General features: G+C 33.4%; 3 protein-coding genes across 3 annotated transcripts in view; 2 read left to right on the top strand and 1 right to left on the bottom strand.

Moving 5' to 3' along the window:
* The first annotated feature begins 34,603 nt into the window (after positions 1 to 34,603).
* Positions 34,604 to 38,074, top strand: LOC123664942. Its single transcript, XM_045599308.1, has 6 exons — positions 34,604 to 34,736; positions 35,684 to 36,055; positions 36,242 to 36,339; positions 36,551 to 36,759; positions 36,835 to 37,054; positions 37,871 to 38,074. Exons 1-6 carry the CDS (start codon positions 34,604 to 34,606, stop codon positions 38,072 to 38,074), a joined length of 1,236 nt encoding a protein of 411 aa, XP_045455264.1.
* An 8,011-nt stretch (positions 38,075 to 46,085) lies between these two features.
* On the bottom strand, positions 46,086 to 60,310 carry LOC123665069 (tetraspanin-33-like). The gene is made up of 7 exons (XM_045599419.1): positions 60,227 to 60,310; positions 56,043 to 56,117; positions 55,826 to 55,954; positions 54,867 to 55,040; positions 53,985 to 54,164; positions 52,793 to 52,968; positions 46,086 to 47,022 (listed from the first exon to the last, which is right to left on the bottom strand). Exons 1-7 carry the CDS (start codon positions 60,308 to 60,310, stop codon positions 47,010 to 47,012), a joined length of 831 nt encoding a protein of 276 aa, XP_045455375.1. The 3' UTR covers positions 46,086 to 47,009.
* An 8,724-nt stretch (positions 60,311 to 69,034) lies between these two features.
* The window catches only part of LOC123665175 (myrosinase 1-like), a 5,984-nt gene continuing 2,929 nt past the window's right edge, over positions 69,035 to 72,089 (top strand). The window contains exons 1-3 of the mRNA XM_045599520.1: positions 69,035 to 69,095; positions 71,062 to 71,177; positions 71,665 to 72,089. The exon at positions 71,665 to 72,089 is cut by the window's right edge and continues 249 nt beyond it. Coding sequence (XP_045455476.1) covers positions 69,073 to 69,095; positions 71,062 to 71,177; positions 71,665 to 72,089 — 564 coding nt within the window. The 5' untranslated portion in view covers positions 69,035 to 69,072. The remainder of the gene's footprint in view (positions 69,096 to 71,061; positions 71,178 to 71,664) is intronic.

Below are 72,089 nucleotides of genomic sequence, written 5' to 3'. Positions count from 1 at the left end.
AGCCCTCATGAACCACTTCGGGGCCATAGTGATGGCAGCCCGACTATCAGGGGCCAAGAAGGTGGTCCTCATCGGAGATATTAACCAGCTGCCGTACATCGACAGGGAAAACCTGTTCAAGATGCGGTACAGCAGACCAACCCTGATAACAGGCATATCGTGGGAGCTGTCTTGTACGCACCGAAACCCCAAGGATGTCGCCTTCGCCATCAGCGAGGTCTACAAAAATATTTATAGCTCAAGCCCAATAATCCGTTCCCTGCGCGTGGAAAGCTTCACGGGCGCGCAAATCTCTGCAAAACAGAACTGGACTCTGTACCTGGTCTTAACGCAGGAATAGAAGAAGTTGCTGGTGGACCGGGGATACGGAAAGGGGAGGGGTCGCGTGTCTTGACTATCCACGAGGCGCAGGGCCAGACGAGTGAGAGTGTCATCGTCATCCAGACGAGGAGTGGGAGGCTGCGAATACATGACAGCGTTTCGCACGCGATAGTCGCGGTGACTAGACACACCAAGGCCTGTGTCTACTACACCGACTACAGAGATGACGCGATCTGTCGTTTCGTCGGGAGGGCGGCGGAGGCTACGGAAAAAGACATCCTCGAGCATAGTCTCAAGATGGCGATTCATAATAGAGACACCGCCGTCGTTGAGAGTATTCTCGAGATGTCAAAATAAAATTCGAATAGGTTGCTTTGCTTGGGAGGAGTAAGTTTGGTAGTAATATAGACAATATTAAAAAATATATTTCTAAGAAAACGATTATTACGCATGTAAATAATGTAAGATTTAGCTGGATATAAGTATAGTATTATAAGGAAATAATAATGTTAAAAAAAAATAATAGTGTAAACATTTGATGTTCGTAGGCGAAGTACTAAAAAAAAAACAAAAAAAATGCCCAAGTGCGAGTCGGACACGCGCACCGAGGGTTTCGTACAAACAAAATTATTAAAAATATTTTTATGATATGATATAACTTTTTTTTTCAATGTCACTAGGTCGGCAAACAAGCGTACGGCTCACCTGATGGTAAGCGATTACCGTAGCTTATAGACGCCTGCAATACCAAAAGTATCGCAAGCGCGTTATCGACCCAATCCCCAATCCCCCCAGGAGCTCTGGTCACCTTACTCACCAACAGGAACACAATACTGCTTGAAAACAGTATTATTTAGCTGTGATCTTCTGTAAGGTCGAAGTACTACCCAAGTCGGGCTGCTCCATATTTGGAGCAGGAAATTCCTGTTGTGCCCTACCTCAGTTAGAATAAACTAAAAATTTATGCTTTTCGCAATTTTTCCTTCATCTGTTATCTATTTCTGTTGTGTGTGTGTGTGTTGTTGTGTGTTGTGAAGAAGTTGTTTCGTATCAAATTTCAAGATTCTGAGTTCACGAAAAGTAGCCCTGAATGTTTTGATTGATTGATATTTGATATCAATTTTAGCTTGAAACCTCCATGCGTTCCTGAGAAAAAAGGTCTTGACAGATAGACGGACAACATAGTAATCGTATAAAGGTTTCCGTTTTTTTCCTTTTGAGGTACGGAACCTTAAAAATGAGGAAAATATACCGAAGCATTTTTAAATATCGAGCATTTTCAAATTTTACGGGTAGCAATATACTATAATTATATAGCAACATTCTCAATTTATTATTATTAAAACTTAAATTCCAAAACACGGCCACATCATGTTTTTTTAGGTCCACGTGGGCATATCGTTTGAATACTTTAGTTTCGCGACTATTTCGCTGGACATTATCGGCGCGTCGGAACTCGGCCGTCGTCGTACAACTTCGTGTGTTTCCGTAACACTCCCCCCCAACTGTAGGGGGATCTAATGAACGGTTACTTTTAACGGTGACACATTAAATGCGTGTGTATGAGAAGAAAAATCTATAATAGGTATCTTGTTACGCGCCTGTTTATTTTGTATTTTTATCGAGTTGGTCAAGCTATTGAGTATCTTCAAGTTAAACATATTTTTTAATTACACTTAATTCGCATAGTAAAATATGAACCTTGTGTCAGAGTTCCAAAAACAAATACGACGTTAGTAACGTACGGGTTCGAACTGACGACCTCTAACGCATCAGCTACTATGACAACTGTCTTAACATGTCATTATTAATATTCTTGCTTTTCAAAGAGAACGACACATGTTAATAGTCCTAATTATAATCACCAAATAATGATCCTAAGCCGTCAAACCTAAGTGAAAAAGCATGGTGAATTCAAATCCCTCTCCTATGTAGAAAAGCTGACCTATCTACCAAATAGATGAACGCTGATAAGGCATTTGGTTTTGAACTGTTTATTTATTGTTTATTGACACTTTCGCACTTCAATACAAAGTTTAGAAAATATGACAAATGATATAAGAAAATACAAGTTGCATCAGTTGCAACAGGCGGCCTTATCGCTAATACAGCGAGAGATCGCCCAGGCAACCTTTGGGCAGAGGATAATATAGGGAGTGTGGGATGGGGCGCTAAAATGTAATGTAACAGGAATATACATATATACATACAAACGAATACACATTTACCTATACATAGATACACGCATGCACTAATATATATATATATATATCTATAATAATATATATAAAAGCGAAAGGTCACTCACTCATCACGAAATCTCCGAAACTATAACACCCACAAACTTGAAATTTGGCAGGTAGGCTCCTTATAGGACGTAGATATCCGCTAAGAACGGATTTTACGAAACTCGACCCCTAAGGGGGTAAAACGGGGGTTGGAAGTTTGTATGAAAGTCCTATGTTTTTGAAGTAAGAGACCTGAAATTTAAAATGTATGCTCTATAGATGGTGAGAAAGTGTCAAAATAATGTATCTTTAGAAATCAACCCCTTTTTGGGGTTGAAACGGGAGATGGTACGTTAACTCACTGATCACGAAATCTCCGAAACTATAACACCTACAAACTTGAATTTGGCAGGAAAGCTCCTTATAGGGCGTAAACATTCGCTAAGAACGAATTTTACGAAAATCGACCCCTAAGGGGGTAAAACGGGGGTTGGAAGTTTGTATGAAAGTCCTATGTTTTTGAAGTAAGAGACCTGAAATTTAAAATGTATGCTCTATAGATGGTGAGAAAGTGTCCAAATAATGTATCTTTAGAAATCAACCCCTTTTTGGGGTTGAAACGGGGGATGGTACGTTGACTCACTGATCACGAAATCTCCGAAACTATAACACCTACAAACTTGAAATTTGGCAGGAAAGCTCCTTATAGGACGTAAACGTCCGCTAAGAACGAATTTCACGAAAATCGACTCCTAAGGGGGTAAAACGGGGGTTGGAAGTTTGTATGAAAGTCCTATGTTTTTGAAGTAAGAGACCTGAAATTTAAAATGTATGCTCTATAGATGATGAAAAGGCGTCCAAATAATGTATCTTTAGAAATCAACCCCTTTTTAGGGTTGAAACGGGGGATGGTAGGTTGACTCACTGATCACGAAATCTCTGAAACTATAACACCTACAAACTTGAAATTCGGCAGGAAGGCTCCTTATAGGGCGTAGAGATCCGCTAAGAACGGATTTTACGAAACTCGACCCCTAAGGGGGTAAAACGGGGGGTTGGAAGTTTGTATGAAAGTCCTATGTTTTAGGAGTAAAAGAAATTTAAAATGTATGCTCTATAGATAGCGAGAAGGTGTCCAAATAATGCATCGTAATCTATATATATAAAAGATAAAGGTCACTGACTCACTCATCACGAGAACTTAATAACCGCTGGATGGTCCATCCATCCAGGATGGACAAAGATGAGGCAGGGAGGTAGATTATAGTTAGTTGACGTCCGCTAAGAACGGATTTTGCGATATTCCACCGCTAAGAGGGTTTAATTAGGGTTGATAGTTTGTATGAAACATATACAGCCTGAAAATAAAACTAAAAATGTGGTGTATAGAGAGGTTTTATAAAAATAACTATTAAATTATACTAAATTGTGCCTTTTAAAAAGTTACTCAGTTTGATAAGCATTTCAAGTGACTGAAATAAAAAAATTATTTGCGTTAAACATCTTAATAGTAATGCATATCTTCATAACCACGCGGACGTAGTCGCAGGCGACAGTTAGTGTATTATAAAACAAAGTCCCCAAAAGTATATGTGATGGATTCCTTCAAAATCTACTGAACGGATTTTCATGCGATTTCACCAATGGAGAGAGGGCTTGGAGAGAAAGGTTTACGGAACGGCTAAGCCGATTTCGATAATAGTTTCACTGGAAGTTTGCCGGGAAAACTTTGTGACGCACTGATTTCTACGCGGGCGAAGCCGCGGGCACAGCTAGTATATATATATATATATATATATATATATATATATATAAAGAACTTGCATATATAGAATTAAAAGAATATATATTGAACTATAGTTTTTTTTTATAAAAACTAGCTGTCCTCACAAACGATTTACCATATAAGTTATTAAATCCCCTTAATCCCCCCCCCTTTAAACTTAGAGGTATGAAAAATAGATGTTGGCCGATTCTCAGACCTGCACATAAAATTTCATAAAAATCGATCCAGTCGTTTCGGAGGAGTATTGTAACTAGCATTGTGACACGAGAATTTTATATTTAAGATCAAATTGTTGATATAACTCAACTGTGAAAATAACGATGGTTCTGTATGTCTCGACGCAACAGTAGCTAACGGGTAACGAGCACTCTGTATTTATGGGACTATAAACATGAAACGGTCCTCGCTTCTAAAACATCCCTTGCACACCATAACTCACCCTGTCTGCTAATACGCCCATAATTCCCAGGATTTCGGTCAGATTTCGTGCCCCTAATCAATATCTAAAGAGTTATTATACTCCTAAAGAATTACTTGCTACAATCCTCCAAAAACTGGAAACCAAAACGTCCTAAACTTCTAAAATGTCATTCGAAAAGTCTTTAAAGTTCTCTTTTTAAAAAATTAATTAATAATGAAAAGCGTAGCGGAAATGCGTTTTGAGTAATCTAAAATAAATAATAGTTTAAAAACAAAACAAAATAAAACACGCTTTTATAAATAAACCGAATGTCATCGGTCCTCGATAAGTTCACTAAGTTTAAATAAAACCTGAACGTTCGAAGCGGGTCAAAATGATGTCTAAAGGTGTCGGTTACAAACATACAAATATACAGGTGAAGCATGAAAAAAACCGACTTCAATTACATCGACAAGTATTACTATACAACATGGGTAGACGAAAAAATAGTCAAGTAAATACGCATTATCAAAGATTATGCTGGAATTGGGGGCTGATTATTATGATGGGATCATCATCAGATCCTGATTTCCTTATCATGGTACCAAACTAAGGGTTATCTCCTTTCCAACAAAAAAAGAATTATTAAAATTGGTTAGTAAACGACGAAGTTATCCGCGAACATACATTAAAAAAAACTTATATACGATCGTATTGAGTAACCTCTTCCTTTGTAAAAGTCGGTTAAAAATAATAAACCTTTTTTATTCAACCTCAATAACTAACTTTCCAAAGTAATGAAACTATATCTAAGTATATATTTTTTTAAATAGTTTAGTTTTTAATTAACCTTAATAACTAAGCTCTTAAACTATAGCTAAGTAATTTTGAGTCGTGGTGTTTTCCTACCCTTAGGGTTTCATTTTTATTTTCATATTTATATGGGACCGATTTCGGGGTATGTTCTTTCCAATAAAAAAAGAATTATCAAAATCGAACTAGTCTGTAAAAATTATGCGTGTTCGTACCTTATAATCAGTGAGTGAACAATTTTGAGTGAACAACTTATGGTTGGATTTTTATTTTCAAATTTAAATGAAACCGATTTCGGGGTATACTCTTTTCAATAGAAAAAGAATAATCAAAATCGGACTACTCTGCAAAAAGTTATGCGTGGTCATACATAAACAAAATATACGTGTCGACTTGAGAACCTCCTCTGTTTTTTCGTCAGTTAAAAATACCAATACTTATTTTTTTCTATTATTAAATTAATATTAAATACAAAGCTGCTGTTGGCTACGACAGTAAGAATATAGCCACCCCCTCTCTTCCCGTGGGTGTCGTAAGAGACGACTAAGGGATAACACAGTTCCACTACTACCTTGGAACTTAAAAAACCCATCGATGGCGGGATAACGCCTGTCCAGCGTGGTGACTATGGGCAAAACACACGAAAGCACGTCATTTTTGGCGCGAACTTTTGGATGCCTACGTCCAGCAGTGAACTGTAATAGGCTGAAGTGATGATAATGAGTGATGATAAAGCCGTTAACTCACCATTATCGCTTCGCTTCAGCCTGTAATATCCCACTACTGAGCATAGGCCTCTTTCTCCATGTAGGAGAAGGGTCAGAGCTTAATCCACCACGATGCTCCAATGCGGGTTGGCGGATATATTCCCTACTATGAGTAACGATCGCTATCAGGTATACATGATAACAACCGGGACCGACGGCTTAACGTGCTCTCCGAGGCACGGTGGGGAGACCCACTAGGACTAACTCACCATTATAAATATTTAATAAAACTTGAGACCATAACTACTTAGATTTACTTATAACTAATTTATAACGAAATATTTATAAGTATTCGCGAGTTTAGGAAACTAAACTTGGACATAATTAAAATCGTAATACACTAAAACATTTAGCTACCAGACATTTAGGCTTAGATCTCAAGACACAGCGTAAGCACTAGCTTACTGCATCTTTATAGTCTAGATTAGCTTGCAATTAATTAATTGCTGAATCGCCTAGGACGGGGATTATTAGGACTGCATTCACCTTCATTCCTGCATCCATAACTATTTGTTGACTAATTAAAATTTTAATTGATGTCGTAAAGAGTATTATTTACGTTTTGTCGGTTTATTTACTTCTTGGATTAAGACATGTCTAAAAGAAATTGATTGTCTTGAAAAAATGATAATATGTTTATTTACATTTTGTAATATACATGTATAAGTAACTAGCTGACCCGGCGAACTTCGTATCGCCTAACACAAACTTTATCGTATGGTATTAAAGTTCAAATTGACTTTTAAGTATTATCACAAATCTTTTGTATGGGAGTATAGAAAAGTGTTGTTTTTAGACTTTTTCAGGAAATTTAAATATTTTTTTTTAGAATTTTTCTCTCCGTAAGAACCATCCTCGTACTTCAAGGAATATTTTAAAAAAAGAATTAGCGAAATCGGTCCAACCGTTCTCGAGTTTTGCGCTTAGCAACACATTCAGCGACTCATTTTTATATTATAGATAATTGATATAAGTTACCTCATTTAATTGTTAGTTGAACAAAATCTAATAATGATGATCGAAATAAAGCGAAACTTCAATCGTTATTAAATTTAAGTAAACTTAACTAAAGTAATATTTATTAATATTTATTTTCAACGACTAAACGGCACGAATATTCGTCACTAATTCCAAATTACATCTTTGTGTCGTTTGCAGTCGAAACACTTGGACCTTGGAGTAGCATTACTAATTTTTTTTTAAATGAGATAACTCCTCGCCTTATTGCCTCCACTGGTGACAAGAGGGCTGGTGCATTTTTTGCCCAGAGAATCGGCATAGCGATTCAACGGGGAAATGCTGCTAGGATTCTTGGCACGATTCCACGCGGACATGATTTATACCAAAACTATCTGTAAATATTTAGTTCTTAAGATGTGAATTGTTCGTTTTTATTAACTTATTATTAAAAGTAATTCATAATTATAAGTAACCATATCACATTTAGCCTGTAACCACTGGGTAAGGTCTCTTTATCGATGTAGGAGAAGGATTGGAGCTTAATCCATAACCCTACCATAAGTAACGATCGCCTATCAGGTATTTATGATAACAACCGGGACCGACTTAACGTGCTCCCGAGGCACGAGGTTCCACAAGCAAAGACATTCGAACCGAGAAGAAATATTTGTATAAAAACAAATATCAATTCGAAGCGGGAATCGAACGCGCAAACCGTCGGTGTTCTAGGCGATTACTCGCACTATTACTCCAGAGCAGGTTGTACCAAACCAGTCCATATAAAAAACTAGCTGTGCCCGCGACTCCGCGTGGAATTGAACAAAAAAGTTATTGTTCAGTTCGCAGAGTTATAAAATAAATAAATTCGTAAAATAAAAGTAGCCTATGTTACTCCTTACTATATCAGCCATTTGCCAGTGAAAGTCCCGTCAAAGTCATTCCAGCCGTTTCAGAGATTAGCCGAAACAAATAGGCAGACAAACAGACAGACAGACAAAAAATGTAAAAAATGTTACTTTGGTATATTTATCGTGTATATATCCAGATACATTTAGTAAAAAGCGGTTATTTTAATATTACAAACAGACACTCCCAAATTTATTGATTTATATAGATTACCGTAATGCACTCTATGTTACCATGTATCAAATATTTTATGATATTAAAATGTAGTCTTTTTTTTATGTTACTAGGTCGGCAAACAAGCGTACGGCTCACCTGATGGTAAGCGATTACCGTAGCTTATAGACGCCTGCAACACCAGAAGCATCGCAAGCGCGATACCGACCCAATCCCCAATCACCCCAGGAGCTCTGGTCACCTTACTCACCAACAGAAACACAATACAGCTTGAAAACAGTATTATTTTGCTGTGATCTTCTGTAATTCTTAGTCTTAAAATGATACTGTCACAAAAAAACTATTGACCGCGCAGTGAAAGTTTGCCATGTCGTCAACGCAATTTAATTTTTAGCTGTATGGGAAACCCGGACGGGACGCTACTGCTTAGTATTCACATAAAATCTATCAATGAAGTAAACGATAACCTTTCTTATATTAATTTCATCTTGAAAATATTTCATCAACTGCTAAGTCTAATTTCACGCGTGTCAGATAAAGTTTCAGTCAGCTATCTATCGTATAACCATATCAAATAGATAAAAAACTCTTACATATACCTCTACCTTTATTTTTTGTTACACCTTCAAACTCAACTTTTCGTGTCTGATATTTATATTCAAGATATGTAAAGCCAATAATTTTATTCGATTATGCGGATTTAAGTCGAAAGGCTAATATTTTAAGGCTTGTAGTCTCTGACAGTAGGTAGGTATATCACTAACTTATCAGCAAGATTATTTTTTTTTTAGCAATTTCATGTTCACATAGTAATCGATTATATATAAAACCCTATTTATTAAAAAAAAAAACTACAACTTTTTTTTTAATTCCGTTACTTTTTTCTTTTTTCTTCTTCTTTTCTTTTACTATGTTATTAATTGCATACATAGCTAGACGATATCGATTATAAATGCGATACAACATAAAATAATGAAATCATTCCAATGAAAAGATCCTGAAATCACAATAATACAGTGACTTAGTTTTATGGCGGCAGTTAAAGCAACTTAGGTGCTATTAGAATGCTTTTAGCGACTTAAGATAAATTATACCTTAACACGTTATTTATCCATTACATAATATGTATTCAATATAAATAAAACTAAGCTGAACAAATCGTTGAAATAATTAGTATAAACGTTACCTACTATAAGTTAATTTTATTTTATTTAACAGTCTGATTATATTTTTTTTACTCTTTTCTTCACGTTTATGTTCAATCTTATAAAGAGATATTATTATCACTCTTTTATTTTTATTTTTTTATTTTTATTTTTTATTTGATACTAATTTTACTTTTCATTTTTTAAATTAATTATTTAAATTTTTTGTTACACTTTTACTTAATTTTGACTTTATCATTATTATTTTTTTTTTATTGTATTTGTGCTCTCATTGTGTTTGTTGTATGACTGTAAGCAGTGTATGTGTCTCAAATAAATGTCTTTCTTTCTTTCTTTCTTTCTGATTAACTGAGTTCGAGACAAAGATCCAGGTATTGGCAATCAAGTAAGAGTTATTGAGGGTACTTACTACTTTAAGATCACAGCAAAATAATACGGTTTTCAAGCAGTATTGTGTTCTTGTTGGTGAGTAAGGTGACCAGAGCTCCTGGGGGGGGGGGGGGATGGGATCGGCAGCGCGCTTGCGATGCTTCTGGTGTTGTAGGCGTCTATAAGCTACGGTAATCGCTTACCATCAGGTGAGCCGTACGCTTGTTTGCCGACCTAGTGACATAAAAAAAAAAAAAAAAAACTTAATATAATCCAGAAAACGTACGTCTATAATAATTCGAGCCCCTCTCACCGGTGACGCTGTAAAGGCCGATAGGGCCAACAGCAATCGACAATTTGAAAAAAAAATTGTGTTGACGCCATTGTAGAGATCTCAGTCAAACTTAATGGACCGGTGAATCTAACTCATCTCGACTTTGATTTAATTTAATTAATTATAATATTAATAATATATATTATAAATGTAGCGTATGAAGCACAGTTCAGACTGTTTGAAGTGATAAAAAAGTGCGCACGGCGCGCCTACGCCTGTGATCACCGTGCGGTGTAATTGCCCAATCAGCCTTCCGTACCGGCGAACACTGCCTATGCGTTTCCCACTGTTTACCTCGCTGCCTGTTGCCAATCATAATACTAGACTTCCGGTGTGGTTTTGTTCGCTTTCAGTTTTGATAATTCAAAATCGAAGATACATTTCGCTCTAGTAGGCTTTGTAAAGGTTTGAATCATTGTTTTACAATCGTTTATTGTTTCAGTAATGCATTGTTCTAAGAGAAAACGGCAAAAACTTAGTACGTACAATAACAAAGTTACAATAAATTAACAAATAAAATAATTTAATTTTAATTATGATTCTAATTGTAATTCACACAAAAATAAAATAAAAAAATAAACATTCACACAAAATAAAAATCACACGTATTGAAGTGTATCATACATATAATAACATTAGTGTTTAAGTAATAATATTGTTACTAACACTTGCATGGATGTAAATCAGACTTAAATAAATTATTATTATTTAAAAATTAGTCCCACTTTCACCACCTTCTTGGCCAACCGTACATTGAAACAAAAGAAAGGTTACTGTATCCGTAAGTTTCTGTCATTTGAATGGGTAAACTTTGGCTGATCAAAATTAGTGACACTTGAAGATTTCTAACTCCTGTTATTTCATTTTAAATACAAAATCGTTTTATACGTTTTAGCTATAGCCTTAATTAACACCTAGTCCTAAACAGAAAATACTTATGAAATAAGACAACCGAAATAAAACCAGCGCTACATACTTATCATTTACGTTATCTGATAATAAATATACCAAATCGAAGAACTTTATCTATATAAATTATAATTAATTTACAGTCGATTTCATTTTGCTGATGCTTTCAGACGACGAGAAATGAATGAAGTTATTTAATATTTATTTTTGTAAAATGTCAGCAAATATGAACTGTTTACAGGATAATTTTGGACAGCGATAACCTCATAGAGGTCTCTACCTGTGTGTTACCAAGTTCGATTAGAACTGACGTGTTCACAATCTTATTATTATATTTTGTCTACACAAGAAACTAAAATTTTTTTTCTAAAAAAATGACAGTAATTGTCTACCAAATATAGCTCCAAAACACTATGAAAGACAGTAACATGGTTCCATTGACCTTCGAGCATGGGACCTTAAAAATGAACTACTAATACATATGATTGTATTGATTTTTTTGTAGTCTATATAATTGATCTTTTAAAAAAATAACTTCGTTTTTTATATGTATTTACTTATTAATTATTTTATCATTTCTATTTAACTGTATTTTTCTTTTTGTGTAAAAACTGTCTGCGATTTGTGTGATGTCCTGAATAAATGTGTTTCTTTCTTTCTTTCTAGATATTATAACACATACAAACATTATCAAAAACAAATTAACTGGGAATTTAATTATGTTTTTCTTGAAAACCTAAACTAGTCATTCGTTCTAATAATTATTTATTCCCAAATAAAATAAATAAAAGCTTACAATAGTGTTTACATTACATTTACAAGTTGCTTACAAAGTCAATTACCTTTCATTACAATCATTATTTCAAACAAACAGTATCAAAAGCACCGCTTCAATCGCTTTAGAGCAGTGCTAGGTCCATGTTTGGCTCAACCGGTGTCTAGTGCATCTGTCGCACCTGCTACAGGTGTCCTAACTTATAACCTAACCTAACGGCCTGGATGTATTAGAAGTTTTAGACCGTAGCGTAATATTTGTAGGATATTGTATTTAATTGTATGCAACTACAGTACCTACTTATACGAATTATTTTATATCTAATTAAAATGTTTATACTTCTTAATAAATTACATGTTAAAACACAATATATGTAGAATCGTATGCGTAGGTATTACATATAAATGTATAATTATCTAAATACGACGATATGACGACCGCTCTGGTGTAATGATGGGTGTGTCGTGTCGGCGGTGCCTAAACACCGACAGTCGCGGGTTCGATTCCCGCTTGGAGTGGATATTTGTAGATATTTAGACAAATATTTATTTCCGGTCTGGGTGTTCGTTCTCGTGGGTCTTCTCACCGTGCCTCGGAGAGCAAGTTAAGCTATCTGTTAAGCTAATTCTAAAGCTGTAGGTACCGTTAATGTTAAGCTGACTGTTACTCATAGTCGGGAATATATCCGCTAACCCGCATTGGAGCAGTTACACAGCGGATTAAGCTCTGATCCTTCTGCTAAATGGAGAAAGAGGCCTATGCCCAGCAGTGAGATATTACAGACTGAAACTATATCAGTCGGCTGTTACAATGACACTAAGTTGCCTTATTTATGAAAAGGTGACCGTTTGCGTATTTTAAAAATTATATAGGTGAGTTATTTATTAATTAATTATTATTTAAATTAAATATTACATTAAATGTATTTTTATTTGACAATTGCTAGTCTTACTTTGACGCAGATAAACAAAAAATCGCTTTGAAACAAATTACGTATGTTACTAGGCCTCTTACAGTATAATTCTGTATATTTTACTTGTAATATTCGTCGCTAACGGTGTAAACGAGGATCTAGTTTAGTCAATAATCGCGTTAACATATTAAAAATTATAATAAAACCGTGCGATACATTACATTTAAAATTATAATTAAATGTCATTTTTTGTTATCATTCCGTTAGATGCAGCTTACAACATAATTAATGTTTAATAAAATTGTGACACGCACTTTTATGTATAACTTTAAAAACATATAGTAAGTAGATAGGTACCTGATATATAAAAATATCGTAATAAAAATATAAAAATTAAAAAAAATGAATGGATTAGTAAGATTAGAAGTAAGTACCTACTTATTAGTAGTAGGCACTACGTAGTTGAACTAAGACACGGACAGATAAATGTACTGAGGTCAATATAAAACAAATACTAACAAGCGATTATATAGCTTCAGAACAAAAATAATAACGTACAAACTACAAAACCATTTTAAAAGAAATATTAAACAAAAAAAAAATCTTGGCATTTTCGTAAAACCTCCTTCGCAAGTAAACTCGTTGAATGTTGAGGCATTAAAAATTGCGTCCATGACCTATCTCAGAAGTGCATTGTGCGAAAAAAACGGTGTCAACGAACGCGACACACGCACACAACGACACACACGCGCGCGCAATGTTAAACGGGATTTGAGCGAACATTGCGCCGGCGCATCCGATTACACACGGTATTGGATCTTAAGATATAGATCAAATATGACGGATTGCTTGCAATCGTTTGAGATCGAATTTCTTTTTATTTTAACTTTATTACTATTAATAATAATGGAAGCTTAATAATTAATTACCCCTTTATAATATGGCGTAATAAACAATAAATTTATTAAGTCTTTTTTTGTTTGAGAACAAACTTAAAGATACATAAATTGTGTTTTTCTTTTAAATTCACCTACCTCCGTTCCTGTAATCAGCAGGATCACATATCCCGAGATAAATCACGACGGTTCCTACTTCGTGCATGCGTGTGCGCCGAAATGCAGTTTTGGGTGTACGTCCCGTGAAGGCCGCGCGACTCATTTCCTTAATAAATACGCTTATTCACAGCCTTTTATAAAACTTTATTCGTACTGCGTTTTAAATATTGCCTCGTTTAAAACGTTGTTTTGAGATTTTTTATACTTACGCGTTGATACATATACATATTGTATACTTACCTACTTAGGTATATTTACTTGTTGAGCTGTATGAAAATGAAGTTTACCAAAAAAAAAAAAAAATTAAATGAAATATCAATCTGCATACATGAGAAAGGTGAATGAAATCGGTAAAGTAGTTCTTAGATTATGACGTGACCCACGGAAATAAAGATTCATACACAGATTTATAAACTATCGTTATAGTAAAGACTTTTTGGTAAAGTAATGATAACATCCAAAAACATCATTCGAAAGGCGATGTATGTCCATCGATCTGTTCGCAAGTAGAATGTAAACGATTTAGTAAATTTACATCAATTTAGCGGTAATCGCTCGAACAGAATCAATACGCGTTTTGAAAACAAAATAGCTTTTTATATTGCGTATTGGTGTGTGTATAAGTAGACAAGACTTAGTGTCAATTTTAAAAAAATATGAATAAATATTTTACTTTGAAAACAAGTGTGAGATATATAAACGAAATGAATTTTAGCAATATCCTAGAAATAAGATTTTACCAAAAATATTTACAATTTTTTACATTTCTGGAAAAATTCTAAATAAGTAAGTACTATTAATTGGTATGTTTACTGATCACTGCTACATTAGTTATGTATTTTGAAAATGTTTTTTTGTATGAGTTCTTTAAAAATAAACATATACATTTGCCTCCATAGCTATAATTATGTTAACTTATATTACGACCAAGGTATAATTTCTTATGAAATGGTTACTGTTAAAAAATGATTATCAATTTACAATTTTCATTTAAATTTATTATTTAATGTTTACCGACTAAAAAACACCAAACTCTCATTATCGCGATCAGGCAAGCGGTACAGATAATGTACGTCACTAAATGCATGCAACGAATTCTCGTGCGCGCGCGCATTTTGATCAAAAGCAAAGTGCCACAAGTGTCTAAAAATAAAATAAGAATTTTTTTTAATATTAATTTTTATGGAAATATAATTAGAATACTGTTAAAACAATACTCATATATTGAATTGAAAATTACAAAAAAGTACAACTTTTTTATGTATATTTTACTAACAGTATATATATCTGATATTTGGGCAAAGAACTTTTATTTCTTCTTTATAGAAGATATGTTTTAATATGTCACAACAATATGATTTGCAGGTTTGCTTACAAAATTTACAATACGAAATATTGTTTTTAAGAAATCAGCGCTGTGTGCTAGAATTTGATGATTTAGTTAGGTATGTGTTCGATCCGCTGGAAAACAACCTAAACCTAGAAAAAATGTAACAATACACATACAGCCGAATACAAGTCCCCCTATTTCTTAATTTGGCTATAAATATTTTGAAAAGTTTCGGCATATAGCCTTCGTAGCTCATATATTATGTAATGATTGTGTGTATATTGTGAGTACCGCTCTGATGTAGTAGCGTGTGTACCTACCGTATGGGGGTTTAAACACCGGCGGTTGCGGGTTTGATTCCCTCTCGGGACGGATGTTTCTATTTCTTCAAATATTTGTTTCCAGTCTGGGTGTTTGTCTTCGTAGGTCTACCCACCGAGCCTCTGAGAGCACGTTAAGCTGTCGGTCCCGGTTTTTATCATAAATATCTGATAGCGATTGTTACTAATAGTAGGCAATATATCCGCCAACCCGAAATGCAGCATCGTAGTGGATTAAGCTCTGATGAGGATCAGCATCTCTTACATGGATAAGTAGCCTATGCCTAGTAGTGGAATTTTACAGGCTGAATCATATTGTACACACATACACATACAGACAACTGTTCTAGTGTAAAAGATGGAACGTCGGAAAATTGTGGTAACCAGCATCTTAAACCAGCGATAATGTTAGTTACAATACTCCTTCGAAACAGCCGGCCCCATTTTTATGAAATTTTGTGTGCATAACGGGTAGGTCTGAGAATCGGCTAACATCTATATTTCATACCCCTAAGTTACAGGGAGGGTTAAAGGGAGGTTACTAAAATATATGGCAAAACAACGTTTGCTGAAGAAGAAGAAGCAGTAGCAGCAGCGCGCCACACGCAGTACGCAGCACGCCACACACCGCACGCCGCACGCCGCACTCCGCACTCCGCACTCCACACTCCGCACGCCGGCTATCACATGCCACGCTTGGCAGCCCGCACACCGCACGTCTCACGCCGCACACCGCACGCCGTAACCCGTACTTTTCACGCCACACGCCACACGCTGCACGTCGCACCTCGCACGCTGTACACCGCACGCTTCACGCCTCACACCGCACCTCACCTTACCGCACCGCACCATACTACATTACGGACAACAACAGAAAACGTAACCTATTCCTTATAAAAATTTCAAAATAAAGTTTTTAAGTAATACATTAAAGCCGAAACACATAATTTGTAAAATTTCTTTTTCTGTGTGCTCCTGTGGGTCTCCACACCACACCATGCTTCATGGTAAATATCTCGTCTTACAAATAAAATATAGTGTTAGTGTCTATGAAAGATTTGTTGGCGAAGCGATCATAGGACATACCGCTGGCTGTTGCGCTGGCGTTGTTGCTTGTTGATTGCGTGTTCACTCCCCGCTCACGGCAAACATGTATTGTCCAAACAGATGTTTGCTGTGGTCTGGGCGTTTGTGCTTGAGTATTGTGTGTGTTACCGGACCCCCGAAATAGGAGAAATTATTGGGACTGTGGAGTGTGATTTAAGTTTTAAACTTATGTTTTTTTTAATAATACTGCGTTATACCTCTTTGCTTGTCGGTTGTGGTCATGTTGAGCAAATTCGTCGCGGCCTTGACGTCGGTCGACGACTCGCGTTCATTCGCAAAATAAGACGAATGGTTCGGGGTGTGGATGTGTCAAGAGCGAGTGTCACAATAAAATATACACTATACTTCGTGATATAATATCATATTTTATTTTTAAAATTTTAGAAAGAGCGTCATAAAATTCGAATTATGTTATTTTTTTAAATAAGAAGTAATATTTGGTGTTTCATATATACCTATAACATTTGTAAAAATCAGTACAAAATATATTATAAACAGTGTTTGTTTTGATAAGTGAACAAGGTACATGAATTTAACAGAACAAAAAAATAACGAAGTCCAAACTGCACTCGCCCAAGGTCAATGTCCTTAGAAACGTCATTCTTTATCGGCTGCATTTTGGCCGAACGGAACTACGAAAACTATATCTGTCTCTTTCTAACTCATACTTTTTGCTTGACGATTATCTTATGCAGTTCATTTCGGAATTCGGCGTGTGCGTACTTTTGTATGTGTGAAACAAAAATTATCTTTCGCCTTTCGAGTTGAATGCGAATCGGTTGCTCGTTACAAAAATCGCTCTTAGAATTTTTATGACGTGTTAACTCTACCCGCGGAATTACCTGTCTTAATATTATATTAAACTATTATAAATAACTCTATAATATTTCATTTATATAAGCTATTCGACTTATAAAACAGTTTCTTTACTTACCTATTCTATCAATATTAAAATAAATAGAAATCAATGACAAAGAATAACGTTAAATATAGAAGAATTTTCTTGTCAAATAAAAAAAAATATTTTATCTGTTCTAACCCACACATACGCAAATTTTATTCAAACGAATTTAAAAATAGAACGTAAGTTAATGTAACGTTTTTCGATCGGTTGAGGTAGGTCGGATATTTTATGTGTGTGCGTGTTACATGTTCGGGTTTCGGGATTCTAAATTCAAAATGGGTTTTGTTTTTTTTTTGTCCGCTCCAGCGCCTGTATTGGTCAATCGATTCTAGATGGGTTCTTTATGTATCGATTAGTTCCGCTTTTTGGGTTTATGTATGAAGTTTTTTTTTTATTTATAATTTATGATATCCACAGATTGTGTAATTTGTTTGTTACATTGAAGCTGTATGTGTTGTTACTGTAGTCAAAAACGATTAGAAGATTTGGTTTTTACTAAACAAAATTATGTAAGCTTTTGCAAGGTATTTATAGTATTTAGTCGTATTATTTCATCATCATCAACATCATCGTTAAAAAAATTGTCGAAAAGGCTGAAAATTTTTGTGTTTTTATTTGAAAAGTAATCTATTAGAAATTTTACAAGACATCATTCTGAACTTAATCAAAGAGTGAGATATAAGTACATACATAAAATAAGGGACTCAAAAATAGCTTTTTCCAGAATATTCTAATATTAAAGCTATCATCTCGTACGCTGTCATTAAATCAGCTCGGAGGCTGGTCGGTTCGGTTTTTGTGGCGGCAGGTGGTCGCCGGCGACGGTCAAACACCCCAGATTTTTATATTTTTAAACGTAACTGTACATCACGGGGTGAACGAGATACGGGATGAGGAGTTACGAGCGACGAATTGTATTTTTTTTTTTCTACAATTATTATTGTTAGAATGTAACTTTGTAGATGTCGAAAATTATTTATAGTAATGCAGTATTGCCATGTATGAAAATAAAGATTTATAATATATTATGCAGAAAGTAAATATACGAAATTATTGAGAATTATATTCGAAAATATTAAAAACGTTACACTAATGTGTAACTATCTAATAAATAATCTAGAATCAAAGATTTTTTTTAGATTCTTTAATATTTATTTTTAAAATATATGAGTATGGTAAATCAATTAAATTTTATTTTAGCGCGAAGTTTATTGGCATTTCAATTGAATATGGTACATTTAGAATAATGTAGGTAACACGGAAACACAAACAACGGACAAGCACAAACGCCCAGACTACGACAAACATTTTTATGGGCAATACAAATGTCTGTCGTGAGCGGGGATCGAACCCGCGACCACTAGCGTAACAGCCAGTGCTGTGACCGCTGCGCCAACGCGTCGTCAACTACTAGAATTTTTCAAATCAATTTCAATTGATTCAATTTTTTACCACGCTCTTGTGTCTATAGAAATAAATTATCAAACTGTTTCAAGACTTTTTAGTATAGAAAAAAAAAATCATCCCCAACCCCAACCCTCATATAATTAAAACACCAAAAACTTTTCATTATTGAAAAAAAAAGGTCTACGTTTCTCATCTAGCTAATTATTTTCACCTGCCTCTAACCCATTCTCCGGCCATTAACCCCACTATCCCGTGGATTAACGCAAAAATGTTTTGTTGTACCACAAAAGGGTAGGTTTTCACTGAACTAGTCTCCGCCAATCACCTCCGCAGCTATAGATAGGGGATGATTTGTAAAACTAGCAGCAAGCGCTTCATAGACAAGGGGCAGCGCTTTCGTTGCATTTTAGTATACATTTTTTTAATTATATATAAAAAGTAGAAGTTTTATTTTGGAAATAATTTCAAATTACTTGATTTAACAGTATTTAAAATGATAATGAAAATAAATTAAAAATGAATTAATAGACTGGCTTTACGTTCGCAACTTCGTGAACGTAGATTACACGATTTTTGGCTGTTCCGTTTTCAGCTCTTAAAATATAGCCTATGTCGCTAGCATATTCTACTGCTGAAAAAATTTTTAAATCGATCTTGACAAGTTAATTTTATTACCACATATCTCTATAGTGTGGTGCTGTTTTACTGACAGTCATGAGTAATTCAATCCCTACTAATATTATAAATGTGAATGCAAGTTTGTTTGTTACGCATTCACGCAAAAACTACTTAACCGATCATCATGAAACTGTACACATATTCTTGGAGGTACGAGAAGTGCAATAGGATGCTTTTTATTTTAAAAAAAAACAATGCGAGCGAAGCTGCCGGTAAAGGCTACTATCAGATAAATTCCGTTAGTAGTAAAAACCAAGCTCGAAAGCTATTTAAATACTAATTCATAATGTACAATACTATAATACACAATAATGTACAATATTATAATTTTTATTTATTTATTAAAAGATCTAATAATAATAATAATAAGATAAATTACATTAAACTAAAAAACCATAAGTATATATATATATATATATATATATATATATATATATATATATATATATATAATAAATATTATTAAAAGGAGTCCCTTTAGGCAAGGTTCCGAAGATACCGGCAGCGTTCCCCCTTTGAATAGCTAAACTAATTCTTTGTCCGAAGTAGCTGCCAGCTCTTCGATCTCCGGTGACGTCGAATAACCTTTTTGCTATTTCCTTAAAAAGTGTTATAGCACTAGGACCCCACGGACCAAGTGTCTCGACACCGAATGGGACAAAATCATGAACCTAGATCCCTGTATTTGTCTGCTTTTGTTTTTTCAGCCGCTTCACAAGCCGCACGTGTCTGAACAGGTTGCATCCCATGCCAGCACCCGGCCCATCGCCATGGAATCAAACTCATACTGTCCGGCCTCTTGCCATCGTCTCTTGCAATACCAGTCGGCTCAGGCACGTTGACGGTGGCAAGGGACCGGCGTATGATATCGTTAAGTGCGCCATATCTCGAGAAGCGGTCTGCACTTTTTAGGCATGTCAGACCGTGATGTCCTAGCTTGTCAACATCACTGCCACAGGGACATTTATGAGGAGCGCAGACCTGAACCCCAAGCCGTAGACAGGTTGCGATTCCGAGCGTGTCAGGCTCAAGAAATGTTCCTGTATTTGACGAAGAGTACGCGTGAAGCCAGTAGCCGGCCTCATGCGTACCCACAGCCAAAAGCCTAGCACGCGCCGAACCTGTACTATAGCTTAAAAGATTGTCATAAGTCAATTTGCAGTTTATGTCATCCCAGTTCCTCTGTGAATTTGGAGAAACTGGAAAATTTTGACCTGGCCATGCAATTAAGAAAGCTTTTCTAGCTTCTTCCAAACCAGCAATCTCAAATTTTGAAGGGGATGCCCTTAAGATTTTACTTATGAGATTTGCTGAACTATGGACAGAAGATAGGAAGGTTGGTAAAGCGACACAGGAAATTTTGCATGTAACGTTGTGCTGGAACGTTACTCTAATAAATAAGATCTTGTAGTAAAAGTTAAGTTTTTTTCACTTTATTTTTATCATGCTTCTACTTGTGGCGCCATCTATTGGCAATTTTCAACACTTCGTGACTATTGGTGTTTCATATCGGCGTTTTTTCTCTAACGGACTTGATAGATGCCGCTGATGTTTTTTTGGTAATTATTGATCTTTCTTTAATAAAATCAATTTAATTGTAATTAGAAATTCTAAATTTAATATTCCTGTCTACTCCTTAAATTATAAAATAATTTAATATCTAAATTTAAACTTAATAATTTATAAAAATACAGACTATGCTTAACGCATAGACTTGCTTGTCAATATTCCCTTGCTCGCGTGTCTTTGTTTCTCTTTTTCTTTGCATTTCGTTGCCGCCGAACCTCGAGACCTAACCTCGACCCTAACTCGGCTTAAATCCCGCTGGGGTGAGTTCTCATGATATCTATTATAATTACATATTGCTGGTGTTCTTAACTTAATGAGAAAGTTGTAATTATTTATTATTTTGCTAATTGTGACACTGGTTTCTGAATTATTCTTTTCCTGACTCGGAACTTTCTTCGTTCCAGGATTTATTTTTACTTTAAGATTTATATCTTTAATTATACTTTGCTACAAATCGAGTCACTGCCCTCGATTAATAACGGGCTGACTGATTACCGGCATTTACACCGGTGGAGATCTCCGCCGGTCATCGGACGAAGACGGAACTGAAGACCATCATCACCGGGAATTAGTCAGGCCAGTGTCCTTCCATATTACTTTCTAAGGTACGTTGTCGCGGCGTGGGCCAGCTAAGGAAATAAAGGCTGAAAATCAGGTGCCTAACGCGCCTGATTCCGAACCTACCCCCTGTTTTCTGACCGCGTGCTATTAAAATTCATAACTTTAAAAACTAGTATATTATTCTATTTCTACAACTACCACAAGCGACTCAGCGCGGCATGCAATTCCCTAAACCACCATAACGGATAGGTAGGGATGCTTGGGTCCAAGATTGTTAGTTCAGTTGCATATTAAGAATCGATTCTAAGCTAATTTTGATTAAGTCGTCTACTTGAGTCAAAAGATCTGGGGATTCCAAAAAGAACAGCAGCGGAGCGCATACGTAAATTTTGGGACGAAAAGGCAGTATTTTAAGATGCAAAGTGCATAATGTGGACTAATTTCAAGGAGACGGTCAACTGAATTTTAAAATTTAGTGATTGAATTATTAATATATTCAGAAATTACAAAAGGGTGGGGGTAAGGGGATTAATAACATATATGGCAAAACAACGATTGCGGATTCAGCTAGTATCCTACAAAGTAAGATTTAGATAGATAGATAGATAGTCTTTATTGTACACAACAAAGATCAACACAAAAACATATTACAAATAAAAAAAACAGTGTACAAAGGTGGTCTTATCGCTAGAGTAGCGATCTCTTCCAGACGACCTTTGGGCATATAGGACACAGCGTAGTGAAAAAGCGGTAGGGAAGTGTACACAGAGAAGTGACAATTAGTGTCACCTAGAACAATATCAACTATCGAGTACAAATACACATACATATACAGCACAATACATACATACATAGATACATACATACAAACATATATATACACACACACACACACACATATATATCTATATATATATATATATATATATACACATACACAAGATTAATTGATGTAGGAGCACCGTAAGAGCGTAAGTTTTTACTAAGATAGTAAATACTGCCAATCACCACTGCGATTAATAATAAGGCACTATTTCTAGAACTTATTACACACAAGCTAATGACAAAGTAAAGGACTTAGTTCTATTATGAACTTATATTACCTCAACGATGAAATAATATTACAAATACATTTTAAAAAATTTCGATAAATAATAATTTAATTAAAAAATTGCCTAAGAAATTTACTGTAAGTATATTTATTTATATAATATAGAATTGGCATGTTTTAGTGGGTGCTTGAGATTAATCTAGAATCTAGAATTAGACCACTACATGGTCTAACTTTGCGGAGAGTTGTCAACACTGATAGGTCATAAAAACTACGAACGTTTTCAGGTGGAATATACGTGAGAGAGTATTTTCAACTGAAATATTAAGTTTGTTCTTGATTTCTTCATCAAAAACAAGTTGAACTCAAATTTTAAATAAAAAGCCAAGGTTAATAGTTAAAAAATTTCTTAAAGTGCAAGTATGATTAATAGGCTCAATATTTTTTTACAGTTGTAACCGTATATAAATTTATTTGTTCATCCAATTAATTGTTTTTCTGTTAATGATAGACGCAACAGAGAGTCATTTGTTTCAAAATCCGGAGCAAAACTGGGGAAGTACATAATTCAACTTTACAGAGGATCACTGTGATGAGTAAGGAGGTTAGTCTTTCTGATCTGGAGTCGGAAACGCATTTGCAACGATTCTGATATTGCAGAAGTCAACAGGTTACGGCATCCACTATTCATTTGGTGGACCGTACATTTATTTGCCACCTTTGTAGTATATTTTTTTATGTTTACTGTTGCACTCCTACGATTCAAAAAATTTCATTACTTATGATGTTTTCAAATTTCAAAAGCATTTCATCTCTAAAAAATTTTTTTTGTGGACTACATCATCATCATCTGAGGCATTGCAGCCGCGGGTGGGCCTTAGCCTGGTCCAGCAAAGCTCTCCAGTCCGATCTGTTAGAGGCTTTCCTTCTCCAACTTGTTATTCCCAAGATCTTGATGTCTTGTTCGACGCCGTCCAACCATCTGAGCTTGGGCCTGTCTCGACTTCTGCGGCCCTCCGGTCGGCCTTCTAAAAGGCGCTTGGGTATTCTGGCCTCGTACATTCGCAACACGTGCCCTGCTCAACGCAGGCGCCCAATCTTTATGGTCTTAATTATATTTGGTTCATCGTACATTTGGTATAGCTCGTGGTTATAACGCGTTCGCCATCTCTCATTTTCCATCACAGCTCCGAAAATGCGTCTTAGTATTTTCCGCTCAAATACCAACAAGGAATTTTCGTCTTTTTTGCTCAGCACCCAACATTCGGAACCGTAGGTGAGTATGGGCCTTAGTAAGGTTTTGTACAAGAGAAGTTTTATGCTTCTTGAAAGGAGTTTCGAACTCAAGTATCTTAGTAGTCCGAAGTAGCACTTGTTAGCCGCCATTATTCTTCTACTTATTTCTGAAGATCCGAGATCTGAGATTCTGAAGAAGTTGTTATCGGTTACTAAGAATCCCAGGTATACGAAATCATTGACGCTAGCGAAGGTGTTATTGCCAATATTAACTCCTTGTAGTAAGGTTTGCTTAGTCTTAGCCACGCTAATTTGGAGACCGGCCTCCGCAGCTGATTTTTCAAGAGCAAGGTAGCATCTGCATTGCAGGTAGAGATCTTCCTATCACATCGAGGTCATCCGCATACCTTAGAATTTGAACGGATTTGTGGTAGATAGTGCCTTTGGTCTCGATCTTTGAGTCGCGAATACACTTGTCGAGAGCGATGTTGAACAGTAGGCACGAGAGCGCATCCCCTTGTCTTAACCCGTCATTGGTTCTGAACGGTTCTGATACATTTGTTTGAACTCTGACAACGCTCTGAGAGTTTCTAAGAGTCACCTCCGTCAGGCGCACGAGCTTTGTTGGGATGCCAATTTCCATCATAGCCTGGTACAGGAAACTTCTTTGCACATTGTCATAGACTTTGTGGACTACATGTACACTCAAAAATGACTCAGCAGATTGTGACATTAGTACCTACTTAAATATATCAATAACTAATAACTTAATCTAATAACTTAAGGATATCAAAAACAACCATACTAAAATTATTTGTCCTAAAATATAACAGAATTTTGAAATTCTTAAGTAAAGTAGCATAATACAATTAGTGTAACATAAAGCTGACGTGTTCCAGCGCCGCCGTAATCTATGCAGCGCTGTCCGCTACGGGGGCACGTTTCCCCTACATCTAGGCCCATCCCATGAGTTTGCCCACATTATTGCAGTTTGATGAATTGCCCGGCGGTCGTTCAACCTGCCCGATACATAGAAAAACTTACAATAAGCGGACGTGTAAACGCCTTCGGATTTTTAAATATTTGCTCAATAGATTCTTTATTTAAATTTAAGTGTTTTTTTTACTTACCGGCCAGTATATATTTAAAAACCCATTTTTAAGATTTTTTTTTCTAATATAATTTTATTATTGCATTTCGTTTAAACATTTTTATGATTTTGAAGTGCAAATTATAATTTAAGAGATCTTATAAAAACAAGGGAACGCATACGGTTTCACTCGAGTGATTTAGAATAGTAAACGGTACATAAAAATAACTTACTCAACACGAAAATACTAAGTTGATAGTAAAATACAGTTTCTGAACTTCACGTTTTATATCAAATTGAATATTAAAAAAAAATATTATTGTAATTACATAATTATATAAAATTCCAAAATATTATACCAAATACATCAATATCCTAAAATCATCAAAAGATCACACGAAAAAATGTTACATAAAATCCCGTAGTTTTCAATTTAAAATATTGGGGCGAATGAAAGAATCCGACGGTAGCTGAATGGGGTTTTGCTTTCAAAAGATTTTTTTTAATCTATATTATTAAAATCGTTCACGAAAGAGGTTTATCTGTGGAATAAAAACTCCTCGACAGGTTATAAAGAATACTTTATATAACTTACAAGTATCTATAAATATTTATAATTGAGTTACAGCTATACGGTAATATTAAGAGCCTTTTATTTTCTATCATTTCTTTTATTTACATAGCCGTCTTCTGATAATAACTGATTAGAATTATAAATCTTATATGTTATATGTACATTGTGGAAGTTTCAAGTTTTTTATTATTATTTTTTTTTTTGTAAATTAAGAACTACCTAATACAGTCTTAAAATTTAATAAATTAGTTGTTATATTTGTAACAAATGACATCGAAATTTTCTTGTTACATTTATATATAAAATAGACAAAGTTAATTTAATTATTTGGAAAACGTAGGGCTGGCTTAGTAGGACAAAATACATATTAGTAAATACCGGCATCAGTTAGTTCCTATAGTTTCATAGTTCTTTTGAAAGATACAGATCTCTTAGTCGTCTCTTAGGAACTACCTCAAGACCCTCTTCCCCCGCCGGTTTCAAAGAGGATAATGATTAGATGATGTTTTCTAAAAGAACAACACTGCGGGATTTCTTTCCGATTCTTCTCTGCAGAACCACATTCCAAATCGGTGGTAGATTTACTTTAAATATAGTTAATTTACAAAAACTATAATTTGAAATGACGATTCAGTGGTGCTTTAAAGTTTACTTGACTTGACAATTTACAGGAAGTTCTTTAGTTGTCGGATTATGCAATGTAACTTCTACATTTTTGAAAGAGTTTAACATGGTACCTATATGTCCAAACAAATATTCTTCTAAAAAGTGGATTTCAGCAATTATAGTCTTAAATGTTGACATGATCATTTGCAATTCTAATAAACCTCAGCAGTAATTTGTTTTAGTTGTGTCAGCCCTTAAGAAGATAGATAATACACGGCCAATACAAGTCCAATTAGTTAACACTAACAAGCATGTTCTTTTGATACAATTTGCCAATGAGATAATATTTTGTTACTTTACCCATTTCATAAAATTAAAACAGTTGTTTTTTGGTACTAAAAATTTGTTCCAGCGGAATATAAAAATACTAATTACCTAATATAATTTCACTATTTATATTATCAAATTTTACATCCGGTAAAATTTCCGAAACGAAACATCTTGTTCCAACAACGGTTTAACATTGTTTCTGATTTAGCCCAAGTAAGTATCCGTGATCGCGGCCGCGAGACCGTTTCTCGGTAAACACATTGTGTAGCATTTTTGGGCTGCTGGACTGAAGATCTACCCAAGATCATGGGCGAAGTTGGATGAGAATTACGGACAAAAAGGATATTGGATGAGACCTTGAGCAGGCCTTTGTCCAGCTGGACTGTGGTAGGCTGAAGTGAGTGAGCTAGCGAAGTTTTCAATACTCAACAAACGCAGAACCCTTTCGCTTTCAGAACATTTCTTAAAAATGTTTTGAATATTCCGTATCTACTACAAACTTAACTTTGAGTGCAACTTTTTCCTATTTTTGGCTGTGGACCCAGGGAGAGTTATTTTGGCTTTTCAAATATAGTTGACCTATTTTTGTCATATAAGTGTAATTATAACAATTCCAAATATATAAAAAATAGATATATAAAAAATAATATTATTCTCTCGATGTGTTAATCTTGCACCTAATAACGCAATAAAGACTTAAGTTTAAAATCACCATTTTTATTGATAAAAGTCAAATTTGAGCGTTAAAATAATACAAAAATAATTTGTCAAAAATCCTAAAAAAGATGTACTTAGGGCGTTACTTGAACGTTTTAAGCATTAAGAACGTAACTCGGCGTGCGCTTTGTTTAATAGCAGCAATTACACGTACACGGCGAGTCGTTTTGAATACGTTTTTATTGCAAATATACAGGGATATATTTTTGTTGAGATTTCATTTAATTTTACTTTAAGACTTAATTAAATTTTGTTAAAAATCAATAAATATTTAGTAGATTTGTAGATATACACCTTCAATGTATATGTAGGTGTGTGTATTTGCATTCAGCCTGTAACATCTCACTGCTGGGCATAGGCCTCTTTCTCCATGCAGGTGAAGGATGGATGTATGTATTAGTCGAATAAACATAAATTTGGCAAAAAAAAAATTAAGTAATAGATGAATTTTACACCACATTTGTCTTTTTTTTATGCATGTGTCAATACAAGAATTGATCATATCGAGGTAATAGTAATTTCATTACGAGCATAAACATAAAAATATGAAAACTTAGATATTATGATTGTATTTAAAATACAAAGAGCTCTGCTCTTTCATAAATTTGTAACAGTCTATATAAACATTTTGCTCTTTAAACAAAATACTTGTAAAACCCAAAAGCAACTGAACTTCAAGAAACTAACAAAACCAAAAATTAATTTGTGGTTTCCCCTAAAAACAGTAAAATAATGTAAGGTAAAACTATCTTAAACCGAAAATAAACGCAGAGATAACAAGACATTATGTATCAAAACAGAAACGCCATCTTATTCTATGTAAGATTGACTATGAAGATTAAAGCCACATTAATCATAACACATCCAACGCTTAAGTATACAGAAAAAAAAATTTGCCACCCCTCAGCTAGACGCCCCGAAACTATCGAAAAAATAGGGTTCGTTCACCTCGCATATTGCGAATCATCAAAATAATACGTGTGTGTGTCGCTTTACAATTGTATGGATTGTATGAATATTGTATGGTGTTGATATTATACAAAAATTATACATACATTACGGCTCGCACTAACCTACGTTAATGTTTGACGGCTTGTCCGTGCTGTGTGTGTGCGTGTGCCTGAGTGTGTGCGTGCATTTCGTGAGTTCGTTCACCTCGCCAGTTGGGGAAGTTGGGAGTTATGCTATGAATGGAATCGAATTTGACGATAAAATATTTTATTTTAAATAATTAAATTTTATCCAAAAGAAAAACTGCTTTAATTGATTGGTTGATTCAGCCTGTAACCTTCCACTGCTAGGCATGACCACGCTGGACCTTCTGTTCTACGGCGGTTTGGAACCAGCTACTTACGTCCTTAAATTAAGAGCACATTAAAGACACGTATTCTTAGTATCACATTAAAATTAGCATAGAGTAATGATTATAAAAACTGAATCGCTTCAGCCTCTAATATCCCACTACTGAGCATAGGCCTCTTTCCCCATGCAGGAGAAGGATCAGAACTTAAATCCACCACGCTGCTCCAATACGGGTTGGCAGTTATATTCCCTACTATGAGTAACGATCGCTATCAGGTGTGCATGATAACAACAGGGACCGGAACTGAATATCTATACAAAATATAAATACGTAAGTTTTTTTTTACGACACTACACACAAAATTTTCATACACACCTTAACTTTACAAACTAAAATATCAAATGAGCCATATAAGTATACAACTAGGTCACATATTGATGTCATTGAGTAATTATAATTTTTTTTTTTAATAAATATATTTAGTACAAATAAGTCTCGACGCCAGTCCAACGCGTCCAATAGTTACCCAAGTCGCGAAGCATTTTTGCCACGCACGCACCTCGTGTACGTACACAGACACACAAACAAAGGTATGCACATAACATAATAATGCGTGCGATAAACGATATTTCGTGTTCCTTGCGTCGAGTTATAAGAACTTCTTTTTTAAATGTTGAAATGTTCGATTTTTAAAATTATTTCTTTTTTTCATTTTGGGCCCTTTTAAAATTTTATTCGTAATAATGTTGAGAAATGTTTATTTTATTTTCGATTTTTGTTTTCGGCAATTTAGAAATAGATTTAGATCGAATTTATGTATTTTTTCATTTATTTTATTGTTATTTGAATTGCATTTGTAAGAATGTTGCTAAAAACTTTTTTGTAATTTTCTTTTTTTATAATATCTAATTGGATTTATTCGTTATCGAAAAAGTTTTAATCTGAAAACAATATATATCTAGTAGTTATACTTACGTTACGTAGATACGAAAAAGCAATACGATTTCATTAACAACTTTCTACATCTGTAACTTTAAAACACACTTTTACAGTAAAAATATACCCATAACTTCATGTTTTTCCAGTTTTCACTGTGTTTCTATTTACAATTTCTCGTCCGTTACTTTACTTTTTTTTTATTGTCATTTTTTCATTCGTCATTTGTTGTATATTTATGTAGCTTGGTTTCTTTAGTTTACACTAAATTTTCTGAACGCACGCATAAATATTTGACAACCCATATAAGTTTATGTCAATACTTTCTTATTATTGGATATATATTGATAATTCGAAACCTTTAAGCATTTAAATACGTTCTTTAATTTTAAGAAGAGTTTACCGTATCGACGGGATGAACATTAGTTTGATAGCTAACCCATGATCATTTTGTATAGGAAAATTATTTTTCTCTTATTTTATTTTTTCGTCATTTTTCCAATGTTCTAATACTTATTATCCTATTCCGAACTGAGAGAAATCCAAAAAATCAAATATCGTAAAAACTGGTCCAACCGTTTTTGAGTTATAAGTGGTCATAAGTGATACAACTTTGTTTTATATATATATAGATGTGTGTGGTGTGTATATATATATATATATATATATATATATATATATATATATATATATATATGAGTAGGTACCTATGTAGCTGGTTATATTAAAATACATTCTAAGCTTCATGTTGTACTTAGAACCAAAATCTTTACTAAAATTTACTTCATAAAACTTTTTTTTTAAATGAAATATAAGTAAAAATAAAATGCTATGCTTTAAAAACCTCCATATTTTTCTAATTTTCCGTTATACAAACCTTAACCTAATAATAACTAATACAAGGAATAACCATCCAACGCGATGCAGTAATTCAGAAGTCACTCGCGTACATACATTTCGTCGATACATTTTTATGTATATAGATTAACACATGGATATTAATAATTATTTTTCGCTATGAGCGATAGTAGCGAGTCTTGGTAAACATCGTAGACGGCGCCCTCGAGCGGCGGGCGCGGGTTCGATGCGGACGAGAAAACTGCAGGGCTGACGAGTCACCTATAAAAAAAATTACAAAAAAACCTTCTCTTACACGGGGAAAGAGGGCTATGTCCAACAGTTACTGGCCGAATCTTGCAAGTAAGTAATCTTGCAAATCATCACCCTAAAACCTTTGAATTATAGTATAAAAGTATAAGTTACAGGAAGAAGTGAATACGCATCAAAATCGTTTTCATATAATATTTTGCTAAGACGAGATCATATATCAAAAAGATATCAGAAGTCTGGTAGAGCCAAGCTTTCAACTACACAGGCCCTACTACACTACTACACAAACTTTACAAACTAGTCAAAATTTACATTCGTTTGTAAATAGCTTTACAAGTTTAATGGCAATATTTGTTAACATATGAGAAGAAGTCACTTTATTAAAACAATTAGGTACCTATATACCTACCCTGCAAACACAAATGTGCCATTTCGAATTGTGCGGAGAAAAATACACTTACATTTTGTGTGTCATAGTCATAGTAAATTAAAAACTATGCTACGCCCCGCGGTTTCATCCGCGTCAACGTTTGGAAATAACGTATTAAAATATTATATAGCCTATATACCTTATCTCCGTAAATGAACAATCCAACAAACCATTGTTTCCTGAGATTAGCACGTTCAAACAAACAAATAAACTCTTCACTACTCAGTCTGTAACATCCCATTGCTGGGCATAGGCCTTATTCACCACACTGCTCCACTGCGGGTTGAGGTAGATTATAAAATTATCTTCTGCCATTGCGTTCTCTCGGAAGAACCATTACGACATCATTTAAGATTAAATTTTAGTGACTGACCGTTTTTATTTTAAAATAAACGAGTATGCTTTTTAGACCACAGAACTGAAGTAAAACTTGCGAAACGTAACACTCTCTCTTTCTATCTTCACTAACTTATATCCCCTCTCAACTTCCGTTCGCCTCGCCCGACCACACTTTTCACCATCTTACCTACTTCCCAAGTCAAGCGTGCGTTAAGAAGTTTAACTTCAAAAAGTAACTGCGAAGTTCTTGCACATTATTCTCAACTCTACTTTTCGAATCTTTTGATTTGATTCACATTAACTAAATTTATTCTATTAAAAACTATTAGTTTTGATTATTTAAATAACAATTAAAAAGTGCTTTTAAAACATACTTGAATATAGATTTTTTTTTTTACTTACCAAGAACAAAAATAAATCAACCAATCATATTGCGTATACACTTACTACTTTTGTACTTCAAATTCAGTTAATATCTACAAACTTTAATATTTTATGAACCTTCATCTTAACCATCCAAAGGAGATTAATTATAAACAAAAATATAATTTATTAAGAAGTTTAGATACTTGCGTATTTATTCAATTCATATTTTTCAATTTTTTTTATCTACTTACATTAAAAGTTTTTAGTAATTAAACTCATTAATTAGGGAGACCTTAATGTATGTGTTAAATTATTAAACTTTCAAACGGAAACGGAAACCTAGAAGTGTTATTAAATCTTATTAAAACTACACCATATATCATTTAGTTACAAAAAAACAACTCGTTAGTACAAAAAAAAAATGCGTATAGCATAACTTTCAAAAAAAAAATAAGCTAGCAGCCCTAAAATCAGATCTAGCCTAAAACTAGAGTGGAATAAACTAGGGGAGTCCCTTCATTATATTTCGGAGGGGTCCAAAACTACTGCATATATTTATATTGAGCAGCGCATTAACTACACTTCGTCTGCGGTTTTGTTGCGAAAAACTCGAATTATAATTATTTTTGTTGATTTATTATAATAATATTATATAATTTAAGATTTGTATTATGAAGTAATTTAAGTTATAAATTTATTTAATCATTTCATTAGTAATAGGTAAGTTTTATTATCAAGAGATGACTCCCTATGGATGTTCATATCTATGTAAATAAAAATGAATGTTGCTAAGCGCATAACTCCTGAATGGTTCGACCAATTCATTTTTTCGTATGTTCCTTAAAGCCCACGGAAGGTTTAAAAAAAAAATAAAAATAAAAAAATTAACCAATGGAAAAGTTCTTTTTATGTTGGGTAGTTTCATTTACTGAAAAAGTCTATAGCATATACATATATTTTATTGCAATTTTTTCTCAAATTTACGCGGGTGAATCCGCGGGGCTCAGCTAGTTATTATTATATAAATGGGTATAGACCTATTAATAATACAGCATAGTAAACTAATTTCTTTCTTTTTAGAAGTAATTTCTGAAGATTACCAACTTAAATAACTAGTAGGTATTCATTGTAAGTAAGTATAAGTATTACTGACTACAAAATGAAATGCTTGCATCGCTCGCATCGGCTGCCGTCGCTAAAAACTATGAGATAATTATGATCTCTCGTTTGTTCGAGGCTTAAATAATCTTCGGAGGAATATTTTAAGCCACATCTGTTCCTATTTTTAAATACATAATTTTCAACAGTCTCTAAAACATAATATACTTACCTACCTAAGTAAAATTTGCTTTACAATAAAAGGTTATTCTAAATATCATCTATCTATCTAATGTAGATTATCAAATGTATTTTTGGTTCATTAATACTACTAGTATAGAATTATATTTAATTAAGGAAATCTTAATTTCATTACAAAGTCGAAGTACTTTTTAGGATGGTTTATCAAACGATATTTCACTAAAAATAAAAATAAAATTAAATTACTTTTCAATTTTATAGAGCTATAAACAGACAGCAAAAAAACACGTAAATAATAAAACAAAACACGGCGATACCGTGTCTCGACGAAACTAGTTTAAGCCGGTTCAAACCAGACCACCCTCTCCCCCAAAAACTATCGCATTCACCGACCCATGACATTCAAATACATAAGCATAAACTATGTCTGTCTTTAATTCTTATTTCGGTACCCTTCGTAGGGCCCCATTTTTGGTTTTCCAATTAGTCTACACTAATTGTCAAGCCAAATTAATGAAATCTGAGACTGTTTGATGTACCTGTACATATTTGAATTTTTTTTTTCTATTTTTATAACGTATTTGTAACTCTATGTGTTATAAGATAAGGATGAAATGGCAATGTGCGAATTTCCCGCGTATCTGAATTTGTAATTCAAGATAGTGCGACTTTAGATTCGAGTAAAGAGCCATTTGCAAAACTATAAATGCATAATTTCAAGGGATTTTCGTGTTTTCTTTTTAAGAGCTCGTCTTTTTTAATTGTTATTCATTATTTCTTAATTGGGTTTTTATTAATTTTATTTCAAAATAAAATCTGTTGAATTTCAAATTTTGTCGTTTCTTTTTCAGAAGTAAATTCGTTTATTAATTTTATTTTTTTTTCTTAAATATAATAATTACACATATTAAAATAAAATATAGCATATCTTTCAAGTAGGGTCAAACTGCACACAGTGTGCAAATTTGATTAAAATCGGTTATGTAGTTTAGGAGTCCATGGCAGACCAACAACGGGACTTATATATACAAAACTATTAGACCAATTTTAAAAATTCTTTTACCAAGATATTGCTACGCTATTCCGGAGTCACATAAGCTATATGTAACCGAGGTTAAACCGAACAGCCAAAATTTTGTAATCCACGCAGGCGAACCCGCATGCGGAAATAATATATAATATATAAAAGTAATAGCATATTTTACCCTTTAATATATTTATACCATTTAATTAGATAAATATAAAAAAAATTGTCATAAATTTATTTGCTCTAACACTTCTACGCAATGTTATAAATTCTTTTTGAATACATTTCAGTAATATAAAAATAATAATAATAAGGTGTCAAAATGTGTCATTAACAAATAACGAGAAACCCATTTGAATTATTTACTGACAATTCACAGAATATTTGACACATTGCGCGGCAAATATTTTATTGATTAAGATACAGAATAATCCAATATGTCGTCTCGTAAAACAGAGGATGAACATAAGATGATCCTCGATAAATTACTTTCAGATTCTGGTATAGTGTGCGTGAGATCAGCGCCAGAATCTTTAGAAACAACGTCTGATTCTGGGGCGGATGAAGAAGGTACTTACCATTTTAATGGCATATCCACTGTTATTCTTAATGAAGTACTCATTATAAAAACATTATTGTTCTACTAAAAGAAATGCTTACAGTTCGTCATCGTGTCTTCTCATCACCCTCAATTTACATGCTACTGTATGGTGGGGCGGTGAATAAACATAGTTATATGACGTTGAATTTGTCAAAACAAAAAAAGTGTTTGTTTTGGGTAAGGCTTTTAGATTAAGAACCGACGATTTATCTAAGCTCAAAATTTGGCCGTTTATCGGCATAATTTCGTTACAAAAAAAAATAAAAAATAACCCTAACCTATCTAACTTCAAAATGACGGTTCTTAATCTAAAGCCTAGCCTTGTTTTGTAACTAGTAATGAGCAAAATTAGTCTTGGTCTTGCTTTGCTCATTACTAGTTGTAACATACATAATATGTCTGTTTTTTAGCACCACTGTAAACCAGTTGTAACCGACTTCCAAAAAAGAAGGTTCTCAATTGACTGTATTTTTTTATGTATGTTACATCAGAACTTTTGACCGCGTGGACCGATTTCGACAATTTTTTTTTCAATCGAAAGGTAGTGTGTGTCATTTGGTCCCATTTAAATTTATTTGAGATCTAACAACTACTTCTCGAGTTATATCTAATATTGCGTTTTTATTTGACGCCTTTTCGTCGACCTACGTTGTATTATACCACATAACTTTTTACTGGATATACCGATTTTGATAATTCTTTTTTTGTTGGAAAGGAGATATCCCTACTTTGGTACCATAATAAGGAAACCATAATTTGATTATATACATAAACTACGCCGATACCTACTTAACTACTATACTTATTTAAGTAAGAGAAATAAAATAACAATTATGCAATATAAACCTAAATTACTCTTTTCTGACATAACTATGTTCAGATGTGATAAAAACTCCCTCACTAATTCTCATTTTAGTTCAAACAATACAAGAAGAAGAGGACAAAATAGAAGAATCAGTCGAAGAAGAAATGGAAGAGTTACTAGTCGAGGAACTCCAAGAAGAAGAATCAGCGATATTTCCAACGCCATCGTTAAGAAGAGTATTGCCTGATAGAGTAAGAGAAATTGAGGAGTATAACAGAATTCACGTACTACCTAAGGAGTTCAAAAGCGATGTAGATCCTACAGCAATACCTAGAATACAAGCTACTTCACAGCAGAAATGTATAGATATTTTGGGAGAGATAACAGGTTGCACGGAATATAGGAGGAGTTTAGCTGAGTTTTGGTTTTTAGATACATTAGCCAATCTCCTGAGACGAGCTCAAAACGATGAAATGGATAGATGTAAGTAAAAATACCTACATTCTAGCCTATGTTCTTGCCAGACTATAAGCTATTTTGCCAGTTTATGTATCTAATTTGCCGCGATGTTCCAGCTTTTGTTGATGGATATACCAGACTATGTCTACATGATTTATCCTATCCTCGTTAATGTCATTAAATTATTTATTAATTTAATATCGTTTGTAGCATCTCAAGCGGTGTTGATACTTTGGTTTTGCGAGTGGATGAAAGAAATGCAACATTTCGACGCAGCTGATCGTCAGCGTATGTTGAAACGTTTTCAAGTTAGTGTCATGCTAATTTTTAAACCATATTTTTATCACATTTTAATAATAAGTATTTATTATACCTATCTCTTTAACTGCCCCCAAAATTGTCATTATCAAGGGTCATGTATCAAGATATAGGTACTTACATGCTTATGGTATAGTTGTCATGTGAGTCATGTGTGTATGAATACAGAAAAGGTCAAATACCGTCCTCCATACTTCACAGGACAATATGCTGTCAGCTGCAAGATTTGTAGCAGAGGAAGAACATCTTCCAACACCACAGGAGGTTGGAGTGTTTTACAAGGCGGTGGATGAAGGAAAGTCCGTTTCTAAAATGACGCCCGAGTCAAAGCACTTGGTTACCTTCGAAGGCGCAGAATATGAATGCTCCTTGAAAGACTTGACAAACATCATACATTATATATTTGATTTGTTAGTAAGTTGGATTAAATTTGGACTTGGGAGGGTAGAACCACATACATCTAATGCGACCTTATACTTCCACAGGTTCAGTACTGACTACCAGTACAATCTCGTTCGATCTGTTTTCACGTTTAGCCCTGAATATAAATTAATCGACGCTCCATTTCAAATGCGTAACCCTAAACGATTGTTTGCACCTCTGAAGTCTAAGCCGAAAAAAGAAAAGTCTCCCAAAAAGGAGAAACCTTCGGCTAAAGGAAAGAAAAAGGACATCGATACAGAAGAGTACTTAGCTCTTTTAGAGGTACCTAACTATTAGTACTTATTTATTTACCACTATCGTCCAAGAAAAATATATATAACGCATTTAGCCTATCCCACTACTGGGCATAGGTCTCTTTCGTGTAGGAAAAGGATTGGAGCTTTAGCAACCACGCTGCTCCACTGCAAGTTGGCGGGAATGTTACCTACTATGAGTAACAATCGCTATCAGGTGATTCATGATAACAACCGGGACCGATAACTTAACTTGCTCTCCTAGGCACGGTGGGGAGACCCACAAGGACAGAATCAGAAATATATGAATTAACTTTTAAATAAATCCAACTACTTTAATGTTTAGCTTTTAGCTTTAAACTTTAAGATTTAGTGACATTGGTTACTTTAGCTGTTCTAAAATGCTACAAGTCAATACAGATGTAACCCAAACAAGTTAATTTGAAGGAAAGTAGATATTTTTTATATTTATGAACTTATATCAACACATACTAGGTACGATATTTACTTTTTAAATATCTATATAATAGAATATACTAATATAAATAAATATGCCAAAATCAAAGTACCAAAAAGGCACATACTTACCTACTCAATATGCTTTTTAGTGTCTGGTTATTTATGTAATCTTTGACCGCGTAAAATAAACTGCATTTTCTCATAGCATAACCCCACTACAAAGATGAGTTAGTGAGGGGCTTATTTGTTGATGGTTTGATTATCTTCTGTATTTGTAATGTAACTTGATATGTAGTTCAAGATTCGGTTTAAGTGTTTTTTAGATCCCTGGAATTTACGCTAAATTACGAGGTACAATTAATAAAAATTACCCCCATATTATCAGCTTCGCGCCAAAGATGAACGTGAGCAAGAGGAACAAGAAGACAAAGACCGTGAGATTTGGCATCGTCGCAACCACATCTTACCTCTATCCTTCGCTGCTGATGAAGAATTCTTCAACAAGTACTGGCCTCCACCTCCGCCAGAAGTACTGCCAGAACCTGAGCCAGAAGTTAAGGGCAAAGGGAAGGGAAAGGGAAAGAAATAACCCAGAATTTCTAGAATGACCAAATTTTGTCCCATTGAGTAGATTCTGTATTAGACATTTTTGATCGAATAGAGACCATTTTGTGCGTTATTTTTTTACTATATTATTATTATATCGTTATTTTAGTCCCTCGCTTACTTTAGAAAAGTTCATATGATTTTAAAACTTCAGGTAATAAGAATATGGGATTTAAATTTATTTTTTCTAATATATAAAATTCTCGTGTCATGGTGTTAAACACTGAAACTCCTCCGAAACGGCTCGACCGATTTTAATAAAATTATGTGGGCATATCGGGTAGGTCTGAGAATCAGCCAACATCTATTTTTCATACCCCTAAGTTATAAGGGGGGGGGGGGGATTAAGCGGGTTAATAACATATATGGCAAAGAAACGTTTGCGGGGTCAGCTAGTATTATAGAGATTTTATATCCTAGCTACAGCTTTCGAATTACTGCATTCTGTTTCGCGGGTTGATGGTTCGATTCCCGCCTTAGTCTGGCTGTAATATGTGTATTTAAGTATATATTCGTATTTGTTGTATTATTTATATGTATATTTATCTAAGAAAAATATTTAGTTATAACTTATAACAGTCAGCTGTTACCTGTAACACAAGCATAAGAAAAATTAAGTTATCAATACTGTCTTCAAGGTTTAGAGGAAAAGTGAAATTAAAATAAAATGTATGTGATTAAAAATGTTTTTATTCACTATCCTACGACACATTATACAATGTATAAGAATATTATCTCTATTTATACAGCTCATTATGGAATTGTGCCGATTATGTACAATCAGAAAACATATTTACTACCATATACTATGATACTCTTATAATTATATATTATGGAATTAATGTTTCTATATTAGAAAAACGTCTCGTTTTTCATACGAATTTATCAGGGAAACGAATCGTTTTACAATTATGGTGACTGAGCTTCAATCTTATTTCTAATAAAGACATTGGAATATTAATTTATCACATTAAATAATTTTTGAACAGACTTTGTGACATCCTCTTATTAATAATAACGTGTAATAATTTAATTACACATTATTAACAAAAGTTAATCGAATATTATTGAAATATAATTTATATTATAATATGAATGGTTTTATCTTGAAATTATGTGGAAGCAAGATAGACAGTAAAAGTGTGTCAGAATACGCGACTGTAGATTACTTGTTAAGAACGTTTACTGATACATAAAAAGTGCGTCACCTCCGACGCACGACCGGAGTTTACTCCTTCAGATCGACTGTCTAAATAGGCACAAAAAAGGCTTACTAGTGTAAGAAAAAGATTATTACCATATCAAATCGTAAATAAACGAATCAAATAACGCCATCTATCGGAATCTTATTGATCTCCGATAGATGGCGTTACGAGAAACGTAACGAGGTCATTCATTGAGTAGATTTTACTCCTCATATTTTTTCACATCGTGACCTTATATGAAAATCGATTCTTAAGGAGTAGACTCCAAAAATATACCTATCTCTTTCACGTAAGAGACGTTACGCTGTAAAACGTCACTGTCAAGGCAGGTCGCGTGAGGTGCGGTGGTCGCGCTTTACACGATTTCCCACCCCATATTTTTGTCAGAGGTTATTTAAAAAAATAATTTGTTGATTTAACCAATGTAAAAGAGAGATAGCGTATATTTGATTATAAAAAGCACTCAGCATGTTGATCGTAAAATTACAACAAGTCAAATATAATATTTTACTTTAGTTAGAACTATTGACACGTTCAGTCTATTAACGCCTCGTTTCTATAACCATTTGTTTTGCTCAGAGATGTGATGAGCTGCGAGGAACAGGAAGTTAATCTATAAGTTATCAAAAATTACTCAGATAATCAATATGAAACTCAAAGAGTGCCAATAATACTAACTAGTACAACGTTACATTTTTGATGACATCTCTACGCAGTAGGTATAAAACATGGCTATATGCTTTATTACATAAAATATTTACATATTAGAACTATACATAAAACGATGAGATTATTTTTTATCATACTAGAACTAAATTTAGTATTTTAGTGCATCATAATTGATATTAAGTTTAATAATTGTGTTTTCACGCAAATTAAAAAATAAACGCAATAATACACAACGTACGCAGACAAAAAACTAGTCAAGTAACAATTAGACATATATTACAAAACGTACTTGTCAAATCTCAATCAAATTTAAACAAGATCATTAGCACCAGCCTTTGATTCATAAAAGGAATCATCAAAATTGGTAAAAAACAAGTAAAAAGTTATGAGGTGACACAAAACAAAAAAAAAGGAAAAATACAGTCGAATTGAGAACCTACTCCTTTTTTTAGTCGGTTAAAAAAATAATATAAGTTTAGATAATAAAATAAAATATAATTTTCGCACCATACTACATTTTTTAAATAATCATTTTTTAATATAAATAAAAATATAATTTGGTTATTTCTTCATATCGTGGCTTCTATATTCAAAAAAAAGTTTTGTTACGTTAACGAACCGTTTTTTGCATATAGGAACGAGACTAATCGATTACGACTGGTTTTCTATATGTCTGTGATCTTAATCACGAAGAAAGTATTTCGACAATAATTTCATATGAATTGCCAAAATCGTATTTCTACTACGCTAAATCACCGGTAATTTCTAGGAACCAGTCAATAATCGAATATTATTTCTTTATATAACAATATAGCGAACTGGAAACTAATTTCAAAAAAATAGATACTATTAAAAAAAATTAATAACATTTCAAAAGAAACGTCCGCACCAATTTATAAAAAAAGAAAAAAAAAACGACTGACTGACAAAAGTTAAGAAATGAAATGGTTAAATAAACATATAGTTAAAATAATAAATGCATGGAAAATGCACGTTTAACATTTCAATAGGGCTTGTAAAATTTATTCGAGATTTTTTTTTGTTCGTATTAACCCTTCTGAAGCGCCGTGTCCCTGTTCTAATTACGATTCGTTTTGCTTACGATCCGTTCACAATTAAATGGCTCGTCGTAAGCGAAACTAATCGTTTTTTTTAATGTTATAAAGATACTTATAAGCACTTGTATAGTTTTAGTACTACATTCAACTGTATTGTTGCTTCTATTGAATACATTTTATCCTCACTCAAGTACGGGTACACAGCAATAACAAAAAGATATTTAAAATTTTTTTTTGGCATATAACATAATCTGCTATATCTATCGTGGGCGACCCGAACTATTTCATTGGTGAAAATAATTGTATATATTTTTTAAGTTTTTTCAAATATAAATCGCGGACAGATTGGCTAAGAATTTCTGGTATATTTATACTAATTTATATCCATTAAGCGGATGGGTGAAGGTCGTCTAGTTCGGGTCTTAGATCATGAGTTTTGAACACAGGTTAAATAATTTTAAATGCACATTCGAGACATAAAGGCGTTAATTTTACCATAATTACATATAACATTTACATACTAAGTTATATATTACTAAATGGCAGTGGTCACTTGGTACACACGCGGAACTAAATATTCACAATTTTTTCAATGGAAATTATTTTTAAATTTATTTTAATATATTCCTAAACTTAATAGTTAGACACATGTAGCACAAAAAAAAACCTACTTGGAATATTACATTATTACTAATACGTAAAATGTAATGCAGTTGCAGTAAATAGATTAAGGGCCGGTTTAACCGATTGTGAAACAATGAAATTAAATTATTTCTTTCGCCGTAAGGTGATAAATACACACTTAACGAAAGTATAAGGAAGGGTCATAGCCATAGCCTGGTCGAGATTTATTCAAACCCATGCCTTTTTCATCATTAATATATTTATATGATGTTATAATAAGCTTAACTACGTAAAGTTTATTTATTTATTTATTTATTTAATTAGAACCACCAACAGAATTGCATGTTTAAAAAATTTACAATTAGATATATGCAAAGGTATTAAGTATATACATATAATTCCTCTTAAAGGTAGTTACAGCATGCGCTTTAGACAATTGAGTCATCAGCATCAAAAGATTTTAAACATATAGGATTTAAATTAAAAAAAAAATACATACAAAATAAAGAACTAAATACATAACTATTACTATTATAAATTAAGATAAGTTAATATTAGTGCTACATAACTTTTGATTTGAGGAATCAAATGACTTTAATAGTTTCTTTTTAAATACAGCTAAGTTATCTGCAAAGATGTCTAATGACTTGTTTTTAACTGTAAATTCTCTGTAGAGCCTACTCAGTCTAGGGATGAGGGAATAATAACCGAGGTTTGTTCTCTGGGTTTTATAAGCAAATAGTGAAAGGGGATATCGTGGTATGCGAGAGGGAACGTTAATTGAAATTTTGCTTAGGAGTTCTGAATTATCCACAGTTCCATTCACTAGTTTGTGTAAGAATACCATATCAAGTAGCTTGCGCCGGTTAGAGAGTGAGTTTAACCGAAACTTATTTAGCCGTGAGTAGTAGGGCATTCTTTTGTCCTGTCCAATAGAATAAAATTGCGTAAACCGTCTCTGTATACTTTCCAATCTATCTTTATGGGTCTGGTAGTTCGGGTTCCAAATGAGCGTTCCATATTCTAGCTTACTCCTTACTAATGTAGTGAATAAAATTTTTTTGGTTTTCAGTTTTTTAAATTGTTTAGAATTTCTAAAAATAAACCCCAACATCTTGCGTGCCGACCTGCATATGTTATCAATATGTACATTATAACGTAACTTACCATCAATAGTGATACCTAAATCGCGAACATACTCCAATTTCTGTAATTGGTGCGTACCAATAAAATATTTTCCCTCAACAAAAAATCGTTTACGTGTGAAAGTAATATATGAACATTTGGAAGGGTTAAGCTCCATTCCATTTAACTTACACCATTCGAAAACTCTATTGATATCTTCTTGTAAAGACTTAACGTCATGCTTATTTGTAATTTCTTTAGCAAGCTTTAAATCGTCAGCATAAATTAAACATTTGGAATTCTTGATGCAATTAGTAATGTCGTTAATGAAAATATTAAATAGTAATGGTCCTAAAATTGATCCTTGAGGAACACCAGACACAGCGAGATAAAATAGAGAATTGTGACCTTTGATAACTACGTATGAGCGTCTGTTGGCTAAATATGAAGAAATCCAAGACAAAAGAGGCCCTCCTATGCCAAAAGTTGAGAGTTTTGCCACCAGCAGTTTGTGGTTTACCCTGTCAAATGCTTTTGAGAAATCTGTGTAAACTGCATCGACTTGTCTACACGCATCTATAGATGTTGTAACGAAGTTCATGAAATTAGCTAGATTTGTTATGGTAGATCTACAGTCAATAAATCCGTGTTGAGATTCTGAGAGAGCATGGTGAACGTGGCGTGACAAGATTGGATGTAGCAAAGATTCGAAGACTTTCGATAGTGTCGAGAGTATTGATATAGGCCTGTAGTTGGTTATAGATTCACGATCGCCATTCTTATAAACAGGGACTATTCTTGCTAACTTCCATATCTCAGGATAAACACCTGTGCATAAAGATTTGTTATATATTAAGTGAAGTGGTAATGATAATGGAACAGCGCATTCCTTAATGAATAAAGGAGGCAAATTGTCCGGACCTGATCCTTTTCTTACATCAAGTCCTTTCAGCTTTCTGATTATATCCTCAATGGTAATTTTAATATTGCAAATGCTACCTGAGATAACATTCAAGACATGTGAGTAATTTTGTGAATATTCACTCGTGTTATAGACTGATGCGAAGAAATCCGCAAAGAGATTGCACAAGCTAGAGCCATCAGTGGCAATTTTATCACCAAGCTTCATCTTTGCGGGATATGTATTTGTTGACTGCTTCATATTTTTTAGATGAGTCCAGAAACTTTTAGGATTTTTCGTCAAATTATCTTCAATTGATGCAATATATCTATCATAACATTCCTTCATTAACTTGTTACTGTCGTTTCTTAGAGATTCAAAATGAATTTTATCAAGTTTGTTTTTGAATATTTTAAATTTTAACCTGTATTTATTTTTTTGTTTCAACATGGAAATTAGTTTATAGTTATACCATATAGGGAATTTACTGTTTTTACGTTTAGTCTTAGGAACATGTTTTTCAATGATTTCCCTCACTTTATTATAAAATATTGTGAGCATAGAATTGACATTAAAACAATTTGAAAATAAATTAAGCCAAGGTGTATTATTTAAATCATTGATAATATTACCATAGTTTGCCTTATAGAAGTTTAATCTTTCAGTAGTCTTTTCATCTATATTAGCTAAGTCGCTTTGTTCAAGACTAACTAATAAGGGTGGATGGTGATTGTCAACTATGCTGATAGGGTTTGGGTATTTGATGACATTGACATGCGTATTACAAGTCAGGACTAAATCAAGTAATCTTTCATTTGAATTGAAAATGTTATTAAATTGTTTCAAATTATTTTCTTCAATAAAATCAATAAGAGAATTACCAAGACAATTACCATATTCTGGGTACATATAATTTACTTCTGGTGATACAGACCATGATATACTACTTAAATTAAGATCACCTATAATGAGCACATGTTCATTTGCGTTAATTATTCTAGAGGTGTTAATTAAAAATGTATTCAGTGCTTCACTTTTGACTGGTGGTGGTATATACACAGCACAAATAGCTATTTGACTAAGTTTATTTTGTATTACTGCATCAACTGTCACCCATAGATCCTCGCAAGTACTATCCCACTGTGATAAACGACTAGAACTAATACTACTTTTTACTGCGATCATTATTCCCCCTCCATTACTAACCTTTTTAGTAATAGTTCGCTTGATATTTTTTTTTTTGAATTTTTAGTAAAGGCAGAGATTGAACCGCAGCCAAAAATATATTCCGTTACTAAGTGTTACATAATTTAAGGCATGTCGATCACTACGACTAACAAACAAACGCCTATTTTTCCATATGTACAATATATTTTTTTATTTGAACTTATTTCTCAGAGATCTCAGAGAGTGGACGAAGTTTATCCTGCACTTATGTCACGAATAGTCTTTAACAGCAGAAAATAAAATAGGTCACTAGGACCTGCTTTCCTTCAAAAAATAAACTAAATCTTTGATTCATATTTGCAAATTGAAATAACTCATAATTGTAATAAAATTCGATGGTACAAAAAGATTAACATATCAAAAACGTTTATCTGTTGGTTACTGTCATCCGTCAGATAACGTTACCCACAACCGGTTAAACAGGCCCTAATAATTAAATTTTTTATAACAATGTATCAAAAACAATTATATTTTTTTTTATTTTAATGTACAAACGAAAACTTACATAAGAGAGGAAAACACTTTTCCATTTTCTTTGGAAGACGAATTAACCTATCAGATGATGAAATGAGAAAAAATTATCGTTTTACATTTATTGAAGTATATTTACAACTTTTTTTTTTCAACAAATTAAGTTAAAAAAAAAATCTTCAGTTCAGTTCAGCCTATTGCAGTCCACTGTTGAACATAGGCCTCGCCAAGTTCACGCCAGACATAATTGTAATTTATTTGATATACTTTTTCTATAAATACAACAAATTTGACTTAAAATATTGGAATTATTAGTATGTAGTTTAATATGAAAGTTATTCAACAAATTCTATTAATATCAACATCTAAAGTTTCAACGGCAGTGGTTAAGTGCGATTGTTTCTAAGAAAATATTATAAGCTAATATTTGGAAATTGTTTGATGTGCTTTAAATATAATGAGTTAGGAGTTACTATTTTTTTTATTTATATACATTACATTTAGGTTGGTAAAGAAGCGTACGGCTCACCTGATGGTAAACGATTTTTATAATTAAATTTTTCAGATCGATTACATGCGACTTATTTTGCACAATGAATATTAGAAGTTTATCTCCAGCATAAGTTACTGATAGGCTTTCAGCTGGAGTTCAACCTTAAATAACGAAACACGACCTATAGATTCACATTTTAGTTTGATGGTAAAACATAAAAATATATTATAAGCTTTTATCTACTGGATAACGTTATACATCAGATACATTTACCAGCGGTAAGCATACCGAAACCGGCCTTTAAACTTATGAATAACAATTACCCTAACTTTGATGTATTTAGAATATTATCCAAATAAAAACTAAAATATTATTTTTCTAACGCTAAAATCGCCATCAGTCTTAAATACAATGGCACAGGAGCCTTTAAAAACTACAATTTACTGATAAAAACACACTTGAACAATGCAATTGAGCCACAGAACATAAAGGACACAGATTAAATATTGCTATATGGAAAAAAATAAGCAATATTAAAAATTTAAACGTTTACAACACTTATTTAACAAGATTATGTTTTTGATTATTATTAAAAGTATATTTATTAATTTTTCTCTTGTTTAATAGACAAAAAAGTCGAATGTTCATCTCTCCAAGTTATATACAATTTTAATACAAAAGAAAAAAATCATCGATTGGTAGAACAGTAACGAATATTATAAGAAAAAAAAAAATCTAATTTCAATAATTAAAAAATGAATCCACAGTTGAAATTTTTAAAAAGTAAATTTAACCGTCAATATGTTTATATCATTTTCATTATAAATGTTTGTCACATTTTTATTACCACACAACGCTATTTGCATTGTATCACTAAGTATTAACGAGCATTGTGAAATGCTGATATAGCATTCAACACAGTTTTTCAATTCACTTTCTTTTCCACAAATATTCACTTTTTTTTATAACAGCCTCTCACTAAAATTGTAGCATTGTACCCATAATCACCATTTTTCACAATAATCACTAGTTCATGGCACAGTCTACATATGCACAGTGGATGTGTGCACAGTCCCGGGTTCGAGTCCGGGCTACAGCAGCGCGCGCCGACACTCGTCTCTATAGGCGCCCGCTGACCCCCTATTTCATGTTTGCCACCTAGAAAACAAAATACCTACCTGTAACCTATTTTTTCCTTTTTTATAACAATTGTTAGTTTTCATAACGAAAATAAGGCTTTTGCGTTTACTTGAAATGTGATTCCTTTATTGCATTGAATGAAAGGATTTGAAATGTAATTTAGTGTCAATTTTACGATTTATAATAATACAATTTTTATTACTTTTTAATTTTATTTTATCTGTACAACTACATTCCTTGCAAATAAATGATTTATGTATTTTACTTTTTTCGAAGTGAAACTTCTTTTTTTAGAATAGTTGTGATTTGAAACTCAATGAAACGAAAATGCGTCACGATAAAGAAACACAAACACATAAACGTATAAGAGAGAATGAGATAGAACATATCACACGGTATTTTATGTTCTCGGTGTAAAAAATCTCTCGTAGGCTACTATTCAGAAGTTTCACTTCTGCCATGTGTGAATTGCATACACACATACTTTTTTGGTTTACTTTTTATTTTATTGTAAATTACAAATTCGTTCATCAAATGAATGAAATTACATTTTCATAAATAATTAACCCATAACCAAGTGCAAGATGTGTGTCAGCTCTGACATGAGACTGGAGTTTACTCCTAAAAAACGTTTACCGTGATATTTAAAAATATATTCATCTCTTTCTCGCAAGGCACATTGCGCGCTAAAACGTCACTCTAAAGACAGGTCAGCGTTACTGTTTCACACGATTTAGCTCCCCATATTTTCTTCAAGCCTTATATCGTTTTCTAGAGTAAACTCCCTCAAACAAGTAATGTATAGCTGCCTTACTTAGGCCCATGCCCAGTTCCTACATTGAAAACTATCCGTTCTACACGCCATGTTCGAAATTAAACTGTCCGCATGTAGAACGTATCGTTTTAATATGGGAACAAAACTTAAGTGCGTGTTGCGTATCAAGCTTGCATACGTGTAGTGATATTTATTTAATTATTTGTATTAGTCTTCTAATAGGAGCAAAAGGGCGTCAATTATTTCGCTAATGTCACGTAAAATATAATATGTTGTAAGTGCTGAAGTTCTTGCCGATTGTTCTCTGTGGAATTTACATTTTGAATCTGTGGTTGCTTAACTTTTAACTACAATTAAGACAAAAATGTATTTATAATTTTAATTTGTAATATGACGTTTTCAAAGAGCATTTGAAACTGATTTGAAAAACGTCATTCGTGAGTTTGATTTTGATTGGAGAAGACACATTGTTGATTAACTTACTCTTATTTCACTGTTAGACAGTCTGTATTAAAAGTCATATTTGACACCATGGAGCATAGAGAAATGTTTGACACTGTCACTGACAATGACAGTCTGTATTAAATGTCAGAAATGACGCTGTCATAAAAAATGCCTACACACACATACACACCGCGCACTAGCGATAGGCTTAATTAATGTATATTAACCTTAACCCATTTCAGTAGGAGATCCGAACTAAAAAACGACCTTAACCCATTTAATGGATGAAAATATTTTTTATATTTCCTTTGGTATGTTAAAAATTGGACTGGCTGAATAAATCCTGACTAGGCTATATTATGTTATCCATTTAAGAGGATGAAGATCGTGTCTAGTTCGGTTCACATTTAATAATCAAAATAGTACATTTTTTAATACAGTACCAAACAAATTATTAAAATAAACATTCATTCATTGATTGAGATGAAACGAATGAAATTATTTAAATATTATGATACAAATGTATATTCACCCAAAAGCAATTTAATATATATTTTAGATATTAAATTACTTTTATTTTTAACTAGTACCACAATGATGTTAGTCTATATTAATATTATAAAGAGGTAAAGTTTCTAACTTTGTTTGTTTGTAGGGGGGATCTTCGCAAATACTGATCCGATCACAAAACTTCTTTCAGTAACATAAAGATACACTTTTCAGGAGTGATATAGGTTATATTTTATTGTAATTGAACAAAAAATTCATTAAAAAATCCCATAATTATATAAAATTCTCGTGTCACAATGTTAGTTACAATACTCCACCTAAACGGCTGGACTGATTTTTATGAAATTATGTGTGCATATCGGGTAGGTCTGAGAATCGGCCAACATCTATTTCTCATACAGCTAAGTTATAACGTGGGGGAGGGGGAGAATTAAGGGGGTGTAATAACATATATGTTTGCGGGGTCAGCAAGTATGTAATAATTTTGTCAAAATTTCATTATGTATTTCACCACATATGTAACGTCAGTCATTTTATGTAAATATATAGTTATCATTACAACAAAACATAACAAAATTATAGAAAAGTGTTTTAAATGATAATTGTGTCAATTTATAAACAAATTAGAATAGCATGCACAAAACCGAAATAACAGAAATTTGATTTTTATTTAAAAAAAATATTTTCTAAATAAATAGAAGCGAGAGGCACTAAATTAGACCAAAAATACTACATACCATTTCTGTAAAAAAAAATTAATCAAATAAAACAAGTAGTTGACGTATAATATATATATATATATGTATGTATTGTACTGTGTGGCTACGGTACTAAAGAATTTAGCCACCCCCTCTCTTCCCGTGGGTGTCGTAAGAGGCGACTAAGGGACATCACAGTTTCACTACCACATTGGAACTTAAAAGGCCGACCGGTGGCGGGATAACCATCCAACTGCTAGCTTTGAAATACACAGGCCGAAGACGGGCAGCAGCGTCTTCGGTGCGACAAAGCCAGCACTGCGGTCACCAACCCGCCTGCCCAGCGTGGTGACTATGGGCAAAACACATGAGTTCACGCTATTTTTGGCGTAAACTTATGGAGGCCTATGTCCAGCAGTGGACTGTGATAGGCTGTAATGATGATGATGATGATGATGATGATGATGATATATATATATATCTTTGAAATGCCCTATGTAGTTTAATTTAATGCCTGTTACTTGTTGGGCACAACTAAGCTTTTTCTTAATTTTAATTATAAGCATGTAAGCTTAAATTACGAATTATACTGTGAACAGATTTCAATAGAATTTGTAAAAATGTAGATTATTAAGCAAACCTAAGATATACATAGTACATTCGTGAGGGAATAATAAAAATAAGAAACTTATGGAAATCAAATTACACATGAGAAGGTTGGTAATCATAACTTGAAGAAAACTTTCTACAATTTTTACATTTTTTTTTTTTTAGTAATTTTTATCTTTTCATTAAGATACTCTAATAAAAAGGCAGTCCGAAGTTCGTCGAAAGAGCTAGTTCTTTTAAAACCAGTTATACTAATTTATTCTATTGAAAGTGAACTTACCCTAAATTATTATAAAAGCTATATGGCAAATGTTAATTACAATTTATAATTACTTTCGGTTACATGTTAATAATTACAATAAAACTACAGTATATTTCTACATTACACATACGTACATTTTTAAATCTTATATTTAGAGAGAAATATCAAAACTAGCTTTCTTGACTATACAAATGTATCAATATTATGTCAATTTTGATACTTTTATGTCGTTTAACTAATACCCTTTTTTTAGTGAAATATTGTTGAATTTTAAAGTGTTAAGTAGAAAAAACACTTATTTTCTGACATCCGAATTAGCACCATTTTGGCAAATATAATTATGGTCCTTTGAAACTGGATTGTTTTTAGGGTTTAACATTTTATAACTATATTCTATTTTTTGGAATATTCTTAAATAGTAAACAAATATGACGTACTTCCGACCACAGACAATAGAATAATATGTAAGTATAGTAAAGTGACACAAAGAGCAAATGAATGAACAATATTAATAAGCCATAGACGAATATAAAATTCATTTTATGTTAAAATATTTAACGCTAACATATAGCTAAAATTATTTCAAAACCTAATAATATATTGAATATTGCTAAGAATTAGTAGAGGTACAGAATTACGAGAAAAAAATTATAATCGAGCATCGAGCATAAAAGGCAACCAATTTATATTTCGTTTATGTGAAATGGTCGGTAAAAATGACGTCAAAAATAAAATTAGAGAGAGTTAGAGAGAGTCTAGAAAAAATGTCGACCCTATTAATATTATTGTCACATTATTTGCATTACTATGAATAAAAAACCTTGCGCTGGCGGCACACTCTCTCTAACATCTAAAAAAAGGACTAATAACATTGTTCTCCACGAAGCTCTCATTGGTTAATCCTAAGTCTCATTCTAAAGTCCCAAAAAAATTTCCTGTGAACTACAGTAAATTTTTATGCCATTGTTATGGTGGTATACTTTAATATTATATGGGATAGCGTTAAAATGTTCAGTGTAAAACTGATATGCAGAAATATTCATAATATAAAATAAAACCTTTACAATGAACACTTTACCATAAAAGATTGACATTTGCAATATTTTGTAAGGATTTTTTTTGCCCTCAACATAAAAAAAAAAACAATTAATAAAAAAAAACAACTAATAACAATAATAATCATGATATACCTTTTTAAAATCCTTGTATTGTGCCCTTCAATTTGATACCCATATTGTAGTATTCGAGAAAAAAAAATTTTTTTCATTAACTACAATGGCTTTTTTTTAATGTTACCTATCTAAGAACACTTGGGCAGCTAAGACGAACCTAACGATACCTCAATTATGTAAATCCGTTTAGTGGTTCTGGAAATATGAGGTAGTAAAGAATATTACATACATACATACAAGATACGCGCGAAAAACATAACCCTTCCTTGGCAGTCGGGTAAAAAACAAATCGCTTTACGGTAACATTATTTAACAAATTATAATTCGTGAAAATTTAAAATATAGGTAAAGAACATGGCCTATTTTATCGTTCATGCTGTTCATTCATTTATATTCATTCACTGCTAAAAATATTATGACCACATCCCTATTTGCCTTTTAAAAAAAGATATTGAAATGTCATATTCAAAAATATTAGTTATCTGTACTCTCGGAATTCGTATTTTAGTAGTTTTTATGTGTTTAAAATGATAAATTGATATTTGTTTTTAGTGAAATAAATAGTAAATGGAGTTTTACAAATGTTCGTTTTGTTTACCAAATAAGACTCTTCCAAAAAAACGGAATATATAAAATTTGTATTGAAAGCGACAACCATTATTATACTTTACTAATTCGTATGTTTCAGATCCTGTGTAAAAAAAGTAGTTTTTTTTAGATTAATTGTGTTTAGACTTCTTCGATTTTTGGCAGTTCAGTCTTACTTTTATATATATATATTTATTATATTACATCGATATGTTCGTATTTTAAAACTGTAAACACATTTACAACATGGCTCCATAGAATATACGGTCAGTTTGAACCAATTTTTTTGTTTATTTCTTATTTATCCAAAACTATTTCAATCGAAAAATAGTTTGAAATACGACCGTTTCTGATTAATTTGAAATTATTTAAACGTATTTCGAAAAACACCATTCTTATGTAATTACTATATTAATATTGAAAATGGATTTACATGGAAATTATTATTATTCTTATTACATAAAACCATTACCCTGATTATTATTATGTTAGTAATTTCTAGAAGAAGTACATTATATCTAGTAAGAGTAAATAGAAAACAAAAACTGAATGAAAATTTAGTACAAATGAACATTTTACAACCAATAAATAAAACAAAAAACGTGCATAGAATATTAAGTGAATACTACTTCCAAAAATATTAGTTCAAAAAAAGGTTACATATCTTAATCTATGTTATAAATTATTTAATTATCTGTGCCTCGGTGTACATTTAGCTATGTTTTCGTACCTTGCTTTCTGTAGCTCAATCTGCCCCTCCAAAGTCTTAGCGAGATAAATAACGAATAACTGTGACAGTGCAACGCCTAGCGCCGCTGAGGCAATTGTATATAAATTCCTTTCGGCCCAGGAACGTACAATTTCTATACAACCACTTGTCCATACTCGCTTACTTGCCTCGGCGACCTGGAATTTATATATATCATCATCACCATGGTTACTGTAAAGTATCCGAAACTTCGGACAATGAAAAAAAACCTAATAAGCCGCGATAAAATCCGAAAAAGTTGTTGTATTATAATGTAAAAGATCTCAATATCTTCAAATAAACGTGTAGATGCCAAATAGACAGTAATTTAAGTCTTGAGTTGTGGGCTTGACTACCAATGAGTTTGTTAAGCTGTTATATGCTAACCTTTTATATACGCTTCAGCCTGTAATATCCCACAGCTGGACAGCGCCGCATTGGCGCAACGGTTACAGCCATGGATTGTACCTGTTGCGCTGGCGGTTGCGGGTTCGATCCCCGCACATGACAAACATTTGTATTGGCCATACAGGTGTTTGCCGTGGTCTGGGTGTTTGTGCAGTCCTTGCGAGTCTCCCCACCGTGTCTCGGAGAGCACGTTAAGCCGTCGGCCCCGGTTGTTATGATGTACACCTGATAGCGATCGTTACTCATAGTAGGGAATATATCCGCCCACCCGTATTGAAGCAGCTCGGTGGATTAAGCTTTGATCCTTCTCCTACATGGGGAAAGAGGCCTATGCCCAGTTGTGGGATATTACAGGCTGAAGCGGGCATAGGTCCCTTTGCTGGTGTGGCATACATGGCATTAAACATATTTAATCGCAATATCTACAAAATTATATTATTTATTCTTCAAAATCATTTAAAAGTTCTGCAAACCATATTTGGACATAGCTCATTGACCCAGAGCTAACATTAAAAATCTTAACAAAAAAAGTGGTAAACCAGATTCATTATAAACAATTATTTACCTTCTTCAATGAATCTGGTGTACCACTTTTTTTTTGTTAGAAGAAAAGATTGTAAATGTTTGCTCTGGGTCAATGATTTATTGGTAAAAAGCCCCTCTCTAACACGAAAAAAAAGGTACATCAGATTTTCCCAATGAAGAAAATGATTATTTCCTATTATATATTGGACACATCTATAAGAAAACCATAAAATATACTTACGGGAAAGTTCTGAACGCCATAACCGCACATAATATTGACTAAACCTGAACTGATGTCAGTCGCGTTAATACAGCAAGAGAATGGGACACCACATCTCTCAACTGATGGGGATGAACAGTTAAAATATTCGTTTTTGGACCAGTCCATATAACCGTCTGATGTCAGACCACAGCAGTGGAACTGGAATGGAAAAAAAATATTTGTTTTTAACCGACTTCCAAAAAAGAAGGAGGTTCTCGATTCGATGGAATTTTTTTATGTATGTTACATCAGAACTCTTGACTGGGTGGACCGATTCCGATGAATTTTGTTTTAATTGAAAGGTATTGCGTGTTATTTGGTCCCATTTAAATTTAATTAGGATCTGACAAGTACTTTTAAAGTTATATCTAATAATGCGTATTTACTTGACTATTTTTTCGTCAACCTACGTTGTATTAAACCGCATAACATTTCACTGGGTTTATCGATTTTGATGATTTTTACTTTAATTGATAGCTAATGATTGTCATGTAGTCTCATTTAAATTTGATTTATCTTTGATGACTATTTTTGAGTAATCTTTGATAGCGCGTGTTTACTTGACTTTTTTGTATACTTACGTTGTATTACTTGTCGACGTAATTGTAGTCGGTTTTTTTATTCGTTTGCGAGCAAACACAATTATATAAAAGTTGCTCAGTTTGTTTGAATGTGTGAAAACTGTAAGCATTTATCTAATTTTATAAATTAGAAAACCTATATTTGGAAAGGTTATATATAAATATACATACATTAAAAAAAACCACAGGAAATAGAACACAAAACCGGCACAGAAAGCACTGAACAATGCACCAACGGACTAGTCAAGTCAAAAAAATATATATATTAAATTATACTCACGTCACGTTGAGCAAAATCGATAAAATTCTGTAAATCCGGATCGTCTCTGTACGCGTGAACCACTCGTTCAGTAAAACTTAGTTCTAGAAGGCCGTGTAAAGAACGAGGGAACACAAAGCCGCAGACCGCCCCTCCCATTTCCACCAGGAATAATATCAGGAGGCAGAGAGAATACTGAAAATAATGTAAGTTCATTTAATATAATATAATTACACAATTTAGTATTACACCGAAAAGTCGCCACGAGAAAATAAAATTTGTCAAAGGTTCGTATTACACCGAAAAGTCGCCACGAGAAAATAAAATTTGTCAAAGGTTCGTATTACACCGAAAAGTCGCCACGAGAAAATAAAATTTGTCAAAGGTTCGTATTACACCGAAAAGTCGCCACGAGAAAATAAAATTTGTCAATGGTTCGTATTACACCGAAAAGTCGCCACGAGAAAATAAAATTTGTCAAAGGTTCGTAAGCTACAAAATAACACAATGACGCCTAGACCTCGACATATACAAATATATATGATATACAAATATTTGTTATGGGTCATCAAACTATATTAATTACATAATTATCATATATCTTCAGAAAAACCACGTGTCAATAAATCGAAACTTTTAAAAGATAATTGAATTTCCAAAAGTTTATATATGTATTAAGCTACATTTGTTAAACCACAGCATTGGTCATCGCCAGTTGGGCCACTTGTTCTCCACCCTAGTCATAAAAAACTCATACATCATAATATAATATATATTTCTTCTGTCCGTGTATTTGACACTGAACTCCTCCTAAACGGCTGAACTGATTTAGTTAAAATTTTGTGCGTATATTTCTACGAGTTCGTGGCTCTGAAATACAATGGGACCCGGTAGGTGGCGCTGCTATCGGTATGTGAGCAATCAAATTAGGTAGCTGCATTCCAGGGTCCGCTAGTATATCATAAATATGGAAAACTCACAAATTTCAACAGGCAAGTGTTCTCTCTCAACGCTCCTATGCATCCAGCGAAGCTGACAATAAAAACGACGCCTCCTAGCAACGCGATCAGAAGACTGATGTTTAACATAACATCGTAGACTGTATCCAACTAAAAAGAGATTTATTTTTTAAATTTTATTTTATTTAAATTATATACTATAAAAATAAGTTCAATTTTAAATAACGATTTTGTTTACCTTTATGAGGCCAGTCGCCTGCCACTTATCAATAAATGCATAAAGTCCGACCCCAATAAGTAAACCGCCAAACAGCTGAAAAACAATTTATTTTATTAGTAAATATCATCGTTACATTTAATTTAATTATAAATATACTTAAAATAAAATAAAACAAGAGAAAAGCAAAAATTGTCATCACTTTAGGCTATCGCAGGCCACTGCTGGACATAGGCCTAAACAAGTTCGCGCCAAAAATGGCATGAACTCATGTATTTTGCCCATAGTCACCACGCTTGGTAGGCGTGTTGGTGACCGCAGGCATGGCTTTGTCGCACCGAAGTAGTAGAACTGTGTTATCCCTTAGTCGCCTCTTACGACACCCATGGGAAGAGAGGGGGTAGTTATATTCTTTACTGCCGTAACCACACTGTTTGCTCGCAAACGAAAAAAAAACAGACTTCAATTATATCGACAGTAATACATCGTAGGTAGGCAAAAAAGTAGTCAAGTAAATAAATACACGCATTATCACACATAACTCAGAAAGTACTCTTTAAATCTCGTTCAAATTCAAATGTAGACATACAAGACAAGTACCGGCTTTCGATTAAAAGTCGTCAAAATCGGTAAAACCAGTAAAAAGTTCTGATGTCACATACATAAAAAATACATTCAAACTGAGAATCTTTTTTTTATAGCCAGTTAGTAAATAAAAAATAATGGCTTAAATTCCGAACGACTGCACCAAAAAAAGGTTTGTATAAATGAAAATATAAAAAAAACATCGATATATTCATGAAAAAAAAAGTGACTGTACCAAAGTCATTGAGGTCAGTTAGCTTTAAATTATTCAATTAAATTTTACCAACCAGTCCTGCACATTATGTTACATTATCAATATTAATTAATCTCTTGGTCACACAATAAATAAAGCATTATTAGCAATTTTATTGATCTTTTCATCCGACTTCCAAAAAAGGAGGAGGTTCTCAATTCGACTGTATTTTTTTTTATGTATGTGACATCAGAACTTTTACTGGGTGGACCGATATCGACAATTTTTTTTTAATCGAAAGGTGGTGTGTGTTATTTGTTCCCATTTAAATTTATTTTAGATCTAACAACTACTTTTCGTGTCACATCTAATAATGCGTTTTTACTTGACGCTTTTTTCGTCGACCTACGTTGTATTATACCTTAACTTTTACTAAATGTGTCGATTTTGATAAATCTTTTTTTGTTGCAAAGGAGATATCCCTAGTTTGGTACCCTGATAAGGAAACAGAATTTGATGATGGGATCCCAAAGAATCGAGGGAAACTCTCCAAAATCCGCATAGCTTTTTACTGAGTGTACCGATTTTGATAATTTTTAATCTAAACGAAAGCTGATGTTTATGATGTGGTCACATTTAAATTTTATCGAGATCTGATAACTACTTTTTGAGTAATCTTTGATAACGCGTAGTTACTTGACTATTCTTTCGTCGATCTACGTTGTATTACTTGTCGATGTAATTGAAGTCGGTTTTTTTCGTTTGCAAGCAAATACAATTATTGTTTGAAGTTTCTAATACTTTGAAACAAAAATATCAAATTATAATATCACATTATAATTATTAGGAGCGACGCAATAACCATTTAGGTTGATAAGATATATGGGTAAAACCGTGCCGGATGGTGTATCACTAATGCTTTAATACATTTTACAGAGACTATTTATAGCTGGCAGAAATATTTTTTTAAAACCAGTAAGTGTACAGGAAAGTGAACTTAATTTAGTGAGCTAAGTTAATTTTTCTGTTTTCCTTTTCACTTATATTAAATAAAATAAGTACATGAAATTATGTTGAAATGCATTTACAAAAGAATTATATTCAGTTGTTTAGAAAAAACATATTTATAAAAAACTGCTGTGTGGCTACGGCGTTAAAGAATATAGCTACCCCCTTTCTTCCCGTGGCTGTCGTAAGAGGCAACTAAGGGATAACACAGTTCCACTACCACCTTGGAACTTAAAAAGCCGACCGATGGCAGGATAGCCATCCAACTGCTGGTTTTTAAATACACAGGACGAAGACGGGTAGCAGCGTCTTCGGTGCGACAAAGCCATGCCTGCGTTCACCAACACGCCTGCCCAGCGTGGTGACCATGGGCAAAACACATGAGTTCATGCCATTTTTTGCACGAACTGGTGGAGGCCTATTTTCAGCAGTTGACTGCGATAGGCTGAAGTGTGTGTGTTTGTGTGTGTATGTGTTTAGAAAAAGGTCTTTATCACCTATTTTCTTAATAAAATTTACCTAAATGTTCCAGGGTTATAGACTTTTAAACTTTAGTGTCTTAATTTATAAAGACATATAGGTAAGTTTAGTATATTTGGCCTGTTTATTTGACTATGCTTATTTTTTTTTTACGTTTTCTTTACTTATCTCAGAATATGTCTAAGCTGTTTAAAAAAAAAATTGTTTGATATCTGACTCATACAAACAGTGCAATAATAAAAAAATTTAAAAACCTAATAAACTGCGAGAAAATCCGAAAAAGTTGTTTCATTATAATAAAAACATGTTAAATAATAAAATAAATATAAAAATATAATGCAACCTAAACTGCATGTTACTTATTAATAAATCTACATCAGAGCAATAATAAAGATATTTAAATAATAAAATAATAGGATAAATATAAAACCTCAAACGAAACAACATGTGATATAAATAAATTTTTATCTATCGTCATTTACATCACAATACCGTGAATTTGCAATTATAATATTATTCATGTTTTGATCTCAATTTATATTTCAATACCTCTTCAGTTGTGCTAGTCAAGTTCTAGCAATTCTATCAATTATAGTATGCATTCACAAATAAAACTTTTAATTTATTTAAATTTTTTTAATTTATTTAAAAACAAGGTATGCCCTGCGGTTTTACTTAAGGTAACTTGAGGAAAAAAATTGTCCTTGGTAAATGGACAAACTGTACTATGTACTATACATGTATTACTGAATGGAGTACTATTAATAAATTAATAATTTTTTGTCTTCTTTGTCATAATGTATAATATAAAAGCTTTTCATATAAACTAAATAATATAAGGAGGTTAGGGAACATGCGCAAAGGCTACCGCACTGATTTGTGGCTGTTGCACTGGCATTTGTATTGGCCATACAAATGTTTGCCGTGGTCTGGTTGTTTGTGCAGTCCTTGTGGGTCTCCCTACCGTGCACACCGAGCACATTAATCCGTCGGTCCCAATTATTATCATATACAAGTGCTTGCGATCGTTACTCATAATAGGGAATATATCTGCCAACTCGCATTGGAGCAGCGTGGTGGTTTAAGCTCTGATCGTTCTCCTGCATGGGGAAAGAGGCCTATGCCTCCCACAGTGGTATATTGCAGGCTGAAGCGTAGTGTACATTAAGTCATGGCAAAGAACAAACTGAATTTGTACAGGTAGGTTCAGCATGAGTATACATTTTTAATATTATATATAAATTTTAATCTTAAGTAAAACATATTTCTTGTTACTTTGGAGATTTTATTATCTGTTGTCACAGCAGCAATATTTTTTTTTATTATTATTATATATCGATTTCAAGTGACTACCTATTGTCTAAACCCTAAAGGTTTATATCAGAGTTTGAATGGCACTTTAGTACAAATCGTTTTTTTTATTTTTATTTTTGCTTTTATATAATTAGATATATTTGCTTACATAAGCTAATATTATAAAATTAAGTAATTAGAAATGCTTACACAATTTTCAACCCATTTCTTTTCTTATTTCAATGACATTAACTATCAAAACAATCGGTTTAGTTACATCTGTTTAGTTATTGCTACTTGTGAGTCACAAAAGAGATCTTAAACGAAAAAAAAAAAAAAAATTAAGAACCAAAGTGAGACCCAATAGTCATTTAGTTTAATTACTTAATTAACATGAAAACGGAAATAATCAATTTCGTAATTTTTCGAACGGGAATAGATAGACATTAACATTTTTATATATATGTTGTACACGAACGTAATCTTCCCACATTATCGCTTTAAACAATGATTATGATTCACACAGAACAATAAATGAAAATTGTAACATCCACACAATAGAACTAAGCTAAAAAGACCATAACGAGATTTTCATTTCTCTCCCACACGCGAATTATTATAAAATTAAACAAATATGTTAACTTACCCAGAAAATAAAATTCAAAACAAAAATCATATATTTCACACAGCCACTAACGTAAGTAAAATTAGGACCTCGACGTCTATGCATCTTCGATACTAATTTACGACACTGTTTTATATTAATATTATTAAATGAATTCGACAGTCTAGCTTTATGTTTATTATTTAAAATAAAAAACAGTTTTATATCATTGCTGAGTAATTAATTAAGCCCGTCCCTATTCGTCTGTCGGCCGTCAATTCAGACCATAGACTAAAGAATAAAGAAATAAAAATCAAGTCAACGGTACGTGCAATAAACTTGTATGAAGTCATAAAGTATTGCATTAGAAAAAAAAATGCGGACAGAAAACAATGCGACATTAAATCTTAATAATTGGATAAATTGGAATCAAAAATAGCACAATTTTATACAATTTACAACAAATACACATACAATAAATACGCAACAGCGTCTCATAATTAATAATTGATAATTAATAATAATGAATGAATCGAAAATGAAATCGTTGTTGGTAATCGAAACAATAAAATAAAAAATACGTTAAAACAACGGGCTTCAATTAAATTTTTTGCAGCGCAACACATAAGCCGCGTTTCACCACACTGCCATCGATCACGACCGCTGAAATTGCCGTTCCACTTCCACTAAGGTAAATAACGCCGCGGGCGTTGTACTTGTAGGCGAATTTTATAAATTTAACGCATATTTGGGCGCTGTCAGGTGTCAGCTGTATGATCCAATATGGCGGCACGGTAAAAACACGCAGCTGTGGGGGTGTGATAAGTGAATATTTTGCGTGGATTGGAGTAAAACTTAATTCAACATGAATTCTCGAGAATTAATCGTTTCGTTTTTGTAAAATCGAATGAAAGATAACATTCACAATTTGACATTGACAATTGTTTTTTATACATTCCCGCCATGTTTTGATGAAAGCCAACTTTGACCCACCTATTTTTTGAGGGCGATGTGGTCGCGAACTGTGACGTCATATTTGACGTTGAGCGATCACTCGCGACGACCACGGGCCTTAAAGGGGTGATAGACGAGCGAACTTAAAGTACGCGGTTTTAAATATCGCGAACTTACTCGGCTCGACGTCGGTGACACACGAGAAGTTTACTCATTCTGTATTGCGATGTCGTCGACAGAAGAAGCTTTGTGCTATTCAGGAATTGTATTACATTTTAAAAAACAAAAAAAGACGAAGTTCTGAAATAATTCAAAGTAACAAAAATTACAAATACCTGCACTACTATAGTTGCGCGTCCACGGACTGGCGGAACATAATTGTGTTTGCTCGCAAACAAAAAAAAAACCGACTTCAATTACACCGACAAGTAACACATCGTAGGCAGACAAAAAAAATGTCACGTAAATACGCATTATTAGATATAGCCCAAAAAATACTTATTAGATCGCAATCAAATTTAAATGGGAACACATGACACAAAACACCTTTTGATTAAAACAAAAATCGTGGAAATCGGTCCACCCAATCAAAAGTTTCTAAGGTTCTGAATCGAATTGAGAATCACCTCCTTTTTTGGAAGTCGGTTAAAATTGGCGGCTCGCGGCTCGCAGTGCTGCCACACGCACGAGCGGAGGCGGGTTACGAGCAAAATTTCAAACTTGTTTGATCGCCAACGAACTTACTCGGCGGTTTAAAAGTACGGCACTTAGGGTGACACACTGGCGAAAAAGGTCGTCGAGCCACAAGTTCGCGAACTTATTCACACGTTTATCACCCCTTTAGGTGGAACGATAGAATGGGCTATCCGGGTTTTGCGGACGCTTAATGGAAAACTAAGCGTCCGCAACGCCAGTGGACACTATTATAATAGATAGCGCCGATAGCGCTTTCTAGATTTCAATTATAAAAAAATGTACTAAGTTATTTGAATTATACAACTGAAGTTGTAGTATTATGTAATTATCAGTTGTAAACGTATATTTTTGAGTCACCACAGCTATTTAAAAGTTTTTTTTTTGTATCTGTGTACAAACCAAAGTGTAATCGTGGTCGAAAGCATATTAAGCTGTTGGTCCTGGTTGTTATAATAAACACCTGATAGTAGGTAATCGATACTCATAGTACTTAAGGATTATATTCCCCAACCTGCAGAGAACTAATGGACTAAGCTTTGACTCTTCTACTATGAGGAGAAAGAGATCTATGTCTAGCAATGGGATGTTACGGGCTAAACCAATCAATCAACATCCATCATTTTTATCCAGATGTTAAATTGTATATTTGATATTGTATCGGAGATTGTATTTGCTTACAAATGAAAAAAAAAACTTGACATATATATCATTAACATAACGTAGGTTGGCGAAACAGTTGTCAAGCTAATACGCTTTATCAAAGATCTCTCAAGAATTTGTTATCAGACAACACCACAAGCACCACCTGCGATTCAAATAAGTATCATCGAAATCGGTTCACCCAGTAAAAAGTACTGAGGTAACATATATTTAAAAATACAGTCGAATTGAGAACTTCATCTTTTTTTGAAGTTAGTTAAAAAAGAACAAGCAATCCAAACAAGTGTTTAATTTGCAGTTGACTAAGTACGAAGCGTTTGTTTTTGTTTGTATGTGAAAAATATCACGAAATATCACGAGGATGTCTGTTATAAGATACCGAGTGTTTTTTTTTTGTCGTTGAACGCGTAATTTCTAAACCGAAACTGAGGTAGGGCACAGCAGGAATTTCCTGCTCAAAATATGGAGCAGCCCGACTGGGGTAGTACCTCGACCTTACAGAAGACCACAGCTAAATAATACTGTTTTCAAGCAGTATTGTGTTCCTGTTGGTGAGTAAGCTGACCAGAGCTCCTGGGGGGGATTGGGGATTGGGTCGGCAACGCGCTTGCGATGCTTCTGGCATTGCAGGTGTCTATATGCTACGGTAATCTCTTACCATCAGGTGAGCCGTACGCTTGTTTGCCGACCTAGTGATATAAAAAAAAACCGAACTAACAACCGACAAATACCCTCAACTTTTGTCTAGAAATTTATATCACAAAGTTTTTTTTTTTTTTTTAGTTTAATCAGATGATACCTAAAATTTTTAATATACTTAGCACAAAAAAAATACGTGATTTTTGGGTATGAGGGGGAGGGTTATCTTAAACCTCACCAAATATTACCAAGGTGAGTACGAATTTCAAAAGTTGCTCAAAAACACGTGCGGTGCAAGGTGCTCACAGATCCGATTTGACCGAATCGTCCTAAATTGTGATTGATGATTGAGAAAAGATCTTAGTGATAGGATATCTGCTTTTTTATCACTATTTATTTCATCGTAAGCTATCTAATCGAATTTGTTATGTCAGTTCAATTTGAAAATCATCTTAAGGCCTATCTCGAAAGTTATAAAAAATTCATTGGATCATCAGTCATTGGATATGTTGTTGATATATTCTTATTATTTTTTAACTTCCATTTTTATATTTTACTAACTGTATCCTGCGCGCGTTGCAAGCTTTTTTAAATATATTTTTTCGGTTGTACCAACTCAGAAACCTTTGTAGGCTCATGTACAACACTTTGCTGAAGATCATGACATACATATACATGAGATCACGTTATTTTTGGCTTAAGCTTGTGGAGGTCCAGCAGTAGACTGTATAGGCAGTACTGTATGTATGTATACATAGTTTACGGTTCTATACAGGTTACAAACTGGATTTCAAAGAATATGCGTCGGTTATAAAATCTTCAATATCTTCAAAAAGTACCTGAAATAAAGACTACATTAAAGTACATTTTAATGTGCTACTATAAGGAAAGTATGAGCTTTTAAACAAGAATCATAAAAATCGGTACACCCAGTAAAAAGTTATGCGGTATAATACAACGTAGGTCGACGAAAAAATAGTCAAGTAAATACGCATTATTAGATATAACTCGAAAAGTACTTGGTTCATGACACGCACCACCTTTGGATTAATAAACGTTATCGAAATCGGTCCATCCAGTCAAAAGGTCTGATGTACTTCTCTATCTGTTCATAAAAAGAAAAATAAAATCCAATTGAGAACCTCCACTTTTTTAGACGTCTGTTAAAAAGAATCACCGTGCCTCGGAGAGCACGTTAAGCTGTCGGTCCCGGTTGTTATCATGTACGCCTGATAGCGATCGTTACTCGTTGTAGGGAATATATCCGCCAACCCGCATTGGAGCAATGAGGTGGATTGAGCTCTGATCTTTCTCCTAGACGAGGAAAGAGGCCTATTAGTAGTAGGCCTAGCAGTGGGATATTACTGGCTGAAGCGAAAAAAGGATCATCTCGTACACCTTTCCCCTAATATTGATATTATACTTACTCAAATCCATCACATATCATATATGTATACATAAATCCAGTGAGTTTGTCTGTTAGCAATACGATCCTGAAAAATCGCCAAATTTGTTTAACTCTTTCGTTTTTCGTTCTCAATTGGACTGCATTTTTTAATGTGTGCTACATTATTATTTTTTAGTGGGTAAGCCTATTTTGATTTATGTGAAAAGTCCAGAGTTTAGAACATACATAAAAAAAAATACAATCGAATTATGAACCTCCTCCTTTTTGGAAGTCGTTTAAAAATACCAATACACGTTAAATCCGTCTTTTGTTTCAGCTGTTTTAAATTAAATTGTTGTTCAATAAAGTTTTTAAATGAATAAATCATATCACAGGATTTATCAAGGCTCGAACACTATGAAATGAAACTTCAACAAGTACCTACATGTCGTTGTTGATGTTCTAACAACATTTACTTCAAAATTACTAACTTTTAAGAAGAGAAACACTGTATACTTGTATAGACCCGTTATATTGATTGCTATTTTGTATGCTGTGTGGCTACGGCACTAAAGAATTTAGCCACCCCCTCTCTTCCCGTGGGTGTCGTAAGAGGCGACTAAGGGATAACAAGGTTCGGCAACCATCTTGGAACTTGGGAAGCCGACCGATGGCGGGATAACCATCCAACTGCTGGCTTTGAAATACACAGGCCGAAGACGGGCAGCAGCGTCTTTGGTGCGACAAAACCAGTACTGCGGTCACCAACCCGCCTGCCCAGCGTGGTGACTATGGGCAAAACACATGAGTTCACGTTATTTTTGGCGTAAACTTGTGGAGGCCTGTGTCCAGCAGTGGACTGTATAGGCTGTAATGATGATGTTTTATATGTTTTTATTGGATGAAAAACCACCACAAAGCCACTTATTTGCTAAATAAGACCTAAGTGGCGATAAGAAGTCTCATTCATAGGTACATTAAAGTATATTTCTTTATCTCATTTTTCCTGAAATAAAATTTTACTAAAACAAATCTCAAAGGACAGAAAAAGCCTTGACTAATAGCTTCCACTAACAACCAATTTCGAGATGGCTCTTATATAGGAGGCTTTCCAGACTAAAGAATTCAACAAGGAAATATTTTCAGTGTTTTTACCAACATTCCAGGCACACAAACATCGCAATTGTTTTTAATTAATAGTTTTTGTTGTAAGTACGAATAATGATAGATAAAATCTCTAGAATAACTATTGTAAAAATCACATCCGATTTTGCATAATCTCTAGACTAGACTAGACTCGACTAAAAATTACTGGAGGATTAACGTGCCATACATTGGGGATACCACGAGGGATATTAGTTTATACATCTGGCCCTCGTTGGGCATAAAAATTTCATCAGTAGAAAAACCCTACGAGAGCCCACTCAGAACCTAGACTAGAAAACCCATACATAAACAAAATAACGTTAGCTCGTTATACCCTACCTGGGTGTGGAGTGGAACTGCTGTGGGGAATCCCAATAAAAAAAAAATAACAAATTATAACCGGTATTTATTATTTATTTATTTATTTTATACTTTATTGTACACCACAAATATATCACAAACAAAGCATAAAGATAGTTACAGACAGTGAAGTACAATGGGCGGACTTATGGCTAATTAGCCATTTCTTCCAGACAACCCATATTTACCAATTGGGCTCCTATTATGAGTCGCATCTAATAAATATGTATAAGTGGAAAAACTCAACTTAAAAAACAATCATACTCTCCCGATTCGCAGTACTTAATAGTACCTGATTTAAAAAAAAAATACCTTAGCTATAATCATTGAAGCTTTAATTATGTGCTTGATTAAATCCTCGTTCAACATAATTTAAACGAATATGAAGGAGATGCCGTACATGCAGTGTTTGGATATACACGAAAGTACCCAAAGTGGGAACTCCAGATTCATTAGGAGTTGTCCAAGGGATTGCCCTTTGTGATACGTAGTGAGGTTTTAGACTACAACCCCCTTTATTCCCAACATCCAACGTGCCAGCCCAAAGAGAACGCAATTTATTACACTAAATTTCCTAACCAGACCCAGATAAGCCTTTGCGTGTGATTTTCATATCGAGCACAACTTGGCAGCCTAAGGAGAACCCTATTGGTCGTACATTCAAATTTCTAGTCGGTACGTCAGAACAAACATACAGCTTTTGGCTTCTATTATTTCTATAAAGACCCCTTAATCTCTAAGATAAATCGATTTTATGACACCATTCATATACCTACAGACACCGGTCGGTAACAATATTACTATATAGCTATATATCTAATATATAAAATTCTCGTGTCGCGGTGTTTGTAGTTAAACTCCTCCGAAACGGCTTGACCGATTCTCATAAAATTTTGTGTGCATATTGGGTAGGTCTGTGAATCGAATAACATCTATTTGTCATACATCGAAGTTATAAGGGGAGGGGGGATTAAGGGGTTAATATCATATATGGCAAAACGTTTGCGGGGTCAGCTAGTATTATATATATTATAATATAACTATATGGATAGTAGTTTATCTTGTATATTCTGATTAACTCTTACTCGTGTATGATGTATTTTGCTAAGTGACAGCTGAAATGATAAATTTGTTTGTTTGTCAGATAACACATCGAGTTGGAAAAACCAATGTGGTTATGATATAAGCTATTATCTAGGTATCCTAAGTTATATATTTACTAGCTGTGCTCGCGACTTCGTCTGAGGTATTGAAAAAATAAGTTAATGATTAGTTCGCAGAGTTATATAAAAAAAAAATCTAAAATAAAAGCTAAGCTACCTAGTTAGCTTAAGTTACTCCTTATTACATTAGCTATCTGTCAGTGAAAGTCCCGTCAAAATCGGTCCAGCCATTTCAGAGATTAGCCGGAACAAACAGACAGACAGATAGATAAAAATGATAAAAAATGTTATTATGGTACATGTACCATGTAAACATGAATTTAGTAAAAAGCGGTTATTTTAATATTACAAACAGACACTCCAATTTTAATTATTTGTATAGATGTATAGATATCATCACTTCAGCCTGTCGCAGCTGCTGGACATATGCTTCCACAAGTTCGCGCCAAAAATGGCATGAACTTATGTCTTTTGCCCATAGTCACCACGCTGGGCAGGCGGGTTGGTGACCGCAGGGTTGTCTTTGTCGCACCGAAGACGCTGCCCGTCTTAGGCCTGTGTATGATTATCCCGTGATCGGTCGGCTTTTTAAGTTCCAAGGTAGTAGTGGAAGTGTGTTATCCCTTAGTCGCCTCTTACGACACCCACAGGAAGAGAGGGGTGGCTATATTCTTTACTGCCATGACCACACAGTAGGTATAGACATAGATTTTATTTATTATATTTTTAGACTTTATTGTACACCAAACAAAAAATAAATAAAATAGATAAGCAAAATTAACAGTAATTACTAGAAAAATGTACAAAAGGCGGCCTTATTGCTAAAAAGCAATCTCTTCAAGGCAACTTTAGGGCAAAGAAGATGATATATTGAAGGCGTAGGTGTACAGTTTCATCTTATAAAAAATAATGTAAAAAAACTCAATAAATAGCCCTGCGGTCACCATCCCGCCTGCCCAGCGTGGTGACTATGGGCAAAACACACGAGTTCGCGCCCTTTTTGGCGCCAACTTGGGGATGCGAGTCTCCAGCAGTGGACTTTTTTCATATTTTCAAATAATATTAATTTTGTGCATAGACCGGGCTATTCATAATCTAATACTGCTTTCTGTTCCGCGGGTTTCGGGTTCGATTCCCGCCTGAGTTTGGGTGTAATATGTATATATATATATACTCGTATTTATATATGTATTATTTCTATGTATACTTATCAAAAAAAAAACACCAGGTAGGAACGAAGTTCCTTCGGATAGTATAGAAGCAACACAATTTGAAAAAAAAAAATTGAATTTTACATATATTTTCTAGTTCATAAAATAAATCAAACAAATTAATAATAATAATTCAAACTATTAAGTGAAATAAAAAACATATGTCTTTATTTATTTTTGTCAATAGTATAAAAAAATACATAAATAATTTGTAAAAAGTTTATTAGTACTATTTTAGTTTTACAAACGTCATATTATACAGTCGTGTGACTGATATTACGTCACTTCCGTTATATATTTTTCCTACGGTTTTAGTATCACATTTTTTTCAGTTCGGTCCCAAATGTCAAGCCTGCCATAAGGAATTTCGTTCCAAAAATAGTTTTACTCGTAGCAGTCTGCTAACATCTGTAACACTAGCATTAACTCGCTTACGGTTCTTTAACCGTGTGTGTTATATTATATGATACTTATTTATATTTATATTAATACTGATTATAATAAGTAAATACTACTTTATGGTTACCCTAATCAATACTGAAGTGACGTCTGGGCAAAAGTTACAGCTTATCTATATCAAAGATTAGTTAGCTGAATTATCTCAATCAAGATAGCCGCTATATAAAGTAACCCCTAGTAGTTGTTTGTACACTTTCGTCGGTACATAACAATATGAAGCTTATATTGTATATAGGGTACGTATGTTTATTAATTATTATAATTTTTTTTATTTACTCATAAATTGTGTAAATAATAATTATGCTTATATAATGTATTGAATATATTCGAATGTCAAAATCAAAATTAGTTTAGCTTACTTTTAGGTCTTACGTGTTTATTAACTGTGACAAGAAAGCGATGCACATACACTCACGTGTTCACGTAGGCCGTAATTGAACTTGGTATTATATTATAATACTTTAAGGATGTATGTAAAATATATCTTCAAATTTTCCATACATTTGGAATAAATTATTTATTGTTGATTACGCTGCATAGACTGAAAAAAAAAGCGCTTTAGCCGATGATTAGAAAGAAATTTTTGAGAATAAAAGCCGTATTTAACTCTGTGTTATTCGTACCGGGAGTTGACGAAATCGAACTGAAAAAGTGATTTACGGAAACTACATACATTTTTTTTTATTTTTTCACGAAAAAATAAACCAATGTTCCCGATGTCGTTGTGGAGACATTCGTGGTTAACTTTTAACTTTTCAGTAGCGCTCTATAAACTGCTGTTCATGAAACTCAGTACGTCCATCATATTGAACAATATCAAATGTATTAAACAAAATGACACAATTTTTTCATTACAAATTATAACATGCGAACAGAAATTATTGGGCATTGACATTTCGACATGAAAATTAACCTTAAAAATAAATAGATCAACAAGGTTTCCTTTACTAAGCGCATCTTCAAATTTGACATTGTAATAATGATAAGACAAGATTAGATTCAATTGATGGTTTATATAATTATGTAACTTAAAATTGTTGTAAAGTTGAAGTGTTTGTTCGTTACAAATACACGAACAAATAATACACTTTTTTTTATGTCACTAGGTCGGCAAACAAGCGTACGGCTCACCTGATGGTAAGTGATTACCGTAGCTTATAGACGCCTGTAACACCAGAAGCATCGCAAGCGCGTTACCGACCCAATCCCCAATCCCCCCAGGAGCTCTGGTCACCTTACTCACCAACAGGAACACAATTCTGCTTGAAAACAGTATTATTTTGCTGTGATCTTCTGTAAGGTCGAGGTACTACCCCAGTCGGGCTGATCCATATTTATTATATATACTTGAAATTACTCTTGAGACATACATAATTATGTCCTTAATTATGTAACCATCTATAAACTTCAAATTCAAAATAATAACCGTAATATATAAATAAATTAAAAAATCTTTAAAAAATTGTACAGTTTTTCAGTATTTTTGTCAATTTGTATCTGGAGCATTAAACCGATTTTGAAATTTCTTTCACCAAGAATAACATTTCCTAATGAATTTCTTGGACATTTTATTTCCGCAATATTAAGTTTTCAGCTACGGGAAATACATTTGTGAATTAAGTTAGAAGAGCAGTACAGCCTTTCTATATCTACATGAGCACCGTACCAAAATTTCCGATTGCTAAATCAACAGTCTCTTCTTGTTCATTCTTTTATGTCAGAACATTTTCTGAAATTGTTTGTTAATTCACAAGATCTATCCATTTACTTCGTCTCAATCGAGTCTATTGAACAAAAGCTGATTTGGTAATAATTTACTTTATAAATACTTAGTAATTACTGTTATTATGTAAATGTGACTTAAAACATTTTGATTCAATTAATATTCAAGTGAGAGTAATGTTTTTGACTATTGATCAAACAATTCACGTAACTAATATTAGTCTAGTGAGGTACGAAGCAAGAATATAGTTGCTTTACAAAATTGTATATATATACATATTATATATATATATATAGTTATATTATATACACAATTATATATTTTTTATAGGATATCATAGTTTTCTTTAAAAATAAAAACGGTTTTCAAAAGAGTAGCTGGGAAGTTTCTTGTCGATTCTTTTTTGCAGAATCGACATTTCGAATTGGATGAAGTAACTTATTAAAAGTGCTTGTACCTAATTAAAGTTTTTTTTGCAGTTTGATAATAGCGGCGTGCCATGCGCACCCGAGGCAAGAAAGGCGTTTCCCGGATGATTTCTTGTTCGGCACAGCCACTGCCGCTTACCAGATTGAAGGAGGATACAATGTTGACGGTAACAAATGAATTTAAATTAAAATGAGTATATTTGTAGTACCGGTTCATAAAAAAGACATTTAAGCTGTAATATATCAAGCTATGACTGATGAAATTGGATAATCTAAAATATTGACGGGGATAACATAGTGCAGGCCATTTAATCCAATTTTTGTCTAGGGAACTATTTTTATTTTAACAACCCCCAACACGTGTACATAGATTTTTAACAAGATTTTGTCTGAATTGAGGACAAATCACATGCTATTACTCATTTAATAACATATGTAAAGGCTTTTACTCAAGTGCTTATAGACTTTGTAAAGTTTGTTTTGATTAAAAACGTTAAAGACGTCATAGTTACCGGACGATGATGAAAATAAACTGAAATATATAATTGATAGCATCTTTGGTCTCCGACCCAAAAGCGAAATATCGTGAAGTTGATCAGAAGAGTGTTTATTATATTTATGTTTCATAAATCGATTAATTTGTGTTTGTTTCAGGCAAGACAGATAACATTTGGGACCACATGACTCACACCAAGCCTCATGTTATCAAGGATATGAGTAATGGAGACATTGCTGCCAACTCTTACTACAACTACAAACGTGACGTTGAAATGATGCGAGAGCTTGGAATTGATGCTTATAGATTTTCTTTTTCTTGGTCCAGAATTTTACCTAATCCGCTAGCCCCTTACAATGTCAACCAGGCTGGCATTGATTTCTATAACAATTACATCAATGAAATGTTGAAATACAACATAACACCCATGGCTACACTCTATCACTGGGATTTGCCACAGAAGTTGCAAGACCTTGGTGGATTTTTGAATCCACTGTTCCCTGAATGGTTTGAAGATTACGCCCGAGTTGTTTATGAAAACTTCGGTGATAGGGTCAAGCTGTTTATTACTTTTAACGAGCCT

Source organism: Melitaea cinxia, chromosome 23 (assembly GCF_905220565.1).
Source record: "Melitaea cinxia chromosome 23, ilMelCinx1.1, whole genome shotgun sequence".
NCBI lineage: Eukaryota > Metazoa > Arthropoda > Insecta > Lepidoptera > Nymphalidae > Melitaea > Melitaea cinxia.
Note: the sequence above shows the minus strand (reverse complement) of the source record. Positions and strands in the feature narration are given on the sequence as shown.

Bases quoted from the DNA above. Each gene is read 5' to 3' on its own strand.
- LOC123664942 (XM_045599308.1), top strand. From the start codon at position 34,604: ATGTCGTCTCGTAAAACAGAGGATGAACATAAGATGATCCTCGATAAA. The intron at 34,737-35,683 runs GTACTTACCATT...TTCTCATTTTAG, and splicing joins TTCTGGGGCGGATGAAGAAG to TTCAAACAATACAAGAAGAA. The intron at 36,056-36,241 runs GTAAGTAAAAAT...TATCGTTTGTAG, and splicing joins AAACGATGAAATGGATAGAT to CATCTCAAGCGGTGTTGATA.
- LOC123665069 (XM_045599419.1), bottom strand. From the start codon at position 60,310: ATGCATAGACGTCGAGGTCCTAATTTTACTTACGTTAGTGGCTGTGTG. The intron at 56,118-60,226 runs GTAAGTTAACAT...ATTGTTTTTCAG, and splicing joins TTTTGAATTTTATTTTCTGG to CTGTTTGGCGGTTTACTTAT. The intron at 55,955-56,042 runs GTAAACAAAATC...ATCTCTTTTTAG, and splicing joins AGGCGACTGGCCTCATAAAG to TTGGATACAGTCTACGATGT.